Here is a 72089-nt window from a genome sequence, read left to right as displayed (position 1 = left end):
AGTACATTCAAATTTATTAGAGTTAAAAAAAATCAAATAACTTCGAAATTCGACCTTTGATAAATCTGCCCCTTTGTATGATGTAGAGAATAATATTCTAAGATATATGAAATTGGTTTTCTTTTTTTATGATTTGTGGTTTTTGAGTTTTTTAGCTTTTGCAATTTTAGGAATCTGGTTGCTAGGGTCCAAATAACCCTTGCAACTATGCACCGATTTTGAATAAGAGTCTGGCATAGGAGAGGACCTAAACAGAAAGATCTGTAATACAAATTAGCAATTACAATAAGGGGGTTATTTATGAAAGTTCGAGTTTGTGAGGTTTGTGAGGTTTTTTTCTACCTCAAATAAACTGACAACTCGAATGTTTGATTATCTAGCGTTATAATAAATTTGAGTGGCACCGTCTCTATTATAAGCTTACTTTCATATATTCGTGCCACGGATGAGACCTTTTCCTTCAGGGAGTTAGCCCTCGCAATGGTGTGGAGGCAGGGTGTAGTGCAACTGTAACAATGTGTTATGCACAAGAACTGGGCACCAGTGGTTCTTTTATGCTTATTAACATGTATTTATTATTAACATGTATTTATATAGCTTAAACAGGAACTGAGTTCATTGACAGAATAATCAACATAGGAATACAGAGAACATATAGCATAAAGGATTATCTTATACTCACTGTACCAAAGAACACAGCTTGATCCCTGCAGGTAAGGGAACAGTTACAGTAGTAGTTAAGCAGCAATTTTGAAGGTCCCCCAGCTTTCAGCCTTTTCCCAGGAGACCTACTAAACCCCTGGCATCTGTACACTTTAGTCCCTACTTCTGGGCAATTAGAACCAGGGATCTTAATCCCTCTGACTCTCCTCGTCGGAGCCTTGAGCTGCTCACTATATAACCTTTCTATCACTCATATATAGAGTGATCTATAAATGAGTATAGCTATCCACTTTAGTAGGGCCAAAGCACAGCGTACACTGTGAGAACTACAGGGGCTTACATAAGCAGAGCATGGACACAGGTCCCCATTAGGATCCATTTAGGTGTCTATAAAACGGAGGATTTGGTGGCAATTTTATGTGAGGGTGTCTAAATTATCACATCCCTACACTTATTTATGAAAAAAACCTGAATATAAAAAACCAGATTGAATGCAATCAGGGAAAAAACTTGAATACTCAAATTGATTGAGCATTTGTTCTTTAGATGGGGTCATTTGAAAGCTGGAAAGAGGCAAAACATTGAAAAACTATAAAAAACAAATAAACAATGACAACAAAATGAAATGTTGCTTAGAACTGGCCATCACCCCTTTAAATGGAATGAAACCCTCCCACCCATTTCGAAGCAGTATCACCCATGCTCAGGTCCCCCTGCCCCCTCAAGTACAGTATCAGCTCCCAGAATTTGCCCCATTCCGCTGGAACTTTCTCAACAAACCCAGAGCAGTGCTGTTGGATGCAATGTTTGGCCATATAACATTTAGATCCCAAGCTCCCAGAAGGTGTTTGCTGAGCATAAGCATTGGAAGCCAACCTGGTCTAAAGAATGGTATTTACTGTATGTAAGCAAGTATAGCAAATGGCAATAGTGCAGATATCCTGATACTAAATAAATCATTGTGCTGTGACATTGGATTCTAATGTCTCAAAGTAACATAAAATTTCCTAATAATTAAATACAATAAATGAATTAGGTGTTAACCTGTCTCTATCCATAGACAATACAGATGCCATGTCTAGAGTCTGGCTAAAGACACTTGTAAAAATCTGTGTTAAGTAAATATTGTCCTTTTACATCTCTTGCCTTGAGCCACCATTTTGCGATGGTCTGTGTGCTGCCTCAGAGATCACCTGACCAAAAATACTGCAGCTCTAACTGTAACAGGAAGAAATGTGGAAGCAAAACACAGTATGTTAATTGGCTCATGTGACCTAACATGTATGTTTTGTTTGGTATGTATGTGTGCACAGTGAATCATACATTGCCAGGGGGCGGCCCTTATTTTTTAAAATGGCAATTTTCTATTAATGATTACCCAATGGCACATACTACTAGAAAAGTATATTATTATGAAAATGGTTTATTTACATGAAGCTGGGTTTTACATATGAGCTGTTTATGCAATATCTTTTTATAGAGACCTTCATTGTTTGGGGGGTATAGCTTTCCTTTAATGAACCCTCAGTAGATGTGGGTGAACTGAAATTCATCATTGCATGATTTGGGGTAACACTCTCCAAGTTCCCCTTTACCTCCAATTGAGAAGTGACCCGCTATAACCTCTGTTTTCAATGCTACTATTCAAAATTGCTGAGCAAACCCTTTTTAAAATAAACCTCACCTTAAAATGAAAAAATTCTCATCATTTTTGTTTTTATTAACTTATATTTTTGGCTCTGTACTTTTTCGAAGTAGGAAATATGAGAGCCATAAAAAAGTTTGTATTAATAATTAGGGATGCGCCAAATCCAAGATTCAGTTTGGGATTCAACCTTTTTCAGTAGGATTCAGATTCTGCAGAATCCTTGTGCCTGTCTGAAACCGAATCTGAATCCTAATTTGCATATGTAAATTAGGGCCAGGAAGGGAAAAGGAAGGAAAAGTAAAAAACAAAAAACGTTTCCCACTTCTTCAATTCCGGCCCCTAATTTGTATATTCGGATTTGGTTTGGTATAAGGCCCAACCTTTCACACGGACTCAGGGATTCGGCCAAATCCCAAATAGTAGATTAGGTGCATCCCTATTAATAATAATACAATGATAAAATGTATGCTCACATTAAGGGGTTATTTATCAAAGGTGGAGTTTTTAAGGTTTTTCTACCTTAAACAGCTTGAATGTTTTGCTTATTAATGAAAAAACCCAAATGTAAAAAACTAGAGTGAAAGCGACCAGGGGGAAAAACTGGAACACTCAAATTGATCGCGTTGTCAGTGAAAAAAACCTTGAATACATTGAGTTTTTGAGTGCAAACCACTGAAAAAAACTTGAAAATCATGAAGGCTAAAAACTTCTTCAAATGGTTCAAGGGACCTCTGCCATTGACTTCTATATGACCTCAGCAGGCTTTAGCTGGCGTATTTTCAGATTTGGCTTTTTGCAGCTTTTGGGACTAATACATTTTGAATAATGCAAGTTTTTACTGAAACTACCCTCGTAAAACTCAACTCGACCTTTAATAAGTAACCACCTAAGTCCTTAATTTGAAAATTCTATTTATTGTGCTTGCAAAAAAAACCCCCAAAACATCAGCTTGACTCCCACTGTAGAATCTGTTAGTGAGTGCGCTTGCTGCATATTGCATTGGGAGAACGGGACAGTGCCATCATGCCTCTTCCACAGACGCTAAATGCTTCAAATATAAACAAGAACAATATCAGAATAAGCCAACGGTAAAAGGAAAGTAGGGCTTGCATCTCTGTAAGAACAATGAACAGGAAAAAGAATGTTTTTTTCCCAACTATTCCAACGTTGTAAAGTAAATATCATTATGATAGATATAATCAAGTGAACAAAGAGGGTTTATGTTATGCCTTATTTACTCTCAAGTGTCCATACTGCCTGTGTGCCACAGACCAATGGATTTTAATCACGCAGTATTCAATCGCATCAATTATTATAATCACGCAGTATTCCCAAAACCATGCACCTACATAGAAACATCATCACCCTTTGCATTGGAAAGCTTGTATTCTTGTAATTCTATGTTAATACTCGTTAAAGATATTAAACTACTGATTCTCCCATTCACTGAAATGGGAATTTCCTGACAGTTGCATGGGGACGTATCAGAAAAAGGTGCACCATGTATTTCAGCCCTTAAAGGAATAGTTCAGTGTGAAAATAAAAACTGGGTAAATAGATAGGCTGTGCAAAATAAAAAATGTTTCTAATATAGTTAGTTAGCCAAAAATGTAATGTATAAAGACTGGAGTGACTGGATGTGTAATACAGTAGCCAGAATCCAACTTCCTGCTTTTCAGCTCTATAACTCTGAGTTAGTCAGCGACTTGAAGGGGGGCCACATGGTACATTTCTTTTCAGTGAGTTTGTAATTGATCCTCAGCATTCAGCTCAGATTCAAAAGCAACAGATATGACCCATTTGGCCCCCCCTCAAGTCTCTGATTGGTTACTGCTTGGTAACCAGGGTAACCAGTCAGTGTAAACCAAGAGAGCTGAAAAGCAGGAAGTAGTGTTGTAGCTGTTATATTACACGTCCAGTCACTCCAGTCTTTATACATTACATTTTTGGCTAACTAACTTTATTAGAAACATTTTTTATTTTGCACAGCTATTTATTTACACTATCTATTTACACAGTTTTTATTTTTATACTGAACAATTCCTTTAAGAAGGAAAGGAACCTGGACCTAAGCAGGACAATTGCATTTGGGCTTCACATGTTGTGCACTACATTTTTTTGGGGTTAGCAAGAATTCTTTATCAGGCGTTTCTTGCTAACCCGAATAAAGTAGTGTTATTAAAGTTCAAACGCACTTATCTTGCTTGGGTCTAGCTTCCTTTTCTTCATATGTTTAAAGGGACAGTATGTTATAGAATGGCCAATTCTAAGCAACTTTTCAATTGGTCTTCATCATTAATTTTTTATATTTTTTTCATTATTTGCCTTTTTCTTTTAACTATATCCATCTTTCAAATGAGGGTCACTGACCCCATCTAAAAACAAATGCTCTGTAAAGCTACAAAGTTATTGTTATTGCTACTTTTTATTACTTATCTTTCTATTCAGGCCTCTCCTATTTATATTCTGGTCTCTTATTCAAATCAGTGTAGGGTTGCTAAGGTAATTTGGACCCTAACAACCAGATTGCTGAAACTGCTGAATGAAAAACAAAATAACTCAAGAACCACAAATAATAAGAAATGAAACCCAATTACAAATTGTCTCAGAATATCACTCTCTATATCATATTAAAAGTTAATTCAAAGGTGAACAACCCGTTTAACCATTGGTAAGTGCCAGAGCGGGAAGTGGCAACGAAGAACCTTGACAGCCTGGGTGTGCAACCCATTGTGTTCATTTCCCATGGACTTGTATTGTGATACATTTTCCTGCATATTGAAAAATAGGGAAGTGTAGGGAGATGCTTTAAAGGGATACTGTCATGGGAAAACATGTTTTTTTCAAAATGCATCAGTTAATAGTGCTGCCCCGGCAGAATTCTGCATTGAAATCCATTTTTCAAAAGAGCAAACAGATTTTTTTATATTCAATTTTGAAATACGTCATGGGGCTAGACATATTGTCATTTTCCCAGCTGCGTCCAGTCATCTGACTTGTGCCTCCCTTTCCCCCCCAGAAGCCTAACAAAAGAACAATGGGAAGGTAGCCAGATAGCAGCTCCCTAACACAAGATACCAGCTCCCTTTTAGATCTAAGAACAACACTCAATAGTAAAAGCCAAGTCCCACTGAGACTGATTCAGTTACATTAAGTAGGAGAAATAACAGCCTGCGAGAAAGTAGTTACATCCTAAAGTGCAGGCACAAGTCACATGACTGGGGCGGCTGGGAAACTGACAATATGTCTAGCCACATGTCAGATTTCAAAAGTGAATATAAAAAATCTGTTTGCTCTTTTGTGAATTGCATTTCAGTGCAGAATTCTGCTAGAGTAGCACTATTAACTGATGCGTTTTGAAGAAAACATGTTTACATTTGAATGCAAATGACTGTGTGTTATATATATTTATTTATATGCTCCGAGACCGACTGTTTACTTTGCATTAGTTAACCTTTCTTTTTCCACTCTGCTAGTACTATTTGCATAAATACAAAATATACAGCTAGTATCATTCTAAACAAATATATGAGAGCATATATGATCCATGCATGTGATGTTTGTTAAATTCAGTGATATACTGTAATCTCTATAAAAAGGGGCTACCAGATGGCTTACAAAGTCAGCAACACTGATTGCAAACAGACTGCATTTAAATGAAATTCAAATTGCTGGGCTGCATTGATTGCATGCTAATTGTGTTTATATTAAATTGAATCAGTGCAGCCCTTCCAACTGAATGTTCTAGAAGCATTCACATAATCTGGTAACCTTATCATAATGTGTTTGATTTAAGGTGGCCATACATGGAGAGATCCGCTCGTTTGGCGATGACGCCAAACGAGCGGATCTCCCTCCGATATGCCCACCTTGTGGTGGGCAATATCGGGCTGATCCGATCGTGGGCCCTAGGGCCCAACGATCGGATCCTAACGATGCCTAACGGGAGGTCAGATCGCGGGACCGCATCAACTAATAGATGCGGCCGCGATCCGACGGGATTTTTTGTCCCATCCGATCGAGATCTGGCCGACTTTCGGCCACATCTCGATCGGTGAAGCCCGTCGGGGGTCCCCATACACAGGCTAATAAGCTGCCGACACGGTCTGTCTGCAGCTTTTATCGGCCCGTGTATGGCCACCTTAAACGCTCATTTCTTTTTCTATTATTTGTGGTTTTTGAGTTATTTGGCTTTTTATTCAGCAGCTCTCCAGTTTGCAATTTCAGCAATCCAGTTTCTAGGCTCCAAATTACTTTAGCAACTTTGCATTGATTTGAATGAGAGACTTTAATATAAATTAGGGATGCACCGAATCCACTATTTTGGATTTGTCTGAACCCCTGAATATTTTGCGAAAGATTCGGCTGAATACGGAATCCGAATTTGCATATGCAAATTAGGAGTGGGAAGGGGAAACATTTTTTAATTCCTTGTTTTGTGACAAAAAGTCATGTAATTTCCCTCCCGGCCCTAATTTGCATATGTAAATTAGGATTTGGATTCGGCCGGGCAGAAGGATTCAGCCGAATCCTGCTGAAAAAGGCCCAATCCCGAACCAAATCCTGGATTCGGTGCATCCCTAATATAAATAGGAGGGAGGCTGAATATAAAGAGGAGTAATAACAGGTAGCAATAACAATACATTTGTAGACTTACAGAGCATTTGTTTTTAGATGGGTCAGTGAGTCAGAAGAAGAAGAAGGCAAATACTTTAAAGGGATACTGTCATGGGAAAAACATTTTTTTTCAAAATGAATCAGTTAATGGTGCTGCTCCAGCAAAATTCTGCACTGAAATCCATTTCTCAAAAGAGCAAACAGATTTTTTTACATTCAATTTTGAAATCTGACATGGGGCTAGACATATTGTCAATTTCCCAGCTGCCCCAAGTCATGTGACTTGTGCTCTGATAAACTTCAATCACTCTTTACTGCTGTACTGCAAGTTAGAGTGATATCACCCCCTCCCTTTTCCCCCCCAGCAGCCAAACAAAAGAACAATGGGAAGGTAAACAGATAACAGCTCCCTAACACAAGATAACAGCTGCCTGGTAGATCTAAGAACAACACTCAATAGTAAAAACCCATGTCCCACTGAGACACATTCAGTTACATTGAGAAGGAAAAACAGCAGCCTGCCAGAAAGCATTTCTCTCCTAAAGTGCAGGCACAAGTCACATGACCAGGGGCAGCTGGGAAACTGACAAAATGTCTAGCCCCATGTCAGATTTCAAAATTGAATATAAAAAAAACTGTTTGCTCTTTTGAGAAATGGATTTCAGTTTTGAAAAAAACATGTTTTCAGATGACAGTGTCCCTTTAAAAACTATAAAAAAATTTAAATTTTGTTTAAAATAGAAGAACAATTGAAAAGTTGCTTAGAATTAGCAATTCTATAACATACTAAAAGTTAACTTAAAGTTGAACCACCCCTTTAAGGTTATGCTATGGGAAAACCGTGTTGCCTAGGAAGGCCTTGACCTGTAGCACAACTAAACATGCCAGATCCCTGCCAATAAAAGGGTGAAATAACTCTTGTGCTTACTTCCTTTACTTGCACTCAAGGTTGCATTTAAAGCAATTGCTTTATTTCCAGGGTTTCCATTCTATTTTTTCTGGTTTCCTGAAAAAAAAATGTAAAATGAGGGTTCTACTGTAATACAACAAATATTCATAGAGGCACAGCCCAAAATGAAACATGACAGTTAAGTTTCAAGTCATTCTTTTCTCTGGTGGGCAGCATGAGTCATGATAAACTGCAGGACTACGAGGCAATCTGCATTCATTTGCTACATGATAATTACTTATGGCTGCCAGTGGCTCACCACAGTTCATACTTCACACCTATGTATTTATTGTTCTATAGAACACCGCCTGCAGTTTTATTATGGATAATTATATTTTTTTCAGCGGCCAGTATCGTTTTCTAAAATGGGAACTGTTGCTTTTACAAAAAAATCATCCACTAAATTGTAATGGACATCCTGAAATATTATGGTTAAAGAGATTCTGAAACTTTAGGCTGGTGCAGTAAGTTCAGTATATAAATTAACCATTACTGACCATATTATGCTTAAGGGTTTAGTTCTCCTTTGAAGGGGTCATTCACCATCCAAACAGTTTTTTCAGTTCGACTGTTTTCAGATTGTTCCCCAGAAATAAAGACTTTTTTCAACTGCTTTCCATTTTTTACCATTTTTCCCAAAATCTAAGTTTAAAGTTTAAAGCGCTGGTTCGCCTTGAAGTTAACTTTTAGTACGTTATAGAATGATCCGTTCAAAGCAACTTTCTAATTGGTCTTCATTATTTATAATAATGTATTTTTTTATAGTTTTTTTTAATTATTTGCCTTTCTCTTATGAGTCTTTTCAGCTTTCAAATGGGGGTCACTGATAAATGCTCTGTAAGGCTACAAATGTATTGTTATTGCTACTTTTTATTATTATCTTTCTATTCAGGGCCTCTCCTATTCATATTCCAGTCAGTGTATGGTTGCTAAGAGTAATTTGGACCCTAGCAACCATATTGCTGAAATTGCAAACTGGAGGGGTGCAAATAACTCAAAAACCACAAATAGTGTAATATACAGTAAAATGAAAACCAATTGCAAATTGTCTCAGAATATCACTCTCTACATCATACGAAAAGTTAATTTAAAGGCGAATAACAGTAACGTAACTAGGTGGGTGCGGGCCGAGTTTTCGGCACAAAAACACAAGTGGATTCTACAGATGGGGTGGAAGGCAGCAGATTATGATTTCTTTGCCCACATATTTACACCATCTGAAAAAGCATAACATGTGGCACTAGCCTAAGGCTTTATGAAAAGCGTTTTCCATTTTATTTGTATTGCCCTAAACCAACTGCAGGAGAGTTTAGGTAATAGCTGTCAAACTTGTTCATCTGAAACACAAAGGGCCTAGACCTTTTCTGTCGGGCCCACTTACAACTAGTTACATCTCAAGCCACTGCAAAATGCTTGGTATTGTATCACTATGATCCTTCATGTATAATACTGACAGATTCCATTGCACTTCATAGAAAGACTGATAACATACCTCCCAACATTTGAAAAACAGAAGCAAGATCTGCTGCGCCTAGCGTGGTGAAAATCTTTGGCCATGCCCATTTTATAGCCAAACTCCATTAATACCTTGTCCATTTTACAAAATTTTACAGGTTATGCAAAGTTTGAACACATTTCTGGGGGGTTTAGGGTCATGTTGTATGTGTCAGTTGAAATTTCCCTTTAAAGAAATTGTTCAGTATAAAAATAAAAACTGGGTAAATAGATAGGCTGTGCAAAATAAAAAATGTTTCTTTTATAGTTAATTAGCCAAAACTGTAATGTATAAAGGCTGGAGAGACTGGATGTCTAACACTCCAGCTTTTATACATTACATTTTTGCCTAACTAACTATATTAGAAATATTGTTTATTTTGCAGATACTACAGTATGTATTTACCCAGTTACCCAATACATAGCTCACAAGGTTCCTGGACCTGGAAAACACAATATCATATCACCTTCTTGTATTTCTTGTCTCTGAAAAAAAAATGCAAGAAAAGGCAAAGTAATAGATATTATCACATAACCACAAACTGATTAGAATCAACTGTACCTTGTGGTTCCGCAAAAGCTCAGACAGAAATAAGTCCTAAAGAGGAACAAAACAAAACATAGCACAGGGAAAGCACAAAGAAATTTAGATGTGGACAATAAACACCAGCAAGCAAACATTCAAGGCTTGACCTAGAAAATAACTTAGATTAGGACAACTGCAAGGCAAGTAGAGAATTTAGTGCAAGTTCAGGCAGTGAAACACTTTGATTATGCAACAGGGAACACTGTGTAGAATTCAGTAAGGACGGCTTCAGTTATTCCCATCAGCACACATGCACATACTGATTTTTGGATAGACCAGGTGGGCTGTGTACCATGTATATAGTAATACTTGTTAGTGGTTGTTTGGTGCTTGTTCCTATGTGAATTAGCCAACAGAACTTTTTTCGGGTAGCAAGCAGTTCAATGCTCCCCATACACATGTCAATATAAGCAGCCCACAGACTAAAGTTCCCCATAGACGCGACGATTCTTCTTGCCGAACGACCGATTTTAGGGAAGCCCGACCAATCCTTCGAAATTATCGTGCGGTTAGTGGTATTCGAACGATCGTACATCTTGCGATTTTTCGGCCGACATCTGTCGGGAAATTGATCGGCCAGGTCAAAAAATCTTTGTCGGTCCCAGTGCAATCTCTCTATGTTTGCAGGGCCAAGCAGGCAACTCCCCTTTGTTTTCCTGGTAAATTGGTCTTTTTAGTTGATGGTAAATTCGTACGATCGTACGATCGTTCTGAGAAGATCGTGGTCTCAAGATCAGGATCTGATCTTTTAATCGATCGATCGGCCAGGTTTAAAAATCCCATCAAATTGGGTACCACATTCGTTCGCTGATGCAGCCCTCGATCACTCCTCCTGTATGCTCATCAATTGGGCCCACGATTGGATCAGTCCAATATCACCCACCTAAATGTAGGCATATCAGGGAGAGATCCCTATACCCGCCTATAGGATTGATTTGCCACCAAGATGGATTCATTTCCACCAAGTACAAAGTACTGATTTATTATTACAGAGGAAAAAGAAAATTATCAATGTATATGCTTAAAATGGACTCTATGGACTATGAATTTTTCTGAATAAATGGTTTCAAGATAATGGATACCATACTATACCATACTTTTTTTATTACTGGTACCTGTCAATGTGTTGTGTGACTACACCTTCTGCACTGACTGTGTCTACCTGTCTAGCCATGAACAGTAATTCAAGTAACAGCGTTTTTTTTATTTATATATCTGCATACATGAGTAGTATAAGACTATAAGATATGCACTGAATAATGGGAATCTTCAAAATACATATTTTAAATAACAAAAATCTAGAGTATTTTAGGTCAAAATGTCACTCGGAAAAATTACTGAATTTTGCTATAGGCAAAGAAGTAAGAGACACAAATCCTATCTTGCATACTATACACTTGCATCTCTGAAAACGAAGTTGAAAGCATAAACTTGATTGAAGGTATCTAGCCCTGTTAATGCTTACTGGTCTGGTTATTTGCATGCAGTTTTCCCCCTTAAACTAAACAAAAAAAGAGTTTATACCTTAGTGAACTTTTTCAAAAATGTTATAACTGTGTTGAACTTTGGTCTGCAAAAATGGCAAGGCCCCCAAAGAGACCTACTGTACTAGACTGTCCAGGCACAATGCAGGAACAAATTCTGGTTCAGACTGCTAACTAGGAGAAAAGTGCTTGGGTTTGCAAAGGGAACATGTGCACTCACTCTATTTTAAATATATTATTCTGCTTTTTTGGTAAGAGACTGACAGGCACCAACTGTGCCTGCTGTAGATTATAAATATCATGTGATTCGGATCCCATAAATTATATAGAAAACATTGTGTAATATGACTTCCTCCACACAACAAACTTACAGGCTGATACACAAACTCTGTCTTTTTGCTAATAACTGAAATCCTTTATCAGTTCTGCTCCAATCACTTATACTGTATTGAGGATCCCATAACATCCTAAGACAATTCAAAAACTTAGAGCAGGGGAGTCCTTGGGATCCTTGGCCTAGTAGGAATATAAACATTAGCCATTTAAGAGTTTTTAGCAATAGAACTTCTGATTTGTCAGAATTAGAAGAATTGTAAAGGATGTGGGTCCTGAAATATAATGGCTAAAAGTGCAAGGTAATGCACTTGTGGTTCAGCATTAAAAATGCTGAATATTTCTGAATGGAGTCATTCAGGCAACCACAGAGGAGAAAGGGGAACTGGAAGTTACTATTTTAAAAGTTGATCTAAAAATGTAAGAAGAGACAATTCAGCAAGGAAGCCAAAAACATGATTTGTTTAGACCCTATTAACTTTTGTAAATTACATCTCCATTTGTATACAACGAAGAGGGAGTTTTTAACATTTTAAACATTGTCAAATTACCATGTTATTTATTTTTAAGAGAGGTTGAAACATATTAATATACAAAACTTGTAAAACAAAAAAGAAAGACATAAAAATATATTATGAGACTCAATGAATATTAAAAAAAAACATTTTGCACACAACTTGTGCCCAATACCGCCCCCCCCCCCCAAAAAAAACTCTGCTGCTGTATTTTTTGGGAATATTTCCGGCGGAAGGGTAACAGATATTTTGGGGGGGGGGGGCAAAAAATGTATTCACCATTTAGGCATCCGAGGGCTGCCCCCTTAAAGCTGTCATCCCAGGCACAGGCCCTTGAGTGCCTATATGATAAATATGGCCCTGCTCTGGGGGTAAATAATTCCTCCCTGACTTCAAGATTGAACCAGTCGCATGATGAACTTGTACTAAGAGCTATAACAACCCTGTCGTTTCTCACTTGCTAAAAAGCCATCCAACCCCATCTTCAAGCTATCTAATATATCAGCCAGTATGACTGATTCAGGGAGAAAATTCCACAACTCCACAGCTTTCGCTGTAAAAAAAACCTTCTGAATATTTAGACGGCACCTCCTTCCTTCTTATCAGAATGCATGCCCTCGTGTTGGCTGGAAGGACCTACTGGTAAATAAATCAGAACTGCTTCCTTTCCAGGTACACGGACAAAATACACTGACTGTGAGAGAAAGGTAAAAAGTTTGTGGTAATATAATATATACCGGCCTTCCTAACTCAGTTAATTAACATTGGCATCAAGCACCGTTCTCATGAGCTGGGTGAGTAAAACATTGGGAAGGTGGCAACTACAGGAGAGATATAGGCAAACAGGGGCGTATTAAAGAATTGGTGATTGGGAGTGTGTCAGTTGATTTGGGAAAACTAAAAGCAGGTTCAGGGGAAATTTAATCTCTTTGGGGATCATACTTTACATAGTAACATAGCATGTTAGGTTGAAAAAAGATGCACGTCCATCAAGTTCAACCTTTTATATCTATATAAAACCTAAGGCAATAAAACCCTATCTGAGCCCTCTCTAGTTAGCCTCAGAGGCAGGGTTAAACTCAGGCCCGGATTTGTGGCGAAGTGACGTAGGCACAGCCTAGACGGCACATTTTTCAGGGAGGCATGCCGCTATATTGGGGCACTGGGGACACACTGCTCCCCAGTGCTCCGGCGCTTGCACGCCATCGCTCTTGCACCTGCGTGAGGTAGTGTGGGCGGGTGCTAGGACCACGCGGCCTAGGGGCGCCCGCACAGCAAATCCGGCAATGGTTAAGCTGGCCATAGAGGCAAAGATTTGATCGTGCGAATCTCCCCTGCGTACGATTTTTGTGCGGAGTGTCCTGACATTTTTTGTGCCATGGTGATCAGTCGTTCAGACGATCGGACAGGTTAGAAAATTTCTGTCGGCTACCGATAATATCTCTGCATGTATTCATATATTGCCAATCTGACGATATAAGTGGGAGACTGTCACCAGCTTTTGTTGGACATAACTTTAGTACGATTGCTGTCAGGGGGAGAACATCATCTAATCTGTTCTTTTACCACTTTATTTGATCGGAATGGTTAGTGGCAGGTCGGGAGATGGCACCAGACGATCATTTGTCTGATATGAAGGTAAATCTGCACGTCTAGTGAGGTGGAAACTACAGGAGAGATATAAGGCAAAAAGGGGTGTATTGAAAAAACTGTTGGTGACTGGGAGCGTGTCAGTCGCTTTGAGAAACTAAAAGCAGGTTCAGGTGCAATTGAATCTCTCATTGTACCACAGGCAAGACATTTACTTCCTCTAAAATGAATAAAGCCGTGATGCATTCTGGGAGCTTACAGGTGAGCTTATACTTCAACTCCCACAAGTCACAGGAAGACTTTCCTTCAATAACACCTGAAGGTCCCCAGATCAGAAATCCCTGCATTCATTTCAGTTGCACTTCAACCAAACCCTGCTGAGCTTTTACTGTTTCTTCCCACCATTTAAGAAGTGAGCGGCTCCACAACCGAGCATTCTTATCTTATCTGCACATTCACAAATCTTATTGGCTGCGCAGCACTCCTAAGCCAAGGCCAGGCATTAAATGACGCAGGGAGGGCGGGAACAACTTCGCCAGCCGCTGTCAGTGAGTGGGTGGGGTTAAGTGAGTGATATGTAAATTGCCCGGCTTTTTTCGGAAGGATGACAGCTCAATTTCCCGAAGATTTATAATAAGCTTCAAGCCTGGAGCGCGGCGACGAAGAAGCTCAGGTAACATTGCAGGTTTACAGAGCTGCGTGCTTTCACCGGGTAGTACATTTGCGGAAGAGGACGATGCATTGACGTCAGAAAGTTGTCCCTCCCTCAGCCAATGCTCTGCCCCGTCTTTCCCGCCTCCTGCTGCGCGCGCGCGTACCCGGCCTACTCGCGGCTCTTAGGGATCAGTGCGCGCTGCGCTCTTGCCGGTTTTTGGCTGTGTGAGGGCATATTCTGAGCCGCGTCAACTCCTCAGCGCCCGCTCGTTTGTCGGGGGGAGGGAGGGGGGACTGTGATCGGAGGAACCATCCGGGAGATAGAGAGGGGGGACAGCACCCGCTGGCCTGTTTGGTGACTCGGGTAAGGCGTGAATAAAAGCGAAACGGGGCTACCAACCCCCCCAAACCGGGGACGATGAGCATCGAGATTCCTCCCGGCCTGACGGACTTACTTCAGGGTTATACAGTGGAGGTGCTGCGCCAGAAGCCGCCTGACCTGGTGGAGTTTGCCATACAGTATTTCACTCGGCTCAAGGAGAAGGAACTACAGGATGGCGCAGGGGCCGGCGCTCTACGGCCTCACGTCCGGGTGGTCAACTTTGACGGGGAACCCATGCAGACCGAGTCCAACGGCGACGAAGAGGAGGACGATGAAGATGACGACGACTCCGATTTTGAACGTAAGAGGCAGGGCTGGAGGGGCCCCTGGTAGTTCAGGAAGGTTGGGGCCCCTCTACTTGAGGGAGGGGAAATGACATAAATCAGATATTTATCCCCAGATTGTTGATGTGCAGCTCCCAGTCTTGCTTTACTGCTGTAGGCAATGGGCAGTTTAATAGGAACTAGAGGGGCTGCAGGTGGCACAGCCTTCATATTTATCATAGGCCACCACAACCACTGGTCTTATGAGAAGTTGTCACCAAATGTAACTGTGTCTGAAATGCCTGGTTTCCTCTACAAGCAACGAAACTCAAGTTGCTTCTCTCCCAGACCACTTGAGTCAGCTGATGTTGTTTCAGGAGTCCGACCCAGCAGTGCAGAGAATGTAAACAACCAGTGCATACAAAAGTATTTACTGACCACTTTAAAGGAGACATTTAGTGTAAAAAATAAGAATGTAATTGCACTATATTCCTTTAGCTATAGAAGAATTCTGCTTAAAAAAGTAGTGTTTCAGGCTGATTTATTGAATATTTCTGCAAAAACCCTAATAATCCCTCCTCTTCCACTTCCTGCTCCCTGAATTCCCAGGCTGTGCAGTCTCAGCACTGTAGGAAAGGAACCAATCAGCAGCTAGCTGGACTTGATAGGGAACTGAAGCCTGTCTGTATGTGTGACTGCAGGGCTGCGATTGGCTGTCCCCCTCCTACTGTGCTTCTGGCAGGGACCTTTAGGACACGCCCACCCCTCAGGGACCAGAGAACATCTATAGGGAGCTCCAATAAAAAGGCTATTTTTAAAGATAATATTAATTTTTAGCACCATGTAAAAGCAACACCATATATTACTCATAGTTGCCTAGAAAATTAGGGTTTTTTCATTTATCCTATATGTCTCCTTTAAATCAATTTCCAGTATTAATCTATATTGGTAAGGCACTTAGAGTTGCATTTTTTTTGTGACTAGTATTTTTTTTCTTCTGCATGGTCCCACCTCCAAGGCGCCCCTATGATGTGAAGTCAGATGCACTTCCTGCCTTGGCAGTGGGCTGAGCAATGGAAGTGCTGACTGCTTATTTCTGTGGAGAGGTGTCTTTGCTTTAGGGCTACTTATGATCTGATGGAGTGATTATCCAACAACTGCTGCAGAATCGCCCTTTGGCTCTAATTTAGCGGTTCCTGTTTTTTTAAAATGACCAATTCAGAGAGCCTTTAAATTGAAGAACTATAACTTAACATAGAATTAGTGTAGACACGTTGCACATTATATTTCAGGCTTCTATACCAGCCCAAGGCAACCACAGCCCTTTAGCAGGGAAGATCTTTGTCTCTAAAGACAGTAGCGCCTCATCTTCTTTTCTGCTGATCCCCTGTACATGCTCTGTGCTGCTGTCACTTACTGAGCTTAGGGATCCACTCACAATATACTGTTGTTTATATTGTAACACTATGCCAGATACTCCTAACAAAACCAGTGCAATTAGCGCCAGAATTTAATAATCAGCCCTGTAGCATCAGTTTATGTGACAGATGAATTTCATTTTCTGCTTGACCCCTAAGCTTAACTTCTCAGCAGCTGCTTAGAGCCCATTGAGCATGTGAGTGTCACTGACTCTTCAATAAAATAACTGCTATAGAGACGCATTTGCACAGTAAGTTCATTATATAAAAATAAGCAATTCTAGCCATATTCATATTTTTGTTGTCTGTTCTCACGTCATATCCTTTATCTCTAATTAGTGTGCCCTCTATGTATGTCCAATAAGGTGCTAATGCCCTGTAAAAAAAAAACTTGTCTATTACTTACAAATGGTGACAAGCACCAATCTCTAGGTTGGGAGGACACACCATGTCTTTTGTGGACAAAGTTTGATGTCATTTTGAAAGCTGCTGGGCATGCACATCTTTTGAGGCCTCCATTAATGGAAAAGTACACTACACCAGTATAAGTGATGTTCCTACTAGCCAGGGTTATAGTTGCTTTTTTTGTGATACCTGCTAGTTATCCCTTCTGCTCATTCTGCCATAAACATTGCATTCATTTGTCTAATGTTTATTTGAAAGGCTTCCTTTACAATTTCCTGATTTATCTCTCTCTTCAAATGATTGATTTAAAGGGGTGCTTCACATTTGTTAACTTTTAGTGTGTTATAGAATGGCCAATTCTAAGCAACTTTTCTAAGAACCCCTTTTTTTTGAGTTGTGCTCAAAATAATACCAGGTTAAATTGATACGTTTTGCAACACTCTTCATCTTATTTATACAGTGTAATTCTGGTACAGGTATGGGACCTGTTATCCAGGATGTTCAGGACCTGAGGTTTTCCGGATAACAGATCTTTCCTTAATTTGGATCTTAATACATTAAATCTACTAGAAAATCATGTAAACATTAAATAAACCCAATTGACTGGTTTTTGCTTACAATAATGATTAATTATATATTAGCTGGGATCAAGTACAAGCTACTGTTTTATTATTACAGAGAAAAAGGAAACCAAGATATAATTAATGCTTATTGGAAACAAAACCAGTCTATTGGGTTTATTTAATGTTTACATGATTTTCTAGTAGATTTAAGGTATGGAGATCCAAATTACCAAAAGATCTGTTATACGGAAAACCCCAAGTCCCGAGCATTCTGGATCACAGGTCCCATACCTGTATACTGTGAATAAATATGTAAGATAGACTTTAAAAGCACAAATACAAATAAATTCTCTACATCAGTCAACTTTCTGTTTGAGCCATCCACTAAACTTCAGAGCTGGAGAGAGGCAGAATAGAAAGATGGGTAAAATATTAATAAAGTATTATGCAGCCCCAACTTATTCCACAGTGCTGTACAATAGAAGGGTGAATACATGAAACATGCAAATTAGGGATGCACCGAATCCAGGGTTCGGGATTCAGCCAGGATTTGGCCTTTTTCAGCAGGATTCGGATTCAGCCAAATCCTTCTGCCTGGCCAATCCAAATTTGCATATGCAAATTAGGGGAGGGAAATCGAGCGACTTTTTGTCACAAAACAAGGAAGTAAAAAAAATGTTCCCTTCCCAACCGCAAATTAGGATTCGGTTCGGTATTCAGCCGAATCTTTTTTGAAGGTTTCAGGGGTTCGCCCGAATCCAAAATAGTGGATTCTGGGCATCCCTAATGCAAATACTTATGGGCACAAGAGATAATTAGGGCTTGCTCATGAGAGTTAACGAGGAACTGAATTCCATATTTTAGTTTAACATCCCAGTAATGTTCATAGGTTTGCTCAATGCTTTTCTCAGCTTTACGAGCACCTGAAGAACGTACTGCTGGTAAAAGTTTTGTCCTTAGCGATACAAGCCCTTAACCAATTGTTTTTGAAATTGTCTCAAGCCGTGCAAGAAGGCTTATTTATCCTATAAGCATTTTTGTTCCTGTCACACAACATTTACTTTAATTTAAGTAATTGCTCCAGTAGTTTAATTGAATTGATGCTTGTACTTCCATACATGCCTTATCTGGGCTATTGGTTTCATGGCCCACCAGCTGTTGAGTGGTATGTTTGCTACTCGCAGCAGCTGGAAGTTTGCAAGCTTGACATTCTAGTCTTACACTGAATACTTCCTCTGCTCATCGGAAACTCGCTAGCTAGGGAAATATGTGGCCTCTCTTTTCTTACACCTCTAGCCTGGCCCTATGAGTATTTGAGAAAAGTCTTGCGTGTAAGCATGTTATGGTAGGTTAGGCTGCTAACATGAGATTATATCACAAAAGGTTACAGTCTTTAGCAACTAACATGCTGACAATTACAGGTATTGGATCCGTTATCCAGAAACTCGTTATCCAGAAATTACAGAGGTCGTCTCCAATAGACTCCATTTTATCCAAATAATCCAAATTTTTAAAAAATGATTTCCTTTTTTCCCCTGTAATAACAAAACAGTTGCTTGTACTTGATCACAACTAAGATATAATTAATCCTTATTGGAAGCAAAACCTACCTATTGGGTTTATTTAATGTTTACATGATTTTCTAGTAGACTTAAGGTATGAAGATCCAAATTATGGAAAGATCTGTTATCTGGAAACCCCAGGTCCAGAGCATTCTGGATAACCGGTCCCATACCTGTACCGGTATTGGATCCGTTATCCGGAAACCCGATATCCAGAAAGCCCTGAATTACGGAATAGCCTTCACCCACAGACTCCATTATAATGAAATAATCCACATTTTTAAAAATTTCTTTTTTCTCTGTAATAATAAAACAGGAGCTTGTACTTGATCAAAACTAAGATATAATTAATCCTTATTGGAAGCAAAACCAGCCTATTGGGATTATTTAATGTTTACATGATTTTCTGTCGACTTAAGGTATGAAGATCCAAATTACGGAAAGATCCGTTATCTCGAAAACCCCGGGCCCCGATCATTCTGGATAACCGATCCCATACCTGTACAGGTATTGGATCCGTTATCCAGAAACCCAATATCATGGAATAGCCGTCTCCTATAGACTCCATTATAATGAAATAATCCACATTTTTAAAAACAGAGGAATCCGAATTGCAATTGGAGTTGGAGGTACCATAAACGTAAAGGATTTATGTACCGACTCCACAGCCCTGCAGGACTTTTCTATCTTAAATTTTGTTAATTGTGTCAGCGACATGCACATGCTCAGTGCGCTTTAAGGAGCTAAACTTAGGGGTCGTCAAAAATCATCAAGCAGAAAACAAAGTTTGCCTGTCATATAAGCCGATTCTACAGGCTAACTATTACATTCTGATGCTTATTGTGTTGTCCGAGTTGATTTGACGTTAATATGTTTTAATACATCACATATTGTTTGGACGGTAGGCTCTCAAAGAGAGATCCTCAAGGCAGTGATAGTAAACAGTATTTATTGAAGTACAAGTATCGATTACAGCCTTACGCGTTTCATGTTCTCACAACTGTCTCACAGAGCCTATTGTGAGAACACGAAACGCGTGGGGCTGTAATCCGTACGTATACTTCAATAAATACTTTTTTTTTTTTTACTACAACTGCCTGGAGGATCGCTGTTTGAGCGCCTACCCTACAAACAATATGGGGATGTATTAAAACATATTTAAACTTAATGTCAAATCAACTTGGATACACTACCAATATTTTGCATTTGTAGCACTTCTTTGGGAGGCTTTTTTTTATTTTATTTTTTTAATATATGGTGTGAAACTGGTGTCTAGACCACTGCATGGCAGTATTATACTAGATGTACCAGAATTATACTAGATGTACCAGATCTAGCAGGTTGCAGCTCTCTCCTATCTTCAGATCCTGATCTGGATGATGGCAGTGGTGAGTCTTTTAACTCAAAACCCCTCACCCATGTTCTCAGTACTAACGTAAATAGATTTTAGCACAGCACTCTAAATTGTAAACTTGAAAAAACCTTATATGGCAAACCATGGTGCAAAGATACTTGTGTTCTGGTGACTCGTTAAATGTCTGCTAACAAAGATTCTGAGTTTTGAGGTTGGCTTCCAGGATGCACCTGGTGTTTACTGACAAGACACTGTGTGACAAGGTTTAAAGGCAGCAGCAGTGAAAGAGTTAAAAGATATTGTATTATAGTATCAAACTGAAATGAGCCACATTTTAAATTTTGGCTTATGTAGTTTAACTTCGATTTTGGATTAGAATTACCAAAGGATGTGGTTTATATTTTTGAGCTTTGGCAGTGATAAAATGCGTTGTATATTGTATACTTAACTTTCAATCAACATGGAAAATATATTCAGATATTAAAGGAACAATAACAACAAAAAAATCAGTGTTTTAAAGAAATTACCATATAATATACTGTTGGCATACACTGGTAAAAGCTGTGTGCTTGCTTCAGAAAGACTACTATAATTTATATAAATAAGCTGCTGTGTAACCATGGGGACAACCATTCAAGCTGGAAAAAAGGAGAAAAAGAACGGCTATATAGCACATAACAGGTAGGCCCTATCCAATGCAATGGTGCTTTACCTGTTTTCTGCTATGTAACCTGTGCCTTTTCTAATTTTTCCAGCTTGAATGGCTGCTCGTTTATATAAACTATAGTAGTCTTTCTAAATCAAACACACCAGTTTTACCAGTGCAGGGCAACAGTACTTTATATAGTGAATAAAGTTCACCGTCTTGTAACTTATAAGGATATTATAAGTTACCGAGGAGTTTCATGACCATAGAAAAACATGAGGCGAAGGCTGAGTGTTTTTATACAGGTCATGGAACTCCAAGGTAACTTCTAATATCCTCATATTTTGCTACTGGGGGTACTTTATTATAAATTATAAATGTCTTGTGTAGATATGACATCACTACTCGCCGTTTATAACTGATGACATCAGTACTCACCGTTTATAACAATATAATTTACAAGATATTCATGGCTTTTGTGTATTGTATGTATAATTATGTGGATACATTTTCAGTTTTTAGTGTTACTGTTCCTTTAAAAACAGAGGAATCGGAGTTGCAATTGGAGTTGGAGGGACCATAAACTAAACAGTTGGTGGAGCTAAGCTTAGGGGTCGTAGAAAATCATCAAGCAGAAAACAAAGTTTGCCTGTCATATAAGCTGATTCTACAGGGCTGATTATTACATTCTGATACTTATTGTGTTGTTTCTGACCTGCCATGCACTAATAATCTGAATTATTTACTAATTAACCTTATATTGTAACATATTGTATATATTCAGTATATTGTGCATCTGTCCCTAAACTCAGTAAGTGACAGCAGCACAGTGAATCAGCAGAAAAGAAGATAGGGAGCTACTGGGGCATCTTTGGAGGCACAGATCTTTACTGCTAAAGGGCTGTGGTTGCCTTGGGCTGGTACAGAAGCCTGAAACATAATGTAAAACATATATATGCCCAATTTCTTTAAGCTTTAATGGGCCAGTAATTGGCCTTGCTTTCATCAAGCTTTTTTATTTATTTAAGCAGAATAAAGCCTTAAAGGGGTTGTTCACCATCCAAACACTTTCAGTTCAGTTGTTTTCAGAAATAAAGACTTTTTTTTTTTAAAATACCTTCCATTATTTATTTATTTTTTACTGTTTTTCCAAAATCTAAGGTAAAAGTTGAATGTTCGTGTCTCTGGTGTGTCTGGCCCCTCAGTAATTCAGGCGCAGACTCTAAACTTACAATTTTGCAACATTTATTTGATACATTTCTCAGCAGTATCTCTGGAGTATTGGCAACTATTGTATCAAGTCGAACAGCTGCCTGTAATGAAACCCAGAGATTCTGCTCAGCAGGGACAAAGATAAGACATGTATCAACTAAATGTATCAATTTAGAACAGTTTACAGGGTCAGCGACCCCTCTCCCAGAGCTGCTTTAGAAGGTGAAAAATGACACTTTACACTTCAATATTAGAAAAACGGTGACACATAGAAAGTAATTGGAAAAAGTGGTTATTTCTGGTGATCTATCTGAAAACAACTAGTTGTTTGAAGGTGAACAGCCCAAGTCTTGCAACAAAATACCTTTTACCGCACTAATTCATGACACATTGTGGGAGTATTAAGGTTTTACTTTAACACTTTGTGAAATGTCACTAATGTAGAAGTGGCTTCAGTTCAATGCTATAAAGAATAGACTATTCTTCTTTTTGTGAAATTAGAATAGAAGAGGTATGAATCCTGTCTAGCAGCACTTACTCATGTTTTAGCAATACACAATATGAATGCCAAATACAACCGCTAAATGGATAGGTTGGGCTACCTGCAGTAATGTAGCTTAAGAAATTGAAATGTAAGTCGGGACTCATTATCAGGAAACCCGTTATCCAGAGAGCTCCGAATTACGGAAAGACCATCTCCCATAGACTCCCATTTTATCCAAATAATCCAAATTTTTTAAAAAATGTTTTTCTTTTTCTCTGTAATAATTAAGAAGCACCTTGTACTTAAACCAGTAAAATCCTTATTGGAAGCACAGCCAGCCTATTGGGTTTATTTACTGTTTACATTATTTCCTTGTAGACTTAAGGTATGAAGATACAAATTACGGAAAGATCCATTTTCCCTCAAACATCAGGACCCGAGCATTCTGGATAACCGGTCCCATACCTGTATTAACCCAAAAGAAGGGCATGAAATATGTGTCTAAAAATTCCACTTTGCTTAGTAGGAACAAAAAGTCCATGCTATTGTGATATACTTAGAACCATTTTTATTTTACAGTAGCTGGACTAATTTACATTAATCTTTTCTCTATTTTAAAGGAACAGTTCAGTATAAAAATAAAAACGGTGTAAATAGACAGGCTGTGCAAAATAAAAAATGTTAATATAGTAAGTTAGGCAAAAATGTAATGTATAAAGGCTGGAGTGACTGGATGTTTAACATAATAGCCAGAACACTACTTCCTGCTTTGCAGCTCTCTAACTCTGAGTTAGTTAGCGACTTGAAGGGGGCCACATGGGACATAACTGTTCAGTGAGTCTGCCATTGATCCTCAGCATTCAGCTCAGATTCAAATGCAACAGGTATTACCGATGTGTACCCCCCTCAAGTCACTGATTGGTTACTGCCTGGTAACCAGTCGGTGGAAAGCAAGAGAGCTGAAAAGCAGGAAGTAGTGTTCTGGCTATTATGTTAGACATCCAGTCACTCCAGCCTTTATACATTACATTTTTGCCTAACTAACTATATTAGAAACATTATTTATTTTGCACAGCCTGTCTATTTACCCAGTTTTTATTTAAATACTGAGCAATTCCTTTAATGCTTAAAACTCTTAAATATTTTACCATGATCACATTTTCCATCTTTTCCTTATCTGTCCCTTTGTATTCTGCAAACAATGATGATCCTTTCTTGGTATAGATATTTACAGATATTTCTAAGTATAATTGCAACGGTGGCTTTTTAGTGGAGCAGAAAAAAACGAGATGGTATAACGTGCTTTGTCTTGAGCATATAAAAGTGGTTTATACACCCTTCCACTGTTTTACAACTGTAGAGCCTGGTCATAAAAACAGTTGGCAATAGAAGTAAGTTTTGGTATATTGCACCTTGGATGGTTAGATTACGATTGGTTTTTAATAGTTTCAAGAACAGGTTGATATAGTGAATTCTCTTTCTGAAGCAAACACAGCAGTTTTACCAGTGCAAGGCAACACTACGTTATATTGTCATGCCTTTCAAACACTTTGTAGTCTTGACAACATAATGTAGCACAAAGTAATTTTGCATGTGCTGATACTAACTGTCAAAAAAGTGATGCATTGGGTGTTTTTGCAATGAAGGAAGACATGCAGGCGTGCCAGAATTTGGATTGGTGTTTTTCTGGTTGTGCCTCTTATTTATGTAAACATTCGTATACACAGAAGTAAAGAAAGTCCTTGTGTTTACTAAGCCATCACTGTTGTTGTTATTATTGGAGATAGTCTGCGGCTTCCCACAAGCAAATGAAAGTATTTAAAGGGAATTATACATCTGAACTGTGCAGGTGACTTTCAAAATATATTTCTTATAATAACCCAAATATAAAGGAACAGGAAAGTCAAATTCTCAGGGAGTAACCTCCAGTGTATCTAATCGCTAACCTGGGTCTGGCGCTTCTCCTCTACTGAGAAAAAAATATACTGGCTTGTGGTATTTTCCATTTCAGCAATCTTGTCTCTTTGCAAACTCATTACAGACCATTTTATGATGTATCGTTAGTTGACATTGCTCTTGGAGGGCAGACCAAACTATTGAGAGGACACATTTAAAACAATGGGGATAGAAGCTTTAATGGGGCAGGACTTCAAACTTGTCACAGGGGGTCACCATCTTGGAAAGTGTCTGTGACACTCACATGCTCAGTGGGCTCTGAGCAGCTGTTGAGAAGCTAATCTTAGGGCTCGTCACTAATTATCCAGCAGAAAATGAGGTTGGCCTGTAATATAAGCTGATGCTGCAGGGCTGATTATTAAATTCTGATGCTAATTGCACTGGTTTCTGTGCTGCCATGTAGTCGATTATCTGTATTAATTACTAATCAGCCTTATATTGTGACATTTCTATTCTATGTGTACTGTATATTGTGAGTGGGTCCCTAAGCTCAGTAAGCGAAGGCAGCACAGAGCATGTGCAGTGAATCAGCAGAAAAGAAGATGGGGAGCTACTGGGGCATCTTTGGAGACACAGATCTTTACTACTAAAGGGTTGTGGTTTTCTTGGGTGGTACAGAAGCCCAAAACACAATGTACAACATTTCTAACCTGTTTCATTACTTAGGCTTTAGTTCTCCTTTAAAGGAAGTGTACAGTGTAAAAATGAAACTGGAAAATAGGCTGTGCAAAATATGTTTTCAATATAGTTGGCCAAAAATCTCTAAAGGCTGAAGTAAACTGTTGTCTTTACACTAATGCCTCCTTTGCAGCTCTCTAACCAATCTGACTTGAAGGGGGGCAATATGGGACAGAATTGTTAACTTAGTTTGCTTTATAATCTTGACCTATCTGCTATGGATCACAAGCAAACTAAAGCTGGCCATAGACGCAAAGATCTGAAGATTCGTACGATTTTCGGACCGTGTGTGGAGAGTCCCGACATTTTTCTTCTGGCGGAGTTCGGTCGTTTGGTTAATCGGACAGGTTCAAAGATTTCTGTCGGCTTCTGATAATATCTCTGCATGTATTGCCGATCGTACGATTTTCAGTGGGAGACTGTCACTAGCTTTGGTCAGACATAACTTTCGTACCATTGCTGTCAGTGACAGAACATCGGCTGATCTACTTTATTTGATTGGAATGGTTAATGGCAGGTCGGGAGATGGGAAAGTCCGATTGTACGATGATTCGACGGATCTCTGCGTCTATGGCCAGCTTAACGGAACATTTGCTGACTACGTTCAGAGAGCTGTATAGGTGGAAGTAGTGTTCTGGCTATTACATTAGACATGCCTTTGCTCCAGCCTTCATAGATTGCAACTAACTATATTAGAAATATTTTTATTGCACACAGCCTATCTATTTACAAAGTTTTATTTTTACACTAAACTGTTCCTTTAACTTAGAATAGATTTGCATTTTATCATGTCCATGTGAAAAAAACCTTGGCTTGGCACATGCAATGTAAAATCTCTTTGCGTTAATGAAAAAATGGAATCTGTGTTTAACTTCCATGACTTAATTCAAATATGTTAGGCTTGGCTAATCTACGGTTTGTATGCGTTTTAGCCCCCTTGGTCCAACTGCTTTCTGTGAACTGTATAAACAGAAATGGATTCCATCTGCCTGGTATAATACTAACACAACTGTCTTTATGGCAAATCCATTATTTCTCAGGCACGGTATTCCCTATGTTGGTAGCTGCGGTACAGTTCTGCCGTATGCTTTAAGAGTTACAGAAATGACACTTTTTTTTTTTACATATATCAGACAGTGTTTGCATGCTATTTATAATTTAGCTCTAAAAGTACTGCCCGATGTTTTTACATTACCTGTCCGATCCCCCATGTTTCTCTATGAGGGGGCAGCCATATCTGTTTAGCAGTAGTCTGTTTGCATTAGAAGGTATAACTGACAGGTTAAGAAAGGAAAAACAGTCAGGTTTAGAAATTTCAAGTAAAAATTACTATAAAAGCAAACTTTTTAGCAATAAATAATTAAAATAAATAGGTAGATTTTAATATACATTATTATTTTGAAGAGTAGTTGTTTAGTGTCAGTATCACTTTAATATATGTCCGTATTACTTTCTTTAAAGGGGTTGTTCACCTTCCAACCCTTTTATCTGTTCAGTTGTTTTACAAGAAAAGAGACTTGTAAGACTTGTTTTTTTTCTAATATTGACGTTTTATTTTTTTACCAGCTTATGCCTTTCCAAAGCAAGTTGCATTTTTAAAAACACGCGTCAAGCATAAATACGCCAATGAAACCACACACGCATGATATCCGTTTTTCAGCCTGTAGTTTTCTTTTCATTCGTTTCTGTTTTTTCTCGTTCCCCACAATTCCACCAGAATTTTAGTAAACTTTTGTGAAAAACAGCTAAGTGGAAAACAATTTACATGCAGAATGTAGCCATACTGCTTGTCAATACGCAAAGTAATTACGTCACCAGCATACAATGCCGTATAAGCGTATATGTGAAATCCCGCTAGAGTTTGCCTGCCATGTTGAAAATACGCAGCGTATTTCAGCAAAGTGTATTTCCAAACCTGCCGATTCTATAGAGTTCAAGAATATGGCATTTCCTTGGCATATTGGAGTTTCTGCTAAAAAAAAACCCCGCAAATACTGGCGGTTTGTGGCGGATGTTGGCTCGCAAGAGCCCCGTGGGAATTGTTATAGTGCCTATTCGGTTATTTTCAATAGGGCTTTATTTTGTGCATAATTACGCTCAGCTGTACGTTTTTAAAAGCGCAAAGTAAAACCGCCACGTGTGACCCTTGCCTTATCTTTGTCGCTGCTGAGTAGAATCCCTGAGTTTCATTACAGACAGCTGTTAGAATTGATACAATAGTTGCTAATGTCCAATTGATACTGCTAAGAAATGTATCAACTAATGGAGCAAATTGAAACCATTCTAGCAGAGAGGGTCATCTTAACGTTAGGGACTTTTACCTCACATAAAAAGCAGTTAGCATGTTTTTCTGTTTCTTTTTTTTTTTCATCTGAATTGTCGGCCATTAAAATTAATATTGACTATTTTGTTTTTGGGGGCTCTGGATGCCTTCAAACATAGTAAACTTTACTATGCAGGTCAGCATGAGAATGTGCAGAAGACTCATAATGTTTATGATGTTCTAGTTTAGTACTTGAGGTAATGTGGTCGTATTTGGTAGTTTGCCAGGTATCCATTTTGAATTTGCCAGTGTGTGTATTTTAAAGATATCTATAGTTTTTTAGGCTCCCCCAAAGTTAGGGGCTTTTTTGGAATTGAAATCTAAAGCATGCTTATTTTTGGTACCTTTGTTTTATTGATGTGGGTTTTTAATGTGTACAAGTCAGGAGTCTCTCATATCGCAGAACTTGGCTAAATTATATGTGCCTCCATTTTAATTGCCAAAAACTGAACTGTGTCTGTGTAATGACAGAGATGGCTTTTAGATAGCTGCTAGTATTATACTGTATATACTCGAGTATAAGCCGAGTTTTTCAGCCCCCAAAATATGCTGAAAAACTCTACCTCGGCTTATACTCGGGTCAAGCGCAAAAACGGTCGCCGGCGTCAAAGAATAGTCTCCGGCATCCAAGAATGGTCGTCGGCGTCCAAAAACAAGACGCCGGCACCCCAATGGGAGCAGAAAACCTAAATTTTTTGATTGAAACTTACCAGAAGCTGCTGCATTTCTCACCCTAGGCTTATACTCGGCTTATACTCGAGTCAATAAGCTTTCCCAGTTTTTGGAGGTAAAATTAGGTAGCTCGGCTTATACTCGGGACGGCTTATACTCGAGTATATACGGTAAACTGAAGTTGGACTTTGCTTTTATTTGTGCAGTAAACAGGCCAGTTGCCTTCCAGAGTTATTTCATTGCTGAGACTGTTGTCCTCTTGGTGCCAGAGAAATGTGCAGGAGAGAAGGAAAGTGCATGCAGATGGTGAGCGAAGGTAACCCTTTTTAAAGGCAGTTGCTAGAATTGATACAATAATTGCTAATGTCAAATCGATACTGCTGAGGAATGTATCAAATAAATGTTGCAAAATTGCACCGGTTCAGAATCTGCACCTGGATTACTGAGCTGCCAGACTGAAACACCAGACAAGAACTTTAAACTAGAGTCCTGCAGCGGGTCAGGTATCCGCGGGTTACCCTAAAAAAACTGCGGTACCCTGCGGGTTGTGGCTAGAAGTTCGTGGTGCGGGTATAGATGCGGTTCTGTGGGTTTGTGGGTCGGGCAGTGGGTCTTCTCAATATCTATTTTTACTCCTTTTTTCTGATCGCGCCTACTTCCGATGATGTCACTTCCAGGTTTACAATGACAGCGTTCCTGTTTTACTCCTTTTTTTCTGATCACGGCTACTTCCGATGATGTCTCTTCCGGTTTACACCACATATTTGGAACATTAAAATTGGATTTTGCAGAAATAGTAAAAAATGAAAAATGGAAAGCAACTGTAAAAAGTCTTTATTTCTGGAGAACAATCTGAAAAAGTATTTGGAAGGAGAACAACCCCATTAATCTAAAAAGCAGTGCATGAGTGAAGTAGTTTTTAGTTATGGTTTGTTTGTACTTGTTTCGCTTAAGAGCAGCAGAACATTTTTCTTTTTGTGCGTGTTACATTTCTAGTGCAGCGGTTAAAGGAGTTTCACACTTACTGTGCATGTATTATACCAAGCGTGTACGTTAACATCAAACGACTTTCATCACCGTGTACTGCAGAGGGTTTGCTTTCACTGCTGAGAGTTAAGTTGGGCCATACATTATAAAATCTGCTTGTTTGGCAAGAGTTGAGGTGGACTATATCCAGAGGTACCGATGGTTTGGCCTGAGGTCGAATGATCGAATCATAATTGCCTCTTTGCTGGTCGTTTGTTTGAGGACCACGCATCAACATGCAGATGTGGCCCTCAATTTGACTGTAGAATCAAACCTGCTAAATATCAGTGTGGTAGACCCGTTGCCAAGCCCTTACACAGCCATGTAAGCTGCCAAATCAGCTTAAAGGAGAACTAAAGCTTAACTAAAGAAGTAGCTAGAAATGTTGTACATTATGTTTTGGGTTTCTGTACTAGCCCAAGGCAACGACAGCCCTTTTGGAGACACAGAGCTTTACTGCTAAAGATGCCCCAGTAGCTCCCCGTCTTCTTTTCTACTGATTCACTGCACATGCTCTGTGCTGCTGTGACTTACTGAGCTTAGGGACCCACTAAGGTTGATTAGTAATTAATACAGATAATTACTACATGGCAGCTCAGAAACCAATGCAATTAGCATAAGAATTTAATACAGCCTGTAGCATCAGCTTATAGACCAACCTCATTTTCTGCTGGATAATTAGTGACGAGCCCTAAGCTTAGCTTCTCAACAGCTGCTCAGAGTCCATTGAGCATTTGAGTGTCACAGACACTTTCCAAGATGGTGACCCCCTGTGACAAGTTTGAAGTCCTGGATCATTTCTGCTATTGAGAAGCTGAAACTTTACACTCATGCAATAAGTTCATTATGTAAAATATGGCATTTTTAACCTTAACCTTATTCATTTGTAGGGGTTAGTCCCGCTTTAAATCTGCCTGTGTATGGCCACTTTTAGACTTTCGCTGCAGTAGGAGACTAGGACAAGAAAATGCTGTTTAATGCATTTCTATATAGCAATTCTATACGGAAGTAACTAACACTAAATTTCAGACGTGCAAACTTTGACAGTATAAGGGCATCTCTGCAACATTAAAGGGATACTGTCATGGGAAACAATTTTTTTTCAAAATGAATCAGTTAATAGTGCTGCTCCAGCAGAATTCTGCACTGAAATCCATTTCTCAAAAGAGCAAACAGATTTTTTTATATTCAATTTTGAAATCTGACATGGGGCTAGACATTTTGTCAATTTCCCAGTTGCCCCTGGTCATGTGACTTGTGCCTGCACTTCAGGAGAGATGCTTTCTGGCAGGCTGCTGTTTTTCCTTCTCAATGTAACTGAATGTGTCTCAGTGGGACATGGGTTTTTACTATTGAGTGTTGTTCTTAGATCTACCAGGCAGCTGTTATCTTGTGTTAGAGAGCTGTTATCTGGTTACCTTCCCATTGTTCTTTTGTTTGGCTGCTGGGGGGGAAAAGGGAGGGAGGTGATATCACTCCAACTTGCAGTACAGCAGTAAAGAGTGATTGAAGTTTATCAGAGCACAAGTCACATGACTTGGGGCAGCTGGAAAATTGACAATATGTCTAGCCCCATGTCAGATTTCAAAATCGAATATAAAAAAATCTGTTTGCTCTTTTGAGAAATGGATTTCAGTGCAGAATTCTGCTGGAGCAGCACTATTAACTGATTAATTTTGAATTTTTTTTTTTTCCCATGACCGTATCCCTTTAAGTGGGAAATGCTTTTCACAGGGTTAGACACGGAACAAAAATGGGAAGTCTTTAAAATGCTGTTTAATAAATATACATGTCAGTATATTCCCCTTGTAAGCAAGGAATGTTGTTGCGAAGCAAAACCTTTTTGGTTCAATAGAAGTGTTGGTGTTAAGGTGGGTAAGAAAAGACGTGCTTTTAAGGCTTTCAAGTTAGCTGGGACAGACGAATCAATTATAAGGTACAAGGAGGCCAATAAATCATGCAAAGAAGCTAAAAGGCAAGCTAAAATTAATATGGAAAAGGATATTGCAGCAAGCAGTAAAAAGAATCCAAAATTATTTTTTAAATATATTAGTAAAAAAAGGAAGCAGGAACGGGTGGGACCCTTAGTATCAGAGGGGGGTCAGCAGGTTGATGAAAACAAAATAAAAGCGCAGATTCCGAATTCATATTTTTCGTCTGTCTACACAAATCAGGAACCAGTTTTTGGAAGGTTTCCTTCTTAATAGTCCCAATTCTAGTAATAAATGATGCATGGTTCACACATGAGGAAATTGAAAAGAGACTAGAACATGTTAAGATAAACAAAGGTCCGGGGCCAGATGGTATTCATCCCAGGGTACTTAGCGAGCTTAGCTCTGTGATTGCCAAACCTCTTTACTTCATTTTTCAGGATTCATTGAGGTCTGGGATAGTGCTGAGAGACTGGCGATTTGCTAATGTGGTGCCTCTATTCAAAAAGGATCCCGTTCTCAGCCTCAAAACTATAGGCCAGTTAGTCTGACGTCAGTGGTAGGAAAGCTTTTTGAAGGGTTAATAAAGGTTACTTTACTGGACTTTATAGCAAATCATAATACTATGAGTGTGTGCCAGCATGGTTTTATGTGTAATAGATCTTGACAGACTAACTTTATTTCTTTTTATGAGAAAGTAAGCAGGGACCTCGATTCTGGGATGGCAGTGGATGTGATTTACTTAGACTTTGCTAAAGCTTTTGATACAGTGCCACACAAAGGGTTACTGATTAAATTAAGGAATGTTGGCCTGGAACATAGTATTTATACCTGGATAGAGAACTGGCTAAAATTAGACTACAAAGAGTGGTGGTAAATGGAACATTTTCTAATTGGACCAGTGTTGTTAGTGGAGTACCGCAGGGCTCTGTACTAGGTCCCTTTATTTTCAACTTGTTTTTTAATGACCTGGAGGTGGCCATTGAAAGTACTGTTTCTATTTTTGCAGATGATTTGCAGAGTGATTTGTCTAAGTTGGAAGACTGGGCAGCAAACTGGAAAATGAGGTTCAATGTTGATAAATGCAGGTTATGCCCTCTGGCAAAAATAATATAAATGCAAGTTATACACTAAATGGCAGTGTGTTGGGAGTTTCCTTAAATGAGAAGGATCTAGGGGTTTTCTAGATAACAAGTTGTCTAATTCTGGGCAGTGTCATTCTGTGGCTACTAAAGCAAATAAAGTTCTGTCTTGCATAAAAAAGGACATTAACTCAAGGGATGAAAACACACTTTATAGGTCCCTGGTTTCATCTGGAATATGCAGTTCAGTTTTGGACTCCAGTCCTTAAGAGGGATATAAATGAGCTGGAGAGAGTGCAGAGACTAAGTTAACTAAACTGGTTCGGGGGATGGAAGACTTACAGTGGTGTGAAAAACTATTTGCCCCCTTCCTGATTTCTTATTCTTTTGCGTGTTTGTCACACAAAATGTTTCTGATCATCAAACACATTTAACTATTAGTCAAAGATAACACAAGTAAACACAAAATGCAGTTTTTAAATGAGGGTTTTTATTATTTAGGGAGAAAAGAAATCCAAACCTGTGTGAAAAAGTAATTGCCCCCTGAGCCTAATAACTGGTTGGGCCACCCTTAGCAGCAATCAAGCGTTTGCGATAACTTGCAACAAGTCTTTTACAGCGCTCTGGAGGAATTTTGGCCCACTCATCTTTGCAGAATTGTTGTAATTCAGCTTTATTTGAGGGTTTTCTAGCATGAACCGCCTTTTTAAGGTCATGCCACAACATCTCAATAGGATTCAGGTCAGGACTTTGACTAGGCCACTCCAAAGTCTTCATTTTGTTTTTCTTCAGCCATTCAGAGGTGGATTTGCTGGTGTGTTTTGGGTCATTGTCCTGCTGCAGCACCCAAGATCGCTTCAGCTTGAGTTGACGAACAGATGGCCGGACATTCTCCTTCAGGATTTTTTGGTAGACAGTAGAATTCATGGTTCCATCTATCACAGCAAGTCTTCCAGGTCCTGAAGCAGCAAAACAACCCCAGACCATCACACTACCACCACCATATTTTACTGTTGGTATGATGTTCTTTTTCTGAAATGCTGTGTTACGCCAGATGTAACGGGACGCGCACCTTCCAAAAAGTTCAACTTTTGTCTCGTCGGTCCACAAGGTATTTTCCCAAAAGGCTTGGCAATCATTGAGATGTTTTTTAGCAAAATTGAGACGAGCCTTAATGTTCTTTTTGCTTAAAAGTGGTTTGCGCCTTGGAAATCTGCCATGCTGGCCGTTTTTGCCCAGTCTCTTTCTTATGGTGGAGTCGTGAACACTGATCTTAATTGAGGCAAGTGAGGCCTGCAGTTCTTTAGATGTTGTCCTGGGGTCTTTTGTGGCCTCTCGGATGAGTTGTCTCTGCGCTCTTGGGGTCATTTTGGTCGGCCGGCCACTGCTGGGAAGGTTCACCACTGCTCCATGTTTTTGCCATTTGTGGATAATGGCTCTCACTGTGGTTCGCTGGAGTCCCAAAGCTTTAGAAATGGCTTTATAACCTTTGAAATTGAACTCAGGTGTGATAAACCACAGTTAAGTTATTTTTTAACAAGGGGGGCAATCACTTTTTCACACAGGCCCATGTAGATTTGGAGTTTTTTTTCTCCCTTAATAACGTAAACCTTCATTTAAAAACTGCATTTTATGTTCAATTATGTTATCTTTGACTAATAGTTAACGGTTTTTGATGAGCAGAAACATTTAAGTGTGACAAACATGCAAAAGAATAAGAAATCAGGAAGGGGGCAAATAGTTTTGCACACCACTGTAAATTATGAGGGTAGACTGTCAAGGTTGGGGTTGTTTTCTCTGGAAAAAAGGCGCTTGCGAGGGGACATGATTACACTTTACAAGTACATTAGAGGACATTATAGACAAATAGCAGGGGACCTTTTTACCCATAAAGTGGATCACCGTACCAGAGGCCTCCCCTTTAGACTAGAAGAAAAGAACTTTCATTTGAAGCAACGTAGGGGGTTCTTCACAGTCAGGACAGTGAGGTTGTGGAATGCACTGCCGGGTGATGTTGTGATGCTGATTCAGTTAATGACTATAAGAGGGGCTTGGATGATTTTTTGGACAGACATAATATCAAAGGCTATTGTGATACTAAACTCTATAGTTAGTATAGATATGGGTATATATAATTAATGTGAAAGTAGGGAAGGGTGTGTGTATGGATGCTGGGTTTTCATTTGGAGGGGTTGGACTTGATGGACTTTGTCTTTTTTCAACCCGATTTTACTATGTAACTATAAATGAAAACTGGCTTCTTGCATCATGACAATTTGAGTGGTTATTTATCAAAGCAGTATTCCCCAACTGTCATACTGTATTGTAAATACCAGTGCTGTATGTAGTCTTTGTAGTTCTTCCACTATACTTTTAATAATTAAAGAGGGACTAAAGACTAATCTTCATGTAAATTTGCTCAGTGTTTTTTCCTGGGCACTTTCGCAGTTTATATAAATTTTTGGTTTTGCTATGTTATATTAGCAGTTTTCCACTGCTAATATCATGCTTTCTCATACTGAATCTTACCTATAGACATATCTACGAAGGCACTGTTTTGTAGTACCTCTCTGTATTGATAAGTTTTAAATGGGTATTGATAATTAAATGCATCCTGCTTTGCTGTTTATGTATATTTCCATTACCATTATATTTTTTTGGGCAGTAAGCCAGTTCCATTAAATAAACTAAGGTTTATAAGTAACCAAATCTGCACCCTTTAATATTTTCATTAGACAAATGCAATTGGGATACACACACAATCATATGGTGGCTACGTGGCACCCCACTAAAATCTTTAAGCGCCCCTTGTTATAGTTCTAGTCATAGCCAAAGCCAGTAAACAATTTTACCCTATTTCTGCCTAATTGCTGCAGGGACTGTTTGTCTTTTCACAATACTGATAACAATTTCTCTACATAATCTGGAAACCAGGTTGTGACAATTTATTGTCAGTCCTGATTTCAATATGAATAGGTGGGCTATTGGCACAAGGGCAGTTTGCCACATCTGGCTATGGATAATTTGATTCTCAAGCCAATTTTTCAACTGAAATACATTTTCTATAGGGCTAACTGGATTACTTTTGGGGAAATATTCTCATTTGTTAAAGTTTTCCATGTGCCTTTATGTAGAGTATAGGCTCATATACACAATGACTTCCACAAAGCACATGTATACCATATGTATCAGCAGCAGATTAGTAGTCAGCACAACTGCAACTCACTTCTTTGGCTGGGTGCACGTCCTCCAGTGGCCACCTTCCACTGGGAGTGTTAGCGAAGAAAGTTAGTCCAGCACCCACTGTTTCATGAATAAAACGGCCTTTATTGGACCAAGGGCATTACAGCAATGTTTCAGACCAACTGGTCTTTTATCAAGCTGTTAAAAAGCTTGATAAAAGACCAGTTGGTCTGAAACGTTGCTGTAATGCCCTTGGTCCAATAAAGGCCGTTTTATTCATGAAACAGTGGGTGCTGGACTAACTTTCTTCGCTACCATATGTATCAGAACAAGCTTGGCTTAGCTTCCATATAATTTCTTTATCTGCTTTCGAGCATTTTAATGAGAAGTAGTATATCAAATCAAATGCCGCTGTAGCCATCTGCTGAATGAAACTGGTAATGCAACATTATGTGCCATGTTTTTATTGTTTTTATTGTAAATTATAGCAAACAGGGAAAGTTGTTCTCTGAGACGTGCAACCAAACTGGTTAGAGCAGGGATCCCCAACCCTGGAATTCAAAAATAATCTCCTGCTTTTAGGCCACTGGGAGCAACATCAGAGACCAGTTGGAGAGCAACATGTTGCTCACGAGCTACTGGTTGGGGATCACTGGGTTAGAGGGAGGGAAAACTTAAAGTATGAGGGTAGACTGTCAAGGTTGGGGTTGTTTTCTCTGGGGGAAAAAGGCGCTTGCGAGGGGACATGATTACACTTTACAAGTACATTAGAGGACATTATAGATAAATAGCAGGGGACCTTTTTACCCATAAAGTGGATCAACGTACCAGAGGCCACCCCTTCAGACTAGACAAAAAGAACTTTCATTTAAAAATACCAAAAAATGTGAAATCTGCAGAGAATATTAGTACTTAATATTAAAACCAAGGTTATATGCATTGGAGTGTCCACAAACCATTACATTTAAACATATTTGTGCCAGAATTGGGACTTGACCTCCAATCTTGGATCCTTGGATAATTAATACAATACTGTCAATGTAACAAGCCAAGTAGTAAAATAAAAAGCAATATTTATTCACAACCATGCCAAGTCAAGTGATTTAAAATGACATACAATTAAAAATAAGCAGAGCTGCTAATGGTGGAAGGCATCCCCTTTCATAGGAACATTTGAACTCCACTGTCTGATTAATTGTAAATCAGAGAAAGGTACATGCATGTAAAACTGCCCCCACTGTTTGTCCAAAAGATACTGTATAATATGGCTAACGAGCCTGCATGATGTACATTGTGCCAAAGCAATGACTGGAGACTTATATCCAATCTTGGATGATAGTTGAGTAGTCCATCAAAATAGAAGCCTTGCAGTTTATTGAGGAAGTAAAATAATGGGCGATATAGCTATTATCCCAACCCTTGGTTATAGCGAGGTGTAGAATAAACCAGGCTACTGATCTCCAAAAGTCTCTATGCAAATCTGTGAATCCCGGGTGTATAGGAAGCGGGAGCCCAAAAGGTGAACAGATAAATAAGTGCTCGGTTATTAAAGGAGAAGGAAACCCCCAGGGCGCTAAACCCCTCCCCCCCTCCCCTGTGCTGCCCCCCCTCCCTCCTCCCCCCTGGCCTACCTGTCCCCCTGGGCAAATGCCCCTAACTTTTTACTCACCCCTCTGCGCAGGTCCTGTCCACAGAGTACGCAGTCGCCATCTTCTCCCACGCGCGTCTTCTTCCTGCTCTGATCGGCGTTTTCTGGCGCATGCGCAGTAGGAACAGGTACCGGTACGGCTCTACTGCGCATGCGCCGAATGTCACGAAGTGAAATCGGAAAACTTCGTGACATTCGGCGCATGCGCAGTAGAGCCGTACCGGTACCTGTTCCTACTGCGCATGCGCCAGAAAACGCCGATCAGAGCAGGAAGAAGACGCGCGTGGGAGAAGATGGCGACTGCGTACTCCGTGGACAGGACCTGCGCAGAGGGGTGAGTAAAAAGTTAGGGGCATTTGCCCAGGGGGACAGGTAGGCCAGGGGGGGAGGAGGGAGGGGGGGCAGCACAGGGGAGGGGGGGAGGGGTTTAGCGCCCTGGGGGTTTCCTTCTCCTTTAAGGTCTGTTTGTTGAGAATAGCGCTAGAACGTGTGTCCATATATACGATCTGGTTAGTCCATCAACCTATTTGGCAATTTAACAATCGCAGCGTTGACAAAGGCCACGGCGGTGCTTATAAATCTGTGTTGTGAATACTATGCCACGTGTAAGATCCGGCTTGGATCAAAGTTAGAAAAGTTCATACAGACCATTATCCAGAGCACATTGTCTCCAAAGCATGCAATATCTATTGGATCCACCTGCTGTCTATTGCACCTTGGAACCTCATGTACTGCATGTCCCACGAGAGGGGCCCCATCTCGCCAGGGCAGCGTCGCACCTCGACAGCCGTTTTGCTACCATCGTAGCTTTTGTCGTGGGGCACTCAATGCACAAAATGTCTCATTGTCCTTAAAGGGGTGGTTCACCTTTCAGTTAAATTTTAGCATGTTATAGAATGGCCAAATCTAAGCAACTTTTCAATTGGTTGTCATTTTTTTAAAATAGTTTTTGAATTATTTGCCTTCTTGGGTGTCATTGACCTCATCTAAAAAGCAAATGCTCCATAAGGCTACAAATGTATTGTTATTGGTATTTTGTATTACTCATCTTTCTATTCAGGCCTCTCCTATTCATATTCCAGTCTCTTATTCAAATCAGTGCATAGTTGCTAGGGTAATTCGAACCCTACTAACCAGATTGCTGAAATTGCAAATTGGAGAGCTGCTGAATAAAAAAATAAATAATCCAAAAACCACAAAACATAAAAAAATGAAATCCAATTGCAAATTGTCTCAGAATATCACTCTCTACATCATACTAAAAGTTCATTTCAAGGTGAATAAACCCTTTAAAGATCAGATATTTACATTATTGTAATTACAAATGGCTGACCAAATCTAATCACTGCTTAAAAACAATTATTGATTTACTCTCATGGGTTACTAACCAGGTGCAAATTTGCTTGGTTTTAGTAAATGAGTCCCATCATGTCCTGTGGGCTGCTAGGGCCATACCTATGGATTGTGGTTTACAAAATAATCTAATAACACAGACGGAAGGCAGTTGGTGGCAGCACAACATTCTCACTAGAACAGAAAGCTGAGTCACTAAACCTTCATAGTAACTTGTGGAACAAAAGCAAAAGGAGAATATACATTCAGCTATTAATACTTATTCATTAAATATACTGTGAAGCAATGCGTAGTGGCCTTCTTGTATGAGATATCTCCCACAGCTTTGCACGCTAAAGTTGGTTTGTGAAACTTGGTTCTGATAACGACAATTTTACTTAAAACAATTTATATTGAAAAAAAAAAATCTATATATTAAGTATATAATATATATATATATATATATATATATATATATATATATATATATATATATATATATATATATATATATATATATATATATATATATATATATATATATATATATATATATATATATATATATCTTGTTTCAGTTTGCACTAATTTCCTTTTTTGTTTTCTTTCAGCGCCTGTTATCAATAGATACAGTAGAAGAGTATCGGGTAAGTTCTCCAAAGTACATCTTTGACTGAGTTTTTATAAAAAATGTTATCAAATTTACATTTATTTTGCCTTCAAAATCTGAATGAAAGCTGCTGACACAGTCCCTCCAGTTCAATTGGCAGGTTATTGGCCTTTGATTTAGAGCTCTCCGACAGCCCTCCCATCCCAATTAGTATTAATTGAGAAAGGTACATGGGGGGCCTCCATATGCCTGTATACTGGGGCCAACGATCAGATTAATGTTATTCGGCTCTGCTTGTGGGTTCCCAAATCAGTCCTAGATTCTAGTGTATCAGGGAGTGTATGGCCACTGTAACTCTTTTGAGCTTTTGCTCCCCTCTATTATTCCTACTCTAGAATTACCTGCACCTGTTTACGTATCAGCTCAACATGTGCATTTTTAAAAACTCCCCTTAACTCCCATAAATTCGAAATTCGACCAATCGAAATTTACTAATAAAAGCCAATTTTTTAAACGCCTCAAAAACTTCTAATCAAACTCAAATTGAATTCAACTCGAATTGTAAAAACTTGATACAAGTTTTTTCTCCGAAACAAAAACCCTTGTATGTCAGGAAGGCTGCAAACAACTCCAAATAGATCTCTGGACCTCTCCCATTGCCTTAAAGGAATTGTTCAGTGTAAAAACAAAAACTGGGTAAATGGGCTGTGCAAAATAAAAAAAATTCTAATATAGTTATTAATTAGGCAACAATGTAATGTATAAAGGCTGGAGTGACTGGATGTCTAATATAATAGCCAGAACACAACTTCCTGCTTTTTAGCTCTCTTGTTTTACACTGACTGGTTACCAGGCAATAACCAATCCGAGACTTAAGGGGGGGGGGCACATGGGTCATAACTGTTGCTTTTGAATCTGAGCTGAATACTGAGAATCAATTGCAAACTCACTGAACAGTTATGTACCATGCAGGCCCCCTTCAAGTTGCTGACTAGCTCAGAGTTATAGAGCTGAAAAGCAGGAAGTAGTGTTCTGGCTATTATAGTTATGTTACACATCCAGTCACTCCAGCCTTTACACATTACATTTTTGGCTTACTAACTATATTAGAAACATTTTTTATTTTGCACAGCCTATCTATTTACCCAGTTTTTATTTTTACACTGAACTGTTCCTTTAAACAGCAATTTGACAGGAATTCGAGTTCTTAAAGGGTCAGAATATGATAAATCTCGAAAATCTAATTTTATATAGATAGCATCTTATCACTAGAATTCTGTGTACCTAAAACAGTTATCCATCTAAAAAACTTCATATGCAAGCTATGTAATACTAATATGTTAGTACCACGCAGATTTCTCTTGAATTTCATATTGCATTTATTAGGAATTCTTTAGCTCCAAGAAGCCTCAGTTCTCTGCAGCATTTGGTCGTGCCCCCAAAAGGTCCTATTTAATATAACAGATTTCTCTGTATGGTTGTGTAATACTAAGGACTGCAAATGATTTGGCCTTCGGTTTGTTACTTTCTCCCAGTCACAGTCCGTTGTCTGTGTGGCTCTGTAAGTTATTTCAAGGCTGTTATAAAAGAGAAAATATTTTGCTTTGTAGCTGGGGTCGAGATAACTGCTTGTGACCTTCTATTCCAACAGAGTTTGAGATAAATATGAAAATGGCAGTGCATTTTAACGACAAGGCTTAGGAAATCTTTCATGATAATTAAACTGAATTGAGCAGGGCCCTATTTACCTCTTGTTTCTGTCAGTATTTGTGTGTAATCTGTATATTCTATTGTGCAGTGCTGTGGAATATGTTGGCACTTAATACATAACTATTTGCTAATCCCATATAAACTCTAAGGCTGGCCATACACTCACCAATCTAATCCTACGATTGTCAGACCATGTGCGGGCTCTGAATAATCGCCCAGAAAATTTTTGTACCATGGTGGCCGTACAGGTTAGAACATTTTTGATATTTTTGCATGTATTGCTGACGATCCATGGAAGACTCTCCCTACTATTTCTTTCATACATTTGCTGTGTGTCAATTAAATGACCAGAACATTTTCTGATTTGTTACTTTAATCCTACAGTTTAAAGGAGAACTAAAACTTAACTAAAGAATTAGCTAGAAATGTTGTACAATATGTTTTGTGATTCTGTACCAGCCCAAGGCAACCACAGTCCTTTGTCTCCAAAGATGCCCCAGTAGCTCCCCATCTTCTTTTCTGCTGATTCACTGCACATGCTCTGTGCTGCTGTCACTTACTGAGCTTAGGGACCCACTCACAATATACAGGACACATAGAATAAAAATGTCACAATATAAGGCTGATTAGTAATTAATACAGATAATTACTACATGGCAGCACAGAAATACAATTGATCTAATTGAGTAGCAGTAATCAAGTGATACAAAGTCCATTTCAGAGCAGCTGGACCGTGTCCATAAAATATTTTATGGACACGGTCCAGCTGCTCTGAAATGGATTTTCAGTGTTGTGTGGTGTGTAGTTGGCAGCGTGGTCTGCTTTTTAAAATAAGTGAAATAAAAATGGAATTTTAATTACTTGTGTATTTTTGTAAGCACCTGAACTGGTTAACTAGAGGACTGCAGGGTGGCGACAGTCATCACAAACTGTTGCTACTGAGCAATTCCTCTAATGTCTGTTGGCTATGGCAGCACAGAAACCAGTGCAATTAGCATCAGAATTTAATAATCAGCCCTGAAGCATCAGCTTATATTACAGGGGAAGATCATTTTATGCTGGATAATTAGTGACGACCCCTAAGCTTAGCTTCTCAACAGCTGCTCAGAGCCCACTGAGCATGTGAGTGTCACAGACACTTTCCAAGATGGTGACCCCCTGTGACAAGTTTGAAGTCCTGGATCATTGCTGCTATTGACAAGCTGAAAATTTAGGCTGGTGCAATAAGTACAGTATATAAAATAATGGCATTTTAGCCATGTTCATTTTTAAGGTTTAGTTCTCCTTTAAACCTGAATGTTCATTTAAATCATTGCATTAAATTGTATGATCAATATCCAAACGTTCACCATATGACAAATAAAATTTGAATGTGTATGGTCAGCTTAACTCCAGTTTAGACATTGCAGCAGTGTACTAGCTTTCTGCTACAGCAGTCCCAATTTATATTGCGTTGCTGCGGTGCCTGCTTCTATCTATAGGTTATGGGTTTACATAGGATGAGTATAATATTGTAAAGGTTTGGGACCTGTTATGCAGAATGCTTAGGACCTGGGGATTTCTGGACAATTGATCTTTCTGTAATTTGGATCTTCATACCTTAAAGCAGTGATCCCCAACCAGTAGCTCGTGAGCAACATGTTGCTCACCAACCCCTTGGATGTTGCTCTCAGAGGCCTCAAAGCAGGACCTTATTTTTGAATTCCAGGCTTGGAGGCAAATTTTGGTGGCATAAAAAACAGGAGTACTGCCAAACAGAGCCTCCTGTAGGCTACCAGTCCATATAGGGGCAACCAAACAGCCAAACACAGCTCTTATTTAACATCCCCATGGACTTTTTCATGTTTGTGTTGCTCCCCAACTCTTTTTTACATTTAAATGTGGCTCACAAGTAAAAAAGGTTTGGGTCCCCTGCCTTAAAGGGGACCTGTCACCCTAAGAAATAATTTCAAATTCTTTTCTATCATGTTAGTTGAGCAAAATAAACTTTACTTACACTGTATTTATTATTACATTTTTGTTTCCTTCTGTCTTGGAATTATACAATCACAGCATGCAGGCAGCTGCCATTTTGTGGACATGGTTATTAAGGGAAATTGTGTATCACCCCAAAATCTTGTGTATGCACCAGAATGGTGGACCTAATGTCCATGTGTAGTGCCCTACACAATTATAGAGCCTGAGGAGGGAGGGGGAATGTGAGGAGATCAGTGACATCTAGGAAGTGCTGAATGGAAAGTGAAAGTAATTGACTGCCCCTCCTCTATGCCACGGGCATAGAGGCGGGGCAGGTAATATTTGATTGACAGTTCAGATATTTAAACACCTTTATAATAGGTATGGATGTTCTAATGAAAAAAAATGTTGGGGTTCCATATTTAATTTGCAAAGGACGTGCATTATGCAGCTTTTTATGTGTAGGTGACAGGTCCACTTTAAAGCTACTAGAAAATCGTGTAAACGTTAAATAAACCCAATAGGCTGGTTTTGCTTCCAATAAGGATTAATTATATCTTTGTTGGGATTAAGTACAAGCCACTGTTTTATTAATACTAGGGATGCACCGAATCCACTATTTTGGATTCGGCCGATCCCCCGAATCCTTCATGAAGGATTCGGCCGGATATCAAACCGAATCCTAATTTGCATATGCAAATTAGGGGTGGGAAGGGGGAAACCTTTTTTAGTTCCTTGTTTTGTGACAAAAAGTCACGCGGTTTCCCTCCCCGCCCCTAATTTGCATATTCAAATTAGGATTCGGATTCCTTTCGGCCGGACAGAAGGATTCGGCTGAATCTGAATCCTGCTGAAAAAAGCTGAATCCCGAACCGAATCCTGGATTCGGTGCATCCCTAAAATTTGTATTGTTTGTATAAAATGTAGTCTATGGGAGACGGACTTTCCGTAATTCAGAGCTTTCTGGATAACTGGTTTCTGGATAATAGATCCCATACCTGTATTCTGATTTTGTGATTGCTGTTCAAACAGAAACATCTCTTCTGTAACCATGTTTTCACTCTCGTTGGCCGTGGAAAAGCAACATAAAAACAAGGATTTACTTAATGTTTATCTTTAAATATTTGCAGTATACTTTAAATGAAACAAACCGATCTGCAGCTATAACACGCTAAATGCCTAACCAAAGCATACATACATGGTCAGGACATGGGCTGGGGATTTGGCAGATTTTCTTCAACAGAACATATATATTGGCAAGGGAATTCTGGCATATTGTGTGTCATGTAAAAATTTTAATTAATTGCCTCTGGTATAATTAGTTCTGATTAATTTGAAATTGTGTTTACTATACAATCACGGACCACAGACATGCAGATTTATGCTTATGTCTGAGAAAGAATCATGCATCGCAATCTCCTGACTTACAACTAACCATTCAGGTTAAATAAAGTAGAAAAAGAACAAATCAAACGATGTTCTGGCCATTAATTGACAGACCGCAATTGTACGAATCATTGTACAATCAGCAGCTAGCAGGACCTGATAGGGAACTGAAGCCTGTCTGTGCTTGTGTGACTTCAGGGCTGTGATTGGCTGTCCCCCTCTTACTGTGCTTCTGCCAGGGACCGTTAGGACACGCCCACCCCTCATTTGAAACCGACAGGGACCAGAGAACGTCTATAGGGAGCTCCAATAAAGGGGCTATTTTAAAAGATAATACTAATTTTTAGCACCATGTAAAAGCAACACCATATATAACTTATAATTGCCTACAAAATAAGGGTTTTTTCATGTATCCTATATGTCTCCTTTAACCTGGCCTATCGACTAAACGGCCAATCACCATAGTACAAAAAATGTTGGGACAATCCACACACGGTCCTTAAATCGTACAAACCTTCGCTTTGCATGCCTTTATCTTTGCGTCTATGGCCATCTTAAAGGGATCCTGTCATCGGAAAACATGTTTTTTTTCAAAACGCATCAGTTAATAGTGCTGCTCCAGCAGAATTCTGCACTGAAATCCATTTCTCAAAAGAGCAAACAGATTTTTTTTATATTCAATTTTGAAATCTGACATGGGGCTAGACATTTTGTCAGTTTCCCAGCTGCCCCTGGTCATGTGACTTGTGCCTGCACTTTAGGAGAGAAATGCTTTCTGGCAGGCTGCTGTTTTTCCTTCTCAATGTAACTGAATGTGTCTCAGTGGGACATAGGTTTTTACTATTGAGTGCTATTCTTAAGCTGGCCATAGACGCAAAGATCCGATCGTACAAATCAACGTACGATCGGACTTTCCCATCTCCCGACCCTCCACTAACCATTCAGATCAAAGTCCTTACCATTCCGATCAAATAAGAACAGATCACCCAATGTTCTGCCCCTGACAGCAATCGTACGATACTTATGTCTGACAACACTAGTGACAGTCTCCCTCTGAAAATCGTACGATTGGCAATACACGCAGAGATATTATCGGCAGGCGACAGAAATTTTCTAACCTGTCCGATCGACCAAACGACCGATCTCCGACGGACGAAAAATGTCGGGACTCTCCACACACGGTCCGAAAATCGTACGAATCCACGATTCGTACGATCGGATCTTTGCGTCTATGGCCAGCTTAAGATCTACCAGGGAACTGTTATCTTGTGTTAGGGAACTGCTATCTGGTTACCTTCCCATTGTTCTTTTGTTTGGCTGCTGGGGGGGAAAAGGGAGGGGGTGATATTACTCCAACTTGCAGTACAGCAGTAAAGAGTGATTGAAGTTTATCAGAGCACAGGTCACATGACTTGGGGCAGCTGGGAAATTGACAATATGTCTAGCCCCATGTCAGATTTCAAAATTGAATATAAAAAAATCTGTTTGCTCTTTTGAGAAATGGATTTCAGTGCAGAATTCTGCTGGAGCAGCACCATTAACTGATTTGTTTTGGAAAATGATTTTTTCCCCATGACAGTATCCCTTTAACACTTCTACTGGACCATATGGATAGTTTTCCCCAGGATATCTTGTCCTTTGTTTAAAGCTGGATCAAGTAACGACTGCATTAATGCGTGATAATGCACAAAAGGATCAAGCGTTGCACTAATTGTGCCTATTTTGCTATCCTTGTGTATTAAGTTGCTGTATTGACCTAATAGGGTAATGTCAAATGAGATTAGTCGCCCCGCGATCAATCCCCTCTAGGTTGGGTGACTAATCTCCTTGCAAGGAAACTTCAGGCTACTTTGGAAAGTAGCACAACTGTGAATTTGCACTTTAGCTACTGTGGGAGATTAGTCACCCGTACTGGAGGAGATTTATTGTAAAATTAATCTCTTTATTTATCATTGCCCTTTATGTACCTAAGCAACTACTGAAAACAGAATAACAGTGTTTGTTCCATTTTGGACCTGCATGTTTTTTCCCTAAGAGGGTAACTGGTGGGCTGGCTGCTTGATGTAGTTAATATCTGTATCCTTTATGTTGGTAAAAAACAGTGCTTTCTAAAGGTTTTCTATAAATTTTTGTAAGAAAAAAAAAACATGAAAGGCTTGAAATGTGGGTATCCCGGCACTCTCTCCCCCCAGTGGTTGAAATGGCTCAGAAAGCCAGATAGATGCTGTGTAATACATGTATCCCAGTAATGCATTTTTCTTATCGATTTGAAAGATAATTTTGTTTTGATTATAAATTGCTTGCGTTGTATGTGTTTCTATGTTAGTGTATATAGTGAATAAAGTACCCCTCTTGTAAATTATAAGCATATTATAAGTTACAGAGCAGTTTCATCACTGAATGCCGAATGTTTTTATACAGGTCATGGAACTCTGAGGTGACTTCTAATATCCTCATATTTTGCAACAGGGGGTACTTTATTTATCAGTACTCCCCATTTATAAGGATATAATTTACAAGATATTCATGGCTTTTGTGTATTATAAATATTTATATAATATATACTTTTTTTTTCCTATTCATCTAGTGTGTGCAGAAGCCTTTAATCCTGATGAAGAGGATGAAGACACAGAACCAAGGGTAGATTTAGTTGGCAAATATAGAGTAAATTGTCACTAACTTTTTACCAGGTTTCACAGTGAAAAAAACACATTCCAATGCACTGTAAAAAAAAAGAATAAAAAAAAAAAGTTCTGCAGCTTGGAAAATGTTTTATGTGAAAAATGCGCCTTGACTTCAATCAAAAAGCTGACCCCTAGGCACAGGTCCTAGAGTGCCTGTAAGGTACATGCCACTCTCATGTTAAAGGCGAACTATTGTGAAAGTGAAAATTTAATATAAGCGTCCTCATACTGAAATAAGAAACTTTGTAAATACAATCAAATATTCTGCATTGTTTCTGAAATAATCAAGTTTATCTTCACTATCCCTCTCTCAGCATCTGTTTCTCTTCATTCTGTCTTCATGTAGCAGTTGGGTGTCAGATGAATGATCCAATATAGCTTATAGGGGGCTTCCTTTCCTAGCAGATGAATTAGAGCTCACTCAAATAACTGATTCAAGTACAAACAAAATCTAACAAAATAACTGCCTTTTTCACAAATTCTGCATGTAGAGAGACATGATGTCTGGTGATTTAATACATCTTCTAAGCAAAAGGAACCCCCCCTATGTTGGATCTATCAGTCAATTATTATCCGACGCCCAACTCCTGCATGAAGAGAAACAGCACAGTATTTGTAATTGATTGTATTAAGAAAGTTTCTTATTTCAGTGTGCTGAAGCATATATTAAATTTTTACTTTCGCGATAGTTCCCCTTTAATCCCATAGTAAAATGAGAGAAATCCACTATAGGGATCATAAGGCCTGCCTTATAGTTTAGGTAGTCTATATAAGATGCAGTTTCAGAGAAATCAAGCGGTTCTTTCTCTGTGTAAGACTCCTTAGAAGAAACTCCCTCCCCACCCCTAATTTGCATATGCAAATTTGGATGCTGAAAAAGACCAAATCCTGGATTTGTTGCATCCTTAATATTTAGTACTTGGTAAATCACTGAGCAAATATATAGAGCTTTTACTTGTTCTGTAGGCATTGGGCCATAATAACAAGAGGCTGTTCAATTTAAGGTGCACAATTTGCGGTAACTATATTACAGTGATCAAAAATCTGTTTTAGTAAGTTTTTGGTTTTTTTGGCCACAGGCTGTTTGATTCAGCTAGCCACGCACCCTGCAGATTTCATAGAATAGGATTATCAATTAAGAAGGAATTAGAAGGAAAAAATAAAGACCATGGCAAAGTCTTTAAACCGCAACACCATTACAAAAGCTAGGCAAGCACTCGAGTACAAATATTCAAGCTCTTAATATTTCCATTGATTAAACAAGAGTACTTCTGTGTCTGATGGATGTTTTAGTGAACTTTTAGATGAAAATAGAATGTAAACTGTTCCCTTATTATCTTAATATTTGGAGGAGCGGGTCCTTTTTAAAATGTTTCAAGCGAGTTGTATAATGTCTCTAATTTCACTTGGTTTAATTTTATCTTTAAAGGTCGTTCACCCTAAAACAGATGAACAGAGATGTAGATTACAGGAAGCATGCAAAGATATTTTAATTTTTAAAAACCTTGACCAGGTAAGTTGCCTTTTGTTTCTTATTGAACTATCCCTTTATATAGCATATATAATATTGTATAAGTCAGAAATCCTAGTCACTTGCCCCAGTGTGTTTTTTAGGGATGGACCGAATCCAGGATTCAGTTTGGGATTTGGCCTTTTTCAGCAGGAAAATACTTCTGGTTGAGCCTAATCCAAATCCTAATTTGCATATGCAAAATAGGGGCGGGACAGAAATCGTGTGACTTTTTGTCACAAAACAAGGAAGTAAAAATGTTTTCCCCTTCCCACCCCTAATTTGCATTTGTAAATTAGGATTTGGTTCGGTATTCGGCCAAAACTTTTGAGAAGGATTCAGGGGTTTGGCCGAATCCAAAAGTGGATTCGGTGCATCCCTAGTGTTATTGTTCTTTTATTGTATTTTAGGATTCGAATTACGGCATGACCGTCTCCCATAGACTCCATTTTATCCAAATAATCCCAATCTTTCAAAATTATTACATTTTTCTCTGTGATAATAAAACAGTAGCTTATACTTGATCCCAACTAAGATATAATTAATCCTTATTGGAAGCAAAACCAGCCTTTTGGGTTTATTTAATGTTTGTGATTTTTTAGTAGACTTAAGATATGAAGATCCAAATTAAAGAAAAGTCCATTATCTGGGAAACCCTAGGTCCCGAGCATTCTGAAAAACTGGTCCCATACCTGTATTTATCACTAGCAACCCTCAGTGTTTTTTATTTTTTCATTACCTTTTTAGTATTGAAGCATTGTTTTTTATCTTGAAGTGCCAATTGCTGAAATATAAAATTAAATGGTAACTATTGAAAGCTGAGATTTGATGTGCACAAAAGTGAATTTAGAATTTATTTTGTCTAATTGAAGTTCCTTCTACCATTACATGGCTATAGGAGCAGCTCTCTCAGGTGCTTGATGCAATGTTTGAGAGGAGAGTGAAACCTCAGGAACATGTTATTGACCAGGGAGATGATGGAGATAACTTCTACGTTATTGAAAGGTAAATATATATTTGAAACATTGTTATAAACATTAATGCGCTTAATCTGGGATATCCATCACTTGTGACTCTTCAACATCTAATTGTGTAGCCAAGGCATGGGCACCAGGTTACTCATGTAATGTATATACCAGGAAGTTGCTTAGAATTACATTTTCATTTATTATGCATATATATATATATATATATGTTGAAGATCCCCTTTGAGGTCTCTGAGTGATGTACACCAGTCTTGAACTGCAGTAGAAATAAAGTGCTATGATTTGAACTGCGACAATATTCAGACTGGTTGAGCAGGTTGGTGTCGTCTTCATGTACTTTTAAACTCTACTTAAATGGGGTTTTCACCTTTAAATTAACTTTTAGTTGAGAGTGATATTCTGAGATAATTTGCAATTGATTTGAATTTTTTATTATTTGTGGTTTTTGAGTTATTTAGCTTTTTAATTAGGATCTCTCCAGTTTACATTTTCTGCAATTTGGTTGCCCTAGCAACCATGAACCGATTTGATTAAGAGACAGAAATAGGAGAGGGTCTGAAAAGAAAGATGAGGAATAAAAAGTAGCAATAACAATAAATGTGTAGCCTTACAGAGTATTTACTTTTATATGGGGTTAGTGACAGAGTTGGACAGAGTCAGAAGAAAGAGGCAAATAATTTAAAAACTAATTCTAATCAACTTTTAGAAAGAAAGAGAAGTTTTGTAGTCCTATTGACTACTTATGTCATAAGTATTGAGTTCTGATTTAACTCCTTTCCTGCCAGGTGTGTTTCCATGCCTTGTGTTTCCAGACAAAGATTACAGAGCAACCCTGGAATGTAAAATTATAGCATTGGCAGTCAGGTCCTTGGCATCATTTCATTGCTTGTACACTCTTTGGCAATTAAGTAGTTAAAGGGGAAGTAAAGGCTAAAATTAAGTAATCTTTATCAGAAAGGTCTATATAAATATACCAGTAATGCTGCTCTGAGTCCTCTGTCAAAAGAAACTGCATTTATTTCCCTCTATTGTATACACATGGGCTTCTGTATCAGACTTCCTGTTTTCAGCTTAAACCTCCAGGGCTAGGGATTGAGCATGCTCAGTTTGCTCCTCTTCCCCCCCCCCTCCACGCTGTAATCTGAGCCCAGAGCTATAAGTGAGCAGGGAGAGCTAAAGCTAATATGGCAGCTGCTATCCTATATATATAATATAGTGTTATAGTTTTCACTATTATGTAATCTATCTATTGGTAATAAACTGCTTCGGTAGCTTTCCTTCTCTAGATAGGATAGATAATTCCAAATCTGCATGCATAAATGTAAATGGTGGAAACCACACTGTGTAACCATGCAACCTTTTCTTTCCCTGCTCTCCAACAGAGGACAATATGACATATTCGTAGAGCGAGATGGTCAGTCAAGATGTGTGGGCAAATATGATAATCGTGGAAGTTTTGGTGAACTGGCATTGATGTACAACACTCCTAGGGCTGCAACCATTGTTGCCACAACAGAAGGGTCTCTTTGGGGGCTGGTGAGTCAATTAAAATCATTATACCAATGGTGGCATACAATTTCCTTTTTTAATGTAAAATTAAGCAAAGTTCAGAAGAAATCACATTATTGGTATTTTAAAGGGGTTTTTAACCTTTAGGTTAACTTTTAGTATGCTGTAGAATGGCCAGTTCTAGGCAACTTTCAATTTGTATTCATAATATTTTTCTTTTTTATAGTTTTTGAAGTATTTGCCTCTTCTTTCCAGCTTTCAAATTGGTGTCATTGACCCCATCTAGAAAACAAACACTCTGTAAGGTTACAAATGTATTGTTATTGCTACTTTTTATTACTCATGTTTCTATTCAGGCCTCTCCTATTCATATTCCTGTCTCTTATTCTAATCCATGCATGGTTGCTATGTTATTTTGGACCCTAGCAACCAGATTGCTGAAATTGGAAACTTGATAGCTGCTAAATAAACAGCTAAATAACTCAAAAATCACAAATAATAAAATGAAAACCAATTGCAAATTGTCTCAGAATACTACTCTCTACATCATACTAAAATTTTGGAAAAAAAAAAAATTGGTTGCTCACCTTCCAGTACTTTTTTCAGTTTAGTTGATTTCAGATAGTTCACCAGAAATAGACTTTTTTCAGTTACTTTATATTTTTTATTTGCGACAGTTTTTCTAGTAATTGAAGCTTTATCTTCTTATGTCTTTCTTAAGCAGCTCTGGGAGGGGAGCCATTGACTCTAACTACAAGTTAAAAAGATACAATAGTTGATACATGTCTTATCTTTGTCCCTGCTAAGCAGAATCCCTGAGTTTCATAAAAGGCAGCTGTTAGAATTTATACAGGTATGGGATCTATTATCCAGAAATCTGTTATCCAGAAAGTTTCCGAATTATGGCAAGGCCATCTCCCATAGACTATTTTATCCAAATAATACAGATTTTAAAAAAATGATTTCCTTTTTCTCTGTAATAATAAAACAGTATGTGATCCCAACTAGGATATAATGTATCCTTACTGGAAGCAAAACCAGCCTATTGGGTTAATTTAATGTTTACATGATTTTCCAGTAGATTTAAAGTATGCAGTTTCAAATTACAGAAAGACCCGTTATCCAGAAAATCTCAGGTCCTGAGCATTCTGGATAGCAGGTCCCATACCTGTGCAATAATTGCTAATATTCTTGAATTAATAGGAACATTCCCCGCACTGCCTCAGCTGTATAGTCGAATGCATCAAATCCTCCACGGGTACACCGCAAATTGCTAACTGCTAATATTCCACAGAGGCTGCTGAGAAATGTATCAACTTATGCTGTAGATTGTAACCGTTCAGAATCTGCAGCAAGATTACTGAGCAACCAGACTGAAACACCAGAGACCAACTTCTTTAATTGTGAAAAGACTGTAAATAATGAAAAGCAATGGAACAAAGTCTTTATTTCTGCTGAACAATCTGAAAACAACTCAACTGAAAAATGTTTGGAAGTTGAAGAACCTCCCTAAAGGAAAATTCAACCTGTAATAACCCCTTCCCCGCAGCCTACCTGCCTCCCCATGCAAATGCCCCTAATTTCTTACCCACCCCTCCTGCAGATTCAGGGCTCAGAGTTCACGGCAGCCATCTTCTTCTTCTCCTGTAATCTTCGTGCATTGACAGCATTTTCGGCGCATGTGCAGTTGGAGTAAATGTCTAGTCCTGAACAACTGCGCATGCGCCGAAAGTCACAAAAATGTCCGCATTGGGACCAGAAATTTACTCCAACTGTGCATGCGCCGAAACTTCAGAAAAAGACCTAAGAAAGAAGATGGCGCCCGTGAACTCCCATGGCCAGAATCTGCACGGTGAGTAAAAAATTAGGGGCATTTGCCCGGGGGCAATCCTGACTTTACCAGCACTGAACTTGCTAGTGATGCAGCGAATCCACTATTTTGGATTTAGCAGAACCCCTGAATCCTTTGCGAAAGATTTGGGCTAATACCAAACTGAATCCAAATCCTAATTTGTGTATGCAAATTAGGGGTGGGAAGGGGAAAACTTTTTAAACTTCCTTGTTTTGTGACAAAAAGTCAAGTGATTTTCCTCCCAACCCCTAATTTGCACTAGGATTCAGTTCGGCTGTGCAGAAGGATTTGGCCGAATCCGAATCCTGCAGAAAAATGCTGAATCCCGGATTAGGTGCATCCCTAGATCACTATTACATACAATTTCGCATTCTTTATAGTGGGGCTATAGAAGTTATCCTGTTAAAGGGGTTGTTCACCTCTGAGATAACTTTTTATGATGTAGAGAGTGATATTCTAAGACAATTTGCAATTTGTTTTCATTTTTTATGTGTGTTTTTTGAGTTATTTAGCTTTTTATTCAGCAGCTCATCAGTTTGCAGTTTCATCAATCTGGTTGCTGGGGTCCAAATTAACCTAGCAACCATGCATTGATTTGAATAAGAGACTGGAATATGAATAGGAGAGGCCTGAATAGAAGGATCAGTAATACAAATTGGCATTAACAATACATTTAGTAGCCTTAGAGCATTTGCTTTTTAGAAGGGGTCAGCGATGCCCGTTTGTATGCCATGCTTTGCATTCACAGGAATTTCTTTGCCATCTACTATGAAAATGCATTATTTCTTTCTGAAAAGTGGTGTAAAAAAGCCTCCATTTTTACATATTTTGTTTTCAACCTAAAACACATCTTAAATTAGAATATTACAATTTGCTACACACACATAAAATAAAGCATATAAGCTGCGGTAAATTTATTAAAGTGACAGCACTGCTTTAGGGCTCTTACTGACGAGCGGTTGAAGCTGCACTCCCCCTGCGTTCCATTTTTCTGCGTTTATTAAAGTGACAGCACTGCTTTAGGGCTCTTACTGACGAGCGGTTCAAGCTGCGTTCCATTTTTCTGCGTTCAACCGCAGGGGAGCGCAGGAATAGACGCATTACGTTTTTTCCAAATGGGCTGTACTCACACAGGCACGTGTAGTCACCGAATGCAGGAAAAATGCAGCATGTTGCGTCTTAACCTGCTTTCGGCGCCTACACGCGCCTGTGTGAGTACAGCCCCATTGGAAAAAACGTAATGCGTCTATTCCTGCGCTCCCCTGTGACTGAACGCAGAAAAATGGAGCGCAGCTTTAACCGCTCATCAGTAAGAGCCCTTAAAAGCTGGCTTTACATATGAAGCATATTTGGATAATTTGGTTGTTTGTGTGGGATTCTTATAAACTAGAGTCTGTAAAAGTAACGGCACATGGACAATTCCCAGCTTTTGACCATTTGCCTGGAGATCATCTAATTTGTTAGTTCCCCAGCAAGGTTCAGGCAAAAAAATATATGTGGGAGGTAACACCCTGGGAATTCTTTACATGCAATTTATTTAAATGAGATTGCATTAGCACCTTGTTTGAATGTTCTGTAAACACAAACATTGATTTGCCACAGGTCTAACTAATTATTCACTGTTTGGTCTTCATATATATAACCTTTCTCAGTGACTAAGCTTTTTGGCAGTTTGGGATGCCAATTCAATGGAAAATGTCTTTGTAAAATTAAATCTATTTTTTTTTTCTTTTCAGGACAGAGTGACCTTCAGACGTATTATTTTGAAAAACAATGCTAAAAAGCGAAGAACTTATGAAATATTTATTGAATCTGTACCTGTTCTCAAATCATTAGAGGTGAGAAATCAAATGCTGCTTTTTCAAGAAATGTTGCTTCCAATAAATGAAAGGTGTTGTGTATTTTATATTTAAGTGTTTAGTTAAAGTGTGTGGTGCCTAAAACTAATATTTTTAAATGTAAGAAAACTTTCACTGAATTTGTTTTCTCTTAGCTTTCTGAGCGCATGAAAATTGTTGATGTAATTGGTGCAAAAGTGTATAAAGATGGAGATCGTATCATTTCACAGGTAACATGACTTGTTTATATATACAAAAAAAGAAATGCAAACTGCTGAGAGCATTCTAGTGCCTAAACAAGATGATTGGGATGATGCTTAGCTTCCCTCCATAACTGTGTCTGCCTGCTTACTGAGACTGAAGGAAACTAATTGTACTTACTCTATATCATTTATTTAAATCTTATTCTGCTTGACAAACCTAGTAGAAAAGAACTTAGAATTATTTATAAGGGTGACAGGTCCCCTTTAATCCGCGTTTCAAAAAAGAGATTTTACTTTAGTTAAGTCCAAAAATGTCAATTGATTCCCTCTTGATTACAGTGTTAAATGCAGTGGCTAGTCACTGGCATGTAGTAATTATTCAAACATGCCTTTATGCAGTTTCACCAGTCAGTTGCAAAATTTCTACTCTACAATAACCCTTGCAATAAGAGTGCTTGCTTGTTGATATTGTTTTGCCCAGAACACATAGAATACAAACTTAGAGGGGGTCACAATATTTAGTATTAGGATTCTTGGATTAGGTTGCTATTATCTTTACACTATTAGTATCTGTTTATAAAGGTAACAGCCCTGTCTGTATCACATTGGGCCAGTGGCTTTTTGGCCTATTCCTTAAAGGAGGACTAAAGATTAACTAAAGAAGTAGGTAGAAATGTTGAACATTATGTTTTGTGCTTCTGTACCAGCCCAAGGCAAGCACAGCCCTTTAGCAGTAAAGATCTGTGTCTCCAAAGATGCCCCAGTAGCTCCCCATCTTCTTTTCTGCTGATTCACTGCACATGCTCTGTGCTGCTGTCACTTACTGAGCTTAGGGACCCACTCACAATATACAGTACACATCGAATAGAAATGTCACAATATAAGGCTGATTAGTCATTAATACAGATAATTACTACATGGCAGCACAGAAACCAGTGCAATTAGCATCAGAATTTAATAATCAGCCCTGTAGCATCAGCTTATATTACAGACCAACCTCATTTTCTGCTGGATAATTAGTGACGACCCCTAAGCTTAGCTTCTCAACAGCTGCTCAGAGCCCACTGAGCATGTGAGTGTCACAGACACTTTCCAAGATGGTGACCCCCTGTGACAAGTTTGAAGTCCTGGATCATTGCTGCTATTGAGAAGCTGAAACTTAAGCCTGTGCAATAAGTTCAGTATATAAAAAATGACATTTTTAGCCATATTCATTTAGTTCTCCTTTAAGTCTAACTGGAGCTAAGTAAATCCAGATGAAAACAATAATATTGAATAAACCAGAATCTGTAACAATTGACTATTGCATTTTCCTATCATCATGGGTTAGATTTTATTCATCCATCCTACCCTCAGGGAATTATATTGTTTCATATTATCTATGCTTGGTATAGTATAGATCAGTGATCCCCAACCAGTAGCTTGTGAGCAACATGTTGCTCTTCGACCCCTTGGATGTTGCTCCCAGTGGCCTCCAAGCTGGTGCTTAGTTTTACATTCCTGGCTTAAAGGGCAGCTATCACAGCCAAAATCAAACACATATTAACAATCTGACCAGTACAAGCTAAACACGTTTAATCAAACTACATATATAGTTTTTTGAAAAAACTGCAGGTTTTAAAAAAAATCCCTTTGTCAAATGGGTTCTTTCACTGAGGGAGTGACTATAACAGAGACTATAATATGCAAATTTCAGGAGCATGCTCAGATTGTAACACTGCTTTGAGTATTCTACCCAGAATGCCTTGTTTTAGTAAACTCCTCCACTAGAAGTATCAGGATATTTCCCTATCTTGTCCCCTGCTGGTAAAGTCATTATGCAAATGAAGGGCACACAGTAACTTCCAGCAGGTGGCAGCACTACTGAACAGCAGCTAACACACAGGTTTGGCTGATTTGAAAATAGCTTAGAAGGGTTGATAAGCAACAAGGAATTTCACCTGAGCATGTGCGAGATTTCAGAGCTACAGTTGGCTGGGAAGATATAGGTAGGAGGAGCCAGTGAAATCCAAGATGTCTGCCTCAGCTAGAACTGCAGGGGAGATAGGGGAGATCTTGCAGAAGGAATAGTGAGCTGATCATTTACATTATACAAACAATTCTAACTGTTTTAAAAATTGGATTTCTTGAACTTTCACATAGTGTATTTACTTAGTAAGTGATTTTGGTCATGATTGGTGCCCTTTAAAGGCAAGCTTTAGTTGCATAAAAAACATGTGTACTGCCAAACAGAGCCTCCTATTGGCTGCAAGTCCACATAGAGTTTACCAATACCCAATCACAGCCCTTATTTTGCACCCCCAGAAACTTTTTGCGTGCTCTCCAGCATTATTTTATTCTTGAGTGTGGCTCATGGGTATAAAAGGCTGGGGACCCCTGGTATAGATATTAAAAGTTGAAATTGTTGGGTAAGTAAAAAATATATTTTAGTTGAGACAGATAATTATTGGGGGAAACTTGGAAACTGAATGTTAAAGTGTGTGTTTCAGTTGGATTGTATTGTACACATCATTTGGCTGTACAATGCTTAAATAAAAGTAATTAGGGCATTCTGCAACTTGGTGTAAGGTTTGACCTGCCCAGTTTTTAAAATTGGCTGCACACAAGATCATTTCTGGCCTGTTATCAAGTTTATATTCACTATTCCTCTCTCAGCATCTGTTTCTCTTCATTCTCTCTTCATTCAGGAGTTGGGTGTCAGATATTCATTGACAGTTATATCCAATATATCTTATATGGGGGGATCCTTTTGCCTAGAAGATGTATCAGAGCTCACTCTATTAAAATCACCTGACATCTTGTCTCTCTACATGTAGGATTTGTGCAAAAGTCAGTTATTTTGTTCGTACTGGAATCGGTTATTTGAGTGCGCTCTAATACATCTGCTAGGAACGGAAGCCCCCCCTATAAGTTATATTGGATCTAACTGTCAATGATTATCTGACACCCAACTGCTGCATGCAGACAGAATGAAGAGAAACAGATGCTGAGAGAGGAATAATGAATATAATATTGATTATTTCAGAAATAATGAAGAATATTTAATTCATTGTATTCACAAAGTTTATTTCAGTATGCTGAAGCTTATAAATTGTCATTTTCGCTATAGTTCCCTTTTAAACTTGAGTCACATTCAATACACTATATATTTTATAAATATTTTATTTGCATTATATTTAAATAGCCCCAATTTTTTGTTTATAAATTATAGAATGATTTACTATACTAAGGAAACAGGTGGAATTTTAATGCAAAGATAACAGTGTGGCTTTAAAGCAAGAGAGTCAGTAAAGAGAGTCATTTACTTAAGCACTTTACATCCCCCACAGCGTAGGCTGAAGCTGCTCTTGGCTTGTTGGTAACGAGAGCTAGTTCTCCAAAATACTGTCCACTTTTACAGCATGCGATCTCTACCCCCTGGTTACTTTCTTGACCGTTTTTATCTAACGGATAAAAGAAAGCTTATATTAAATTTCCATTTTAGCACTAGTTCCCCTTTAAATATAGTGGAAACTGTACCATTAAACTTAATTTTAAAAGTACCATGCTGCCTTTAATTCAAGGGAAAGTAAGGGTTGACTTTAAGCACATGATATTTGGAGCCTTGCTCCAAAACTAAAGACACATTTTCACATTTGATATATTTTACAATGAATATTGCAGATGGACTTGGAGTATGACCGATTTAAATGTTTTTTTTACTTCCATTAGGGTGATAAAGCGGACTGCTTTTATATTGTGGAATCGGGAGAGGTAAAAATCATGATGAAAAGTAAGGTAAGCATATGTTTATTTTTAGCTGGTTTTAAAAGGAAAAAAAAATGTACCCCCAAGTCACCCACTTGCAACCTCCCTTCCTCTCTACTAATAACAGAGAACCAGTAACTTAACTAGAGGGGGGCAGCCCCTGGTGCGTGACTTCCAGCCGGGCCCCCCGCCCCCCTCAATTGCCCCCCGCAATTTTCGGCCGCATTTTCCTGGCGCGTGGGCTGCCGGGGGGCCCTGAGGGGGTGCGGGCCCTGGCCCGCTCGCACCCCCTACTCCCCCCGTAGTTCCGCCACTGCAGAGAACCTTTTCCCCAGTGCGACTTTTTACATTCTATTACTTATTATGGGGTCCGCTGGCAGTGTTGTAAGTAATCCACAACGTCACAGTTCCTACTAGGGATGCACTGAATCCGGAATTCGGGCTATTTCAGCAGGATTCGGATTCCGCCGAATCCTTCTGCCCGGGCCGAACCGAATCCAAATATCCTAATTTGCATATGCAAATTAGGAGCAGGGAGTGAAATTGTGTTCCTTTTTGTCACAATACAAGGAACTAAAAAATTTGTTGCTCTTCCCACCCCTAATTTGCATATGCAAATTAGGATTCGGTTCGGTATTCGGCCGGATTTTTCGCATAGGATTCAGGGGTTCGTCCCCATCCAAAATAGGCAATTCGGTGCATTTCTAAGTTCTTACTGTAAAAAAAAAAAGTGAGACTGTCGTAAAATTAAAATGGTGATGCAAAACTTTCTAAATATAATCAATTCAAAATACACTTTCTGAAATTATCAAGTTATTATTCACTATCCCCCTATGCAATCTGCGTGTCTGCATAAATGGGTACGAGTCTGATTTTGATTGATAGTTAAATGGGAGGATCACCTTTAAAGGCGAACTAAACCTCCAAATGATGAAAACCATCCACCCTCCACAGTCCCCTCCCTGTTCCCCCTTGCACAGGTGTTAATACCTGTAAATGCCCCTAAGTCTTTAATTACCCCTTGATAAAGAGTCCACGCACCAGAGCTCACGGGTGCCATCTTCCGGCGCTTCAGTAATCTTCGGGTCCCTTCGACAATTTCCGTGGCTTTTCAGCGTATGCGCAGTTGTTTGGGACCAGAATATTGCTACAACTGTGCATTCGCAGATACGCTGCTTACTTACTGAAGACTCCCAAAGTCGTGAAGATGGCCCCTGTGTCCTCCTCTGCGCTGACACTGCATCAAGGGGTGATTAAAAACTTAGGGGCATTTACAGGTATTAACACCTGTGCGGGGGGGAACTGGAAGGGGGGGGGGGACTATGGAGGGTAGGGGTTTTCATTAATTTGGGGTTTGGTTCTCTTTTAAACTATAGTAGAGCTTCTGAAGTGCAAACACCAGTTTTACCAGTATGTCATTCCTTTAAGACAGTTTAATTTTTTGGTGTTACTGTTCCCTTAAGTTAACTTTAAGTATGTTATAGAATGCCCAATTCTATGCAACTTTTCAGTTAGTCTTCATTATTTATTTTTTATAGTTGTTTAATTATTTGCCTCCTTCTTCTGATTCTTTCCAGATTTCAAAAAGGGGTCATGCGGACCCTATCTAAAAATTTAAAGTAAGGCTACAAGTGTATTGTTACTGCTACTTTTTTTATTACTCCTCTTTCTATTCAGGCCTCTCCTATTCATATTCCCGTCTCTGGTTCAAATCAATGTATGGTTGCTAGGGTAATTTGGACCCTAGCAACCAGATTGCTGAGATTGCAAACTGGAGAGCTGCTGAATAAAAAGCTAGCTTAAACTAAAAATAATAAAAAAATGAAAACCAATTGCGAATTGTCTCAGAATATCACTCTCTACACTATACTAAAAGTTAAAGCAAAGGTGAACAACCCCTTTAACTACGTTGATGTGTATTCCCTTGCTTAGACAGTGTATAATAGCTAACTGCCATTCACAGGCAGTCAATTTTAAAATCAACCTCTGGCTTTTTGGAAATCGGAGTATTGTGATAAAATCTGTAGGTTTACTCTCCATCTGCTAACATGCTTGTTTCTAACTCAATTTGAGAATTGCTTACATTTTTTCTTTTATCTGTTAGACAAAAACAGGTCAAGAAGGTAACCAGGAAGTAGAGATCGCACGCTGTAATAGTGGACAGTATTTTGGAGAACTAGCTCTCGTTACCAACAAGCCAAGAGCAGCTTCAGCCTACGCTGTGGGGGACGTCAAGTGCTTAAGTAAATGACTCTCTTTACTGACTCTCTTGCTTTAAAGCCACACTGTTATCTTTGCATTAAAGTTCCACCTGTTTCCTTAGTATAGTGAATCATTCTATAATTTATAAACAAAAAATTGGGGCTATTTAAATATAATGCAAATAAAATATTTATAAAATATATAGTGTATTTAATGTGACACTCTCATGTTTTTAAAGGGAACTATAGCGAAAATGAAAATTTAATATAAGCGTCAGCATACAGAAATAAGAAACTTTTTAAATAGAATCAATTAAACATTCTGCATCATTTCTGAAATAATCAAGTTCCTGTTCACTAATTCTCTCTCAGCATCTGTTTCTCTCTTCATGCAGGAGTTGGGTGTCAGATTATCATTGACAATTAGATCCAATATATCTTATCGGAGGGCTTAATTTAACTAGATGTATTAGAGCTCACTCTATATATAAAATCACCAGACATCATGTCTCTGTACATACAGGATTTGTGCAAAAGGCAGTTATTTTGTTAAAAGGACCCCCCTATAAGATATATTGGATCTAACTGTCAATGAATATCTGACACCCAACTGCTTCATGAAGACAGAATGAAGAGAAACAGATGCTGAGAGAGGAATAGTGAATGTAAACTTGATAATTTCAAAAACTATGCAGAATATTTAATTAATTGTATTTATAAAGTTTCTTATTTCAGCATGCTGAAGCTTATATTAAATGTTTAGTTACCCTTAAATTTCACACAGGGAAAATTCCCAGCAGTAATTAAACATAAAGGGCAGCTCAGAAATAGCCATAAAAATTGCTGCCCTTTCCCATTACAAAGAAAGATATATTTAAAAGGCTAATGTCAAATTGTTTTGAAGGAATATTTTTCCTTGTCTTTCCAGCTTACTGTTTTATGCTGGACCTCTTCCTATAAAAAAAAATGCTTTTTATTATTAATTAAGTCTGACTGTCTTGACAGCCTATCGATTTACCCAGTTTTATTTTTACGCTGAACTGTTTTTGTAATAAAATAGAAGGAATATCATAATTTTAATGATCTCTAGTATGAATTCAGCAACTAAACATTAGATGGTGTCACGATGAGTAGAGAAAAATAAGGTTACCAGATCTGACAAGCTAAAATAAGCTGTCCTTTCTCTGTTTAAAGGGATTCTGTCATGATTTTTCTGGTGTAGTTTTTATTTCTAACTATCACTGTTTACACTGCAAATAATTCACTCTACATATAAAATTTAATTCCTGAACCAGCAAGTGAAGTTTTTTTTTTAGTCATAATATTGGTGTGTAGGTACATGTGCTTTCAGAAAGAGCCAGCACTTTAGGATGGAACTACTTTCTGGCAGGCTGTTGTTTCTCCTACTCAATGTAACTGAATGTGTCTCAGTGGAACCTGGATTTTACTATTGAGTGCTGTTCTTAGATCTACCAGGCAGCTGTTATCTTGTGTTAAGGTGCCCATACATGGAGAGATCCGCTCGTTTGGCGATGTCGCCAAACGAGCGGATCTCCCTCCGATATGCCCACCTTGAGGTGGCTGATCCGATCGTGGGTGCCCCATACACGGGCCAATAAGCTGCCGACACGGTATGTCGGCAGCTTTTATCGGCCCGTGTATGGCCACCTTTAGGGAGCTGCTATCTTGTTACCTTCCCATTGTCCTATTGTTTGGCTGCTGGGTGGGAAAGGGAGGGGGGATATCACTCCAACTTGCAGTAAAGAATCGGATTTCAATGCAGAAGTCTGCTAGAGCAGCACTATTAACAGGTGCACTTTGAAAAAAAAAAACATGTTTTCTCATGACCGTATCCCTTTAACTTTTTCCCTTATTTTTCTTTTATTTTAGTTATGGATGTGCAGGCATTTGAAAGATTGCTGGGCCCCTGCATGGACATTATGAAGAGAAATATCACGCATTATGAAGAGCAGCTGGTTGCATTGTTTGGTTCCAGCATGGACCTTAGGGATCCAGGAAAATAGGCACAGTTACCTCATTGCCTTCTCTGTTCAAGACACAGAAAAAAAAGCTTCCTGTCAGCAACACAACAAACAAGGGACAAAGAGCACTGTGGAACAGCTACTGCTGCTGTTGTCTTGAGCACTCTTTTTCTTTTTCACCCCCTTTATTTTTTAAACACAAAGTAAAGCTTCAGCAGCAGAGACCATGGTAGAAATCCAGTCTGGGCCATTTTGCTGCTGAGATCCCATTATTAGACCTAGAAATACGTGCCTTTCTTTTTCCTCTCCTGGTTAAGAATGGCAAATTAGCCCTTGTTGCGATACATTTTGTAAGTGCCTACGCCATAGCCCAGTATCTGAGCATAACAAGTAGAATTTAAACAAACAAAACTTTTTTGTTATTAACATGGCTGCCATTTTTCAAGTCAAAACTATGAGGTTGATCGGCAATAAGGTTTACTTTTACTTGGATACTGTTCTTTGGTTCAGCACTGCAGCCTATTAACGTTGCAGATTTTTATTCATCACTTTAGTCACGTGGCACCCTCTGCAGCTTGCCTTGGGAAAATGGTGTTTAGCCTATGCAACCGATTCTATAGCTAATGATCTAGTGACAGCAGTTTTGTTTAGATATCCTGCCATATATAAGAACTTGAAAGTGTTGCATTTCAATAGCTCTTCGAATTGCCACAAAGATGTTTCTCAAAGTAACGACAATAGGTCTGAGAGTTAATTTGTAAAATGTTTTCGCATTGCTGGGCTTCCCTCCCTCATTAGTTATCCGCAGTTCAACTGAAACTGTTGCCCCCTTATCCATTCTGTCTGTTGCTACTAGGTGACCCTAAGGGTCAGGGCACATGCTTCGATTCGGGGAGATTAGTTGCCTAACGACAAATCTCCTCTTCTTCGGGCGAATAATCTCCCCGAACTGCCTCCCACCGGCTAAAATCTAAATCGCCGGCGGGATGGCACTTAGAGCACTTCGTTTTCCGAAGTCGCCCGAAGTTTCCGTGAGCCAGCGGGAGGCAGTTCGGGGAGAAGAGGAGAGTTGTCGCCGGGCGACTTAATCTCCCGAATCTGGGCATGTGCCCTGACCCTAAATCAATGTTACAAGAAAAGAAAGTTCCTATACATGCGAGTCATTTTAGAACATTTTTTATCTTTGTTTATCTAAGAAGATAATGTTTCCTTTTGTGGCTCCTATGGATTTGCTTTTTTTTCTTGAGGGGATCTCTTGTTATTTAAATCAGTCAAGCACCATTCCTAAAACATTACTATAAAAATACAAATTACATCCACACTGATACATTTTCTATCTATCTATCATCTATCTATAATATCTATATATAGCCTTTCTCACATACACTTTGCACTCCCAATTTTATTCTGGAGCAACATTTTATGGACTTTTTTTTACCCCCCCTGAATGTATGTTAAAAACAATTACAAGTCTACAGCTTGAGTGGAGCGTTTATTTTGTTAGTAGAAAGAATACAGTATGTTGTGCAACTTGAACCAAACTGATTCTTAAATGTATTGTATTAAATGAACCTTTTTTTGGTGTTTTCTCAAGCACTCCAAGCAAATATGAACATAAAATCTAAGTTACTGTAGTGCGGTGGATTCTTTTCGTCATGTTCATTCAGAGATACCACTTTTATTTCACGGGACTCTACTTATATAAATACAAATGTTTCCATTTGCTATTTGTGAGTGTCAGAGTACAAAAAAAAACCCTTTGCCCTAAATTAAAGTGAATTTTTTTTTTTTATGGAAATTTTTATAATAAAGGCAAGATCCAAGTCCCAAACCAGACAAAAAAATTGTCATTTCATGACAGAAGTTCAAATAAATTGGCGGAGCCTCCTCGAAAATTTCTATTCAATCCGCTAAATTATAGAGGGGGATATTTAATGGCCAGTTTTACGATCCCCCTGTTCGGACATAGCTGCACCCCCCCCCAGCAAACTTTGGAAAGTGCTACTTACTGCCCACCCTGTCGTGCGGTACAGACCTTTGTAAATGCCAAGTCTCTGCTTCCAGCCTACCAATTACAGTACTTGAAATGGAACGAATTCCAAACCCTCCGGTATTTTCTTGCAGATCTGAGAGTTGTTATACAATTCTCTATCATTCGATTAACACGTTTCTAATGGTTTGCCCCTTTTCAAAATAGTAACTGCATTTATTAACTATGAAATCTAGTTTGCATGCTTTCTTACACAGAGCCGATGTCGGTGCAGCATGCGAGGCGTCCTTAGCATGTTTTTCACTCAGTCGTGTCTGATCAAGTTCCCATACATGACTTTTTAGACCTTTAGATATAACCAGGGATACAGAATTATTAAGTCACTGGCATCCATATTTGTCTGCCGCCTGATTCTTGCGTTTCAATGCACTTCAATGCCTGCTTCTAGTCTTTTATAAGCTATTTCGAGAATGAGTTTAAACGATCACCTCGGTCCGTCAGTAAAAGAAATTTTCCAGTGAGTGAACACAGCCACCATCTTTTTATTTATCGGATGTTGTACTCGGCCCGCGGTAGAAGCATAGTGGTCGTACTTATGATTGTAGTCACTTGAATGGCTGTCTATTTAAGCCAATAGGTTTGGATGAGCTACACGCGTAGAGGAAGGAGGAGGACATTTGTTTGCAGTGGAAGATATTGCACTCTGCTTTATACTGGGCAGCATAATGGGACAGTACCACCGAAATGATAGTGAGAGCTCAGCAGCAAAGTGAGTAAAGTGGCATGGTTAAAATATTAATTTCACCTGATTATTATGCGGTTGTTGACTGCATTTTTGTTTTACTCCAACGCTCTTCTGTCATAATTACCATGGCCAAATGTAGTTCTGTTTTTATGTTACAGCACAGATTTCACGATGAAAATGCAAAATAAAAATTCTCAGACATTTACAATTCTGCACTGTCAAGAGAAATCCTTCAGTCGCCAATTTATTGCAATTTGTTTCTGACCTGATCCAAACCCTGTGTTGGCAATAGTCAGGTTTCTTCTCAGTCTCTTCTAAAAACACGCCAAATACAGAGCTCATTTCATACTGACGATGGTATTTCATGTGTTGCCAGTGAAGGCAAATTTACTGTGCCACTTCAGCCTTGTGTTTGCTCCGGGCCTACCTTTTCCTCCATGCTACAGGGCTATATTTAGGAATGCTGGAGAGGAAGAGCCAATTTCTTGCTATCCTTAATCAAATATTTGACTATTCGCTTAATAAAATGTGTAATTCTGCCTAAAAGAAGCTACCTCAAGGTATAAAGTGCTTTGCAGATTTACCACCAGTCATCCACAAATGACAAATGCCCCCATCACTTCCAATTTGTGTGTTGCCTTCAAATTGTTTTGCTCTTTTTTTCCCCCCCCCATTGTCTTGTGCACTCAAACAGTATTTTCCTGCAGTTCTAGGGAGAAAGAAAACCACAGTATTGGATCTCCTTTCAACATTATGTATAAACTCCTTCCAACGGGTTTCTGATATTTAAGCTTACGTTTTATTAATAAATGCGGAAATTCTTATCTAGTCCTATTGTATATAGCCTTATTGAGTCTCTTTAATTCTTGGAAAGAGATCTTGAATTTGCATGATTTGTAAATGTTTTTTCTAGTACTTCTGAGGGTAAGGCAGTGGTACGGTTGAATTAAATGCAGGCGTCTTTGGCCTGAATGGCAAGTCTGTATTTTGTTTACAATATATAAGATTGAAAACCAAACACTTACTAGATATCCTCTTGGCCAGTCTTGGATTTTCATCTTATTCGCTCCACCACTTTAGAACGGGATGGTTAGCAGTTCCAACAGTTTCATTGACAAGAAACTGCTATTGTGTTTTCCCGGGAATCAGGTCTGGACTTGGAGTCAAAATTGGCCCTGGCATTCCAACTACATAGAGGCCCAAACAGCCCCCACCAGTCCACTCAAGTGTTTTTTTCTATGGCATATTAAAACAGCCCCTCTGGCATTGCCTGAATCCACAGTCTGATGTCCAAAATATAGTAAAGGCCCTTGACTTGTAATAAGGGTCCAGATGACTGTTCAGAAAGAACCGAAATGCATCAATGTGGGGGATTATGTGAAGATTGAATAAATTCCATGATTGCCTCCAGGATAGATGGATGGATGGATGGATGGATGGATAGATGATAGATAGATGATAGATAGATGATAGATAGATGATAGATAGATGATTGATAGATAGATGATAGATAGATGATAGATAGATGATAGATAGATGATAGATAGATGATAGATAGATAGATGATAGATAGATGATAGATAGATAGATAGATAGATGATAGATAGATGATAGATAGATAGATGGATAGATAGAATGATGATAGATAGATGGATGGATAGATTGATAGATGATAGATTGATAGATGATAGATTGATAGATGATAGATTGATAGATGATAGATAGATAGATGATGGATAGATTGATAGATGATAGATTGATAGATGATAGATTGATAGATGATAGATAGATGATAGATAGATGATAGATAGATGATAGATAGATGATAGATAGATGATAGATAGATAGATGATAGATAGATAGATAGATAGATAGATAGATAGATAGATAGATAGAATGATGATAGATAGATAGAATGATGATAGATAGATAGAATGATGATAGATAGATAGAATGATGATAGATAGATAGAATGATGATAGATATGATGATAGATAGATAGATAGATAGATAGATAAAAGATAGATAGATATAGGTTAATATATCTGGGACCTTGTTAAGAGGGGCTTGACCAAATTTTGCACATAATAGAAGCTTGAAATACATTTCCTGAAGATATATTTATCAAGAGTGTAGACGGAAATTCTATGATGGCACGGTCTTTTCAAGACTTCTTTAGATGATGATGGAATAACAATGAGAACAAATTCATGTAAAAATTATAAAAAAAAAAAACATCCTAAATATTGTATTTGGTAGCACTGCACTGTGGCCTTGCATAAGTATTCACATTTTGTGTTATGACCTGGAATGAAATAAGATTGGAAGGATATGCAAACCCTTCAAACAAATGTGAAGTATTTTCTAGATTTCAAGATATTAGCAATTTGTACACTAATAAATAAATATATATATATAGAGAGAGAGTGAGCGCCCTTTAGGATAGATCAGAGAAATGTCAGATTACTTCCACCCCCCCCCCCCCACACAAACTGCCTCTTCTGAAATTCTGAATGTAGCGCAGTCTGTAGAACTGACCATGTGGAACAGTTTCTTTATCAGTACTAATATCTTGAAATCTAGAAAGAATAAGTACATGAATCGCCCAAAGTGCTTAGAGTGCTACCAAGCTGCTGGTGATGGCCTTTGTGCCAATATTTAGCACTCCTTCTGAATCTATGCACTGGCAACCCAGGAGCATAAACCTTCCACTGTGCCAGATCAGAAGAATTTGCCTGGGACAAACCCAATCAGAAGATCCAGTCAAAGGACTTAACATCGACATATACCGGATACCTACCATGTCCCTTATATCCAAGGTGTTGAGAATGCAGACCAACAGCAGATCTTTTGGTTTATGTCACCAGTATTTCCAATGAGCTACCATAGAGCACCATAGATTTGCAGCTTCTTTGAACAACACTAGTTTGTACCAAATATACTGGATAGCCAAAAGAAACTGCTCCAGAGACTGCAAAATATGTTCAAAGAGCAGGGCTTGCGTTTCCTTTAATGAAAACTGGAGATACCTCCGGCTCGGCATTGATTGTAAGTGGTTCTGCTGATGACAGCAAGTGGGAGGCAGCAAATCAGGGAACCCGCCCCTCCAGTAGTTTTATTGTATTTACATCCCAGGATTGGAACGAATCATTTGTTTTGGATTGTTAAATCTTCTTTATAGAGAAGTTGATGGTTAAATGATTTCAAATAGCATATTGTGTATGTAGAAAGGGAAGTTCCACTGACAGATGGAGACCGTCTCCTCCCCATGGGCTGACAGTTGTTTTCACTAAATCTCCATCTTACTGTGGGCCAGATTTACTGTATCCTCTTTAATCATGGAACAGACCGGATTCCCCACAGCATAAGCAGTTTTGATGTTTGAACTCCATATCTTCTAAATCAGCCCAAACTGCCTTTTCCTAGTGCGCTGGTAAATCCTTTCCCAGAAGTCCCTCCAGTTAAGCCCATGCAAGGTGGGGCTGCAGATATCCCAGCAGATCCGTGCAACTGTACCGCAACAGAGAAACTACGGAGAACTTGAGAATGGCATTAACGGATTCTATTATAGAGCGGAATTGCTACTGGGGGTTTTGGTGTCTCCACTGCTGGTTTGTATGTCCATGAACTGGTCACCTTTCAGGTGTCCGCTGTGGATAGAGAGTGATGCAACATCTAAACATTGGAGTGCCCCTAAAGCTGAACAATTTAGGACATGATCCTAATGAGCCTCTGTTATCTCCCAAATTCTTTGGAACCCGCACCATTGGGAGGTATGTACTTTTCAGGGAATCATAGCTTGCAGCACCTTCTCCATCGTCATTGAACATGTTGGATTAAACTTCCTAACAGTAATTTGCCCCAGCTATCATACAATTCCACCCTACTTCATCTCTCTCAAGCAGCACCTCCAGTGGCCATCACATCTCTGTATAGAGCTTCAGGGCCCCAGTACCCGTGAGCACACTGTGGGGTCCCAACCAGATCTTGCCAGAGGAAGCTCCTTGCACATCAGCATCTGACGTGTGCCCATAAGAGAGCTTCTGTCAGGTCAAATACGTTACCTTTTTATGGCCTCCATTTATAGGTGTCAGGTCTAGAAACCAGCCCTCTACTGGAATTCTACCCAAGTCCAACCTAGGGGGTTGCTGTACTCTGTAACAAAATGAAAACCCAATTAGCCCCCGTTTTACAGTGTTGCCAAGAATCATCATAAGGGTCAGGGCACACAGATTAGGGGAGATTAGTTGCCCAACGACAAATCTCTTCTTCAGGGCAACTAATATCTCCCCGAACTGCCTCCCGCTGGCTAGAATGTAAGCCGGATGCCACTTCATTTTCCAAAAATGAAGAACTCCGAGTGGCATCCCACCGGCGATTTACATTCTAGCCAGGGGGAGATAAATCGCCCCGAAGAAGAAGAGATTTATCGTCTGGCGACTAATCTTCCCAAATCTGTGTGCCCTGACCCTTAGGGTTAGACCATTTTCTTTACTGGCTTCTTCAGGTAGTACTGGGGCCATCAGATCTCCTGAGATAATTGGTAGCTGCTCCTTATTCTGTTAGATGTGATGGAAGCTGCTCACGTCACACTAGATAATATAATTGATATATAAAACCATATACACCCAATATTTCAAGGAACATTTGCTCCAGAATCTGGTAAGGAAAAACATTAGAAACCTTATAAACTTTTCTCATCTTCCCTAACCAAAAGAACCTCAAACCAGCTCCTCTTTCTACTACGGCGTGGTGGGAATCTGACCAGCAGGTGGTACTGTTGTAACAAAATTCATAAATATTTCTGCTTGTAACTTAGCGTTCAAAAAAAAAAAAAGTAAATAATGAAAGTAAATTGCAAATGTGCTTTGAATAGCACTCTCATCAATTTTACATTCATTTATTTTAAAGGTTTATTCTTAAACGGCTTAAACGGAAATCGTTGTAAACTTTACAATTGACAAATTTTCTATTTTTAGGGTTTTTAGTGAGATATTCTCAATTTTAAATGGCTAGTAGCAGGTTTCTCCAGTGCAAGCCACAAAACAAAAGAAACCAGTCGTAATGATTCCCCCCATTTTTAAATGGAAAAAAAAAGTACGTTGACAAGCAGCAGTGCAATATCTTTGTATTCTCGTGACTGAACAGCAGATGGCAGCAGTGGAGTGCAAGTTCTACATTATTGCCTTGTACAGAGTGATATTCTATTTGCAATTGGTTTTCATTTTTTATTATTTGTGGATTTTATTTGGATTTTTTTTTCAGCAGCTCTTAAATTGCTTGGGTCCAAATTACCCTAGCAACCATGCATTGATTTGAATAAAAGACTGGAATATGAATAGGAGAGGAGTCTAAATAGAAATATGAGCAATAGCAATACATTTGTAGCCTTACAGAGCATTTAGGCGGGTCAGGACCCCCAATTGAAAGCTGGTAAGATTCAGAAGAAGAAAAAAGGCAAATAATTCAAAAACTATAAATTAGGGATGCACCGAATCCACTATTTGGGATTTGGCCGAACCCCTGAATCCTTCATGAAAGATTCGGCTGAATACCGAATCTGAATCCTAATAAGCATATGCAAATTAGGGATGGGAAGGGAAAACATTTTTTACTTCCTTGTTTTGTGACAAAAAGTCACACGATTTCCCTCCCTGCCCTTAGGATTCGGTTCGGCCGGGCAGAAGGATTCCGGCGAATTCTGCTGAAAAAGGCCGAATCCTGGATTCGGTGCATCCCTACTATAAGTAATACAATATGAAGCCCAATTGAAAAGTTACAAAGAATTGGCCATTCTATAACATACTAAAAGTTAATTTAAAGGTGAACCACCCCTTTGTATTTGGTCAGAACCTCATTAAGCACAAAACAAGTTTGCCGATACAAAAATAGATCATGGCTCAATTTAATTGTCCTTTAAACTGGACCCCTCCATCCTTTCATTGGTGTTTCTTTGAAGAAGGCCTATATATTACACAAAGGGGTAATTTCCATTCTGGGGAGTAACAAAGGGGTAATTTCCATTCTGGGGAGTAACAAAGGGGTGAGTCAGCTCATAAACAAAGCAAACAGAAATACAGGTATGGGATCCATTATCCAGAAAGCTCCAAATTAGGAGAAGGCCATCTCCCATAGACTCCATTTTATCCAAATAATCCAAATTTGTAAAAATGATTTCCTTTTTCTCTGTAATAATAAAACAGTATCTTGTACTTGATCCAAACTAAGATATCATTAATGCTTATTGGATGCAAAACCAGCCTATTGGGTTTATTTTTCTAGTAGACATGGTATGAAGATTTAAATTATGGAAAGATCTGTTATCCAGAAAACTCCAGGCTCCATAACCGGTCCCATACCTGTACAATAAATGTGGATGCCTGGGTGTTGCAGAGAGACAATATACACTGTCTGACCTTTAACATGTTTAATCTACACTTAAAGCCAAAGTGTTTATTAGAGAGAACGGTGAACCTTGTGCTTTGTGAGGACATGAACTTCCTGCAGGGAAATGTACTCAATGTTCA

The 72089-nt window shown here is 38.8% G+C and overlaps 1 protein-coding gene across 1 annotated transcript; it reads left to right on the top strand.

Annotated features, from left to right (window-relative positions):
- Positions 1 to 14502: 14502 nt before the first annotated feature.
- On the top strand, positions 14503 to 63630 carry prkar2a.L (protein kinase, cAMP-dependent, regulatory subunit type II alpha L homeolog). Its single transcript, XM_018259088.2, has 11 exons — positions 14503 to 15216; positions 39265 to 39300; positions 46903 to 46955; positions 48429 to 48512; positions 49408 to 49514; positions 50878 to 51031; positions 54593 to 54694; positions 54850 to 54924; positions 58609 to 58674; positions 60749 to 60887; positions 62736 to 63630. Exons 1-11 carry the CDS (start codon positions 14952 to 14954, stop codon positions 62867 to 62869), a joined length of 1215 nt encoding a protein of 404 aa, XP_018114577.1. The 5' UTR covers positions 14503 to 14951; the 3' UTR covers positions 62870 to 63630.
- The last annotated feature ends 8459 nt before the right edge of the window (positions 63631 to 72089 follow it).

The sequence above is a fragment of the Xenopus laevis genome, chromosome 4L, assembly GCF_017654675.1.
Source record: "Xenopus laevis strain J_2021 chromosome 4L, Xenopus_laevis_v10.1, whole genome shotgun sequence".
Classification (NCBI taxonomy): Eukaryota; Metazoa; Chordata; class Amphibia; order Anura; family Pipidae; genus Xenopus; species Xenopus laevis.
The sequence above is the reverse complement of the archived record's forward strand: the minus strand, read 5'-3'. Positions and strand labels throughout refer to the sequence as shown.

What these genes read in the sequence shown, in the direction of transcription:
- prkar2a.L (XM_018259088.2), top strand. Translation starts at nt 14,952, where the DNA reads ATGAGCATCGAGATTCCTCCCGGCCTGACGGACTTACTTCAGGGTTAT. An exon ending in ATGAAGACACAGAACCAAGG is followed by an intron (nt 46,956 to 48,428) that starts GTAGATTTAGTT and finishes TTATCTTTAAAG; the next exon opens with GTCGTTCACCCTAAAACAGA. An exon ending in GGGGGACGTCAAGTGCTTAA is followed by an intron (nt 60,888 to 62,735) that starts GTAAATGACTCT and finishes CTTTTATTTTAG; the next exon opens with TTATGGATGTGCAGGCATTT.